The sequence below is a fragment of the Ochotona princeps genome, chromosome 13 (genome assembly GCF_030435755.1).
Source record: "Ochotona princeps isolate mOchPri1 chromosome 13, mOchPri1.hap1, whole genome shotgun sequence".
In the NCBI taxonomy this organism is placed as follows: Eukaryota; Metazoa; Chordata; class Mammalia; order Lagomorpha; family Ochotonidae; genus Ochotona; species Ochotona princeps.
The window spans coordinates 16,468,382-16,540,470 of record NC_080844.1 but is presented as its reverse complement, the minus strand read 5'-3'; the positions used below and the strand labels follow the sequence as shown (position 1 = coordinate 16,540,470).

Sequence of the window (72,089 nt, the reverse complement as noted above, 5' to 3'; positions counted from 1 at the left end):
AACGGAGACCCTCCATTAACAGCCAAGAGCACAATTTGGACGGTATGGTCACTTAGGCAGACAAACTAGGGTGACCATCCTGTATCTGTCACATGAATGCAAAGCCCAGGGAATGCTGAGTGAAGGTGTATCTTACTAAACGGCCAGCAGACTCATTAAAAGAGTCTTGGTTTCATGATACAATGCTGGTTTGGACTGACTTGCTATTGATCCATCATTGGACATCATTATAAGTGTTCACTGGCAAAGCTTATAATAAATTGATTTTTCCTGCAGTACATACACTCAATATATTTCCCACCTTAGTTTTTAGAAATAGTGAGTTAGAAGAGAGTTTCCTACGATATGGCTTAAAGAACCACAATCCTGGGAACCACTTAGGCAGTGTGTTCAGAGGGGCTCTCTTTAGCTGGCTTCTCCAGGGCAGGATCTGAAGAGCTGGACTGAAACAAGAGCTACCCAGAAGCACTGGGACAGACAGCAGGAGAATAATGCAACCTGGAATTTCAAAAATTACAGAAAAATACCAAGGAGTGATCCTTCGTAGTTACTATCATAACTGTCCTTATATTAATGGGGTCCCAGGGTCAACCTAGAAAATACAACAAGGCACACTAAATTTGAGTTTATTTGTGCCCAAGTGAGAAAGGTTGCCTCAAAACTTGTGGGTTTACCCAGAATATTTGCTCCCAAAAGGCTTCTTAGCTACTGAAATGTAGAGTCTAAAAACAACAGCAAACACGGATGAAGAGACGCACTTACCACAAACTTGTTACAATCACGTTGGTTAGCAAGAGCAGCACAGGGTGTTGATTGCCTATTGCTTACTTTACCCTATGCCTTGCAGTGGAAGCAGCAGTAAGTGTGCTTTACTTGAGTTACATAGAGGAAAACGCACTTGGCTACTTACTCTCTCTGGGGCATCAGCTAATGGGGAAGCATTAAGCAATCCTTCAGCTCTTATGTGAATAGAATTCCATAATCTCTTTCCCCTGGGGTGGTGACTTTTTGAGTCTTGATCTTGTCTGATTTTAAATGCCGTTCTTACCATGTGCATGCCATCAGACAGCAGAGTGCATAGTGGCTACATGACTAAGCAAGGGCTGAAACAGGATCAAGGGGCTGTGTTTATTTTAGGGTCAGTTACTAATTGTGTGGCTCTGTACAGATTGCAAAATTCTCTAGCCTCAGTTTTATCATCTCGAAGTATAAGGACCTATGTACTTTGATGTATTTTCTATCTCTAACCATCTCTGAACTATGGAATTTGAGGTGCCAGCCTGGTGGCACAGTAGACTAATCCTCCACCTATGACACTGGAATCCCATATGGCTGACAGTTGTAATTCTGGCTGCTCGACTTCCAAATTGGCTCAGTGCTAATGGCCTGGGGAGGAAGATGGGGATGCCCAAGGTCTTGGACGCCTATACCCATGTGGGAGATCTAGAAGAAGCTCCTGGCTCCACTCATCAGAAATTTCCAGTTCTGACTACTATGGCCATTTGGGGAGTACACTAGAGAGAGAACTCTCTACACCTCTCTCTTTGTAACTCTGAATTTCAAGTAAAATAAGTCAATCTTTCAAAGAAATACGGAACATGAGAATAGAAGTTACGAACTTCTCTAATCACCTATACAGCACCTATGAGAATAAAGGTCGAAGAAGGTGCTAGTTTCAAGAAAGGAAAGTACAACTCAGAAACAGTGGCTAACATTCAGCCCCTGGAGCTTTATCATCTACTGACTGGTATGTTATTTGAGCAAATCACCTGCATCCTCGTTTCCACACCTGTAAAAGGACAATGACACTTGCTGGTAAACACACTGTAGCAGAGTTCCCGAGCAGGCAAAAGACACACACCTGCCCAATTGTTTTGTAAACTTTTGTGCTGGTCCATGAGAAATATTATTGTCACCTAAATATGAATTAATTCAGATGAGTATTGGGTGTGGAGTGGTGCTTAATTTTTGTTTTTCAGAGTGGCGTGAGAACCATTGGAAACTTAGGGAACCAGTTTCCCTAAGATCTGGAAGATCTGGAGGCTTGAGTGAGAAGATCCCATAAAGGGCAAAATGGCCTGAGCAGCACTGACAGGGCAGGTTGGGTGCCAAAAGTGGCCTGGGAGTTTATACAACACTATTTTGGCATCGGATGTACTTTAGCCCCCAGAACAGAAAGTGAACAGAAAGGGCCCTGTGAGATATCTTTGGATACTCCAAGAATTTCAGAAGCTGCAACTTGGAATCCAAGGCATTCACTTCCTTTTCCAACAAAACTGAGACCCTATAGGGTAATTTCTTAACTCCAAATCTCCTAGTGCTTTAAAACCTGGCTGGAATGGGAGAGTTGAAACAAAGTAAAAGTCTTGCCTTTTGTGATGAATACACCACAAAGGAGGAGAATTGATTTTGGAATTACACAGGATTTAAATATTAGCTTTTTTAAGCAAAGTATTTGGAGTATCTGGGCAGATTCCCATCATCTCACCTCCTTGGTTGGTTTCTATAGAGTGGGAATGATACAGCACCTACTTTGTGAGGTGGTTGTGGGTTCTCATGAGAATGCAGTGTAGTTTTGATTTTTGGTAGCTTTCCATATTACATCCCTATTAGACACATCTTATGACAACTCATATGACCTAAACCCAAAATGTTATAAATGCAGATCGACCTGGCATCGCCTCCTCCTTGATCATTAACAAAAATAGGCAAGATTGTTGTTTCTGTTACTTGCAAAGATTAATTATAAAGATACAAAGTAGAGAATTTTAGTGAGTGATCTTTCTTGCCAGCTGTGTCTTGTCAAGGCCAATGAAAGAAAACCAGAAAGCAGGATGATTCTGCACATAGTTCCAAGCAGTACAGAGTGATTGGGCGTCCACACACCTGAGTCAACTTCCAGACAGAATGAAATTAAAAGCAGGAAAGTGGTTCAAAAGAGTGCTTGTTGACTTTCCTTCTAGGTATACTTCTTGAAGTTCATGTAAATTTATTATTTCAGATCCATGGTATCATAAGAGTTGCTCAATATGACCATCATGCTTCAAGCTTCTAGGGGATACAGAATTTAAACAGCCATGATGCTCAAGGAACCAGCCTTTTTAAATACTCTAACATAAAGCAATGCTTGGAGTTTCTAGTTGGAACCCAGAGCTATATCATGATCCTGACATTTCTTTAGAAGTAAACCATTTGATTTGGTAATTTCTGTGTACATACTCATTTGTGTGTAACTTGCAGTTTTGCATATTTGACTTGTATTTAAGTACCTGAGAACTGCACTTTAGTATAGCCATTTTAATTTATTCACTCCGTTTCACTAACCAGCATCTTTACCTCTGTGAGTGATCCTAACTCTGTGGTTGATGAATGCTCTTATTTTGCAGTAAAGGTATATAACAATGGTGGTTTATTTCAGGGACAGGACCCAGAAAGATAGTCATAAAGGTTTTGGACACCTTGGGTTTAAAATTCATACTGGAGCAACTGAACATGTTTGTTTTCAGGAATCCATGACAACAAGAACTTTATCCAAAAACCAGCTGTGAATGCCAGTAACATGGGCACTCTACTGACCTGAAAGAATGTAGGCACAGTCTGCATTTTGAACACATATTTTTTGGAGGAGTACTTTTTTGGAAGAGAGGAATAGAAAATTTTGGCTTCCTTAGGGAACTGGATTGCAAGGAACCCCTCCTCCACAAGTAGTGAAAATACCACTCCAGAGAACCTTGACTTATAAGGGAAGGCAGTTTCTAAATCACAGCAAGGCTTTTCCTGCTTGGTTCTCAGTGGCTGGCCTGGAATGAGGCTCTGCTAAAAATGTCCCAGGCAACTGTTGATTTAGGCATTTCTGTTCTCTTTTCTAGTAACATAATGCATATATGAGAAAGAGGCTGTAGGTTCTTAATAGTACATTCACCTTTCTAAAGCCATCTTAGAAAGTAGATGTGCAGCAAAAAGTTCCCAAATTTTGAAAAAGGAAAAGTTAGTCTGACAGAACTTTGCGTGGGCTTGGAATTTTGGGCAAAGCATTAGATTATTTGATCCCCACCACCGCAAGACTACACAGAGATGTAACATGTATCTTGAGTAGACAACCTTTCAAAGCCAAAAGAAGTATTCCAGAAAACATGGCATGTTAAGGGTTTGGAGAGGCATCTTTGTGGTCTGTGTGGCATTAAAACTTTTCACACATACTGAATAGTACCAAAGACACTTTCATAAGTGGGATCTTGGTTGTTACACTAAGTGTAATGCTAAGTAATCAGAGTGAGGGAAATCAACATGTTACTTTCATAGGATAATTTAGATTTTTCTAATACCCTATTTATCTTGTCTCGTTTCTCAAAAAAAAAAAAAGTTGCCTTGAATAAAATTTCCTTGAAGGAAATTAATACTTACACATTTTGTCATTTCTTAGGCATTTGCTCTGCCTGAACCCATGCTGTAGAGCTGAGCAATCTCTCTCCTCTGCTGTCTTAGCATATGAGTGTTTGGATGACTATCAGCACAGTGCCTTATACCCATCACTTTCTTAAAGGGTTAAGCCTTGATATTACCTTTTGACTAACTTTCATTTTTAGATGATTTGGGTTTCAGCTTTTTTCTTATTGGCTTCCCAAAATTAGCAAAGTTAACCACTTCAAAGAGTGCTTTTGCTGTCATTGTTTAAACTGATATGATGTTTATGAAAGTAGGACAGAGTAGAGTCAAAACATGCAGCAGTTTCACCAATTTGTGCGATAATCCCTGTCCCGTCTTTGCCACATAATTTTTCCCTAGAAAGAAGTAGGTGTTCTAGAGGTGGTAAGCTGATGGAGAGCTGCCAACAGTTTATTTAAGTCAGGTTTCTAGTTTCTAGAAAACTAAAGGATTTCTATCTAGTAAGAGAATTTACTAATCATTGCAAATTAAATACAACAAAGTTCCTGATTACTACAATAACAGAGTACTCTAAATTCAACTGTTGCCTGGTGTTCAGGCAACAAAATGATGGGAGTTTGGCTTCTATTACTTGTATAGTGGGTGCTGTAACAATAGAAATTTTGGGAGTATGGAGTTTAACAAAACAACTGATCTCTGTTTATTTTTAACTCATTGACATTTAATACAAAATTTGATGTGGTTATACACTTTATTGCCTATTTCTCTTCTTTACCTTTTGTTGTTGCCATTCCCCCTCTCCTGCCTTCTTTTTTTATCATTAATTTTAAATTGACTAAATAAAAATTCAGAGGGAGTACTATGAGTTCTCATATATCCCTTAAGCCTATCTGTTCTATTAGCATATCATGTTAGTATATATGACACAACTAATGAATCTTGCCTTGCTTCCTCTATTTTTGGAATTTAAACTCTACCTCCTTCGCCCCTCCAAGCCCATAGTAATCTTTCAATCTATATTAATCCTACTTTCTTTTAAGATTTTGAAGGTTTTCTTTTAATTTTATTTTTGATGGTGTATACACAGTTGATCAGGGTGGGAAGGATTAAGGGTTAGGGGAGTGTGGGTGAGACCATTGTTTCCAAATTTTCTTTTTCATACTCCTTTATCTGGGGAAGAAGAAAAAGGGGAGAAGCTGCACCCAACCTCCCAAATGCCCCAGCACTGGGGGATAGGGGAACAGTTACCCAGTGTCATCCCAGGGTCAGCAATGTGGGGCATGCTCCAAGGGCTCTGCTCAAGTGGTTTTGATAGTTCTGAAATGCTGTCGATCTCGCTGAATCAATGATGAAGAAATCCTTCCAAGGTCCATTGGATGACACGGTTCACCTTAGAGTCTCTATTCACCCAGATATTTGCTGTCAATGCTTGGCTGGAGTGGTTGTCCAATTTGTTCTGTCCTCCTTCTTCTGCTATGGTACCAGATGTCCTCTGCAGGCCCCAATGGGGTGCCATATCCTCCATATGCATCTGCGCCTGCTGACCATTGCTCCGTCTTACTCACTGAGGAGGCCCAGTTCTGACACATGTCCATGGTCAGATCACAGATCCTGAGATTATTCCCATGGTTAGAGTTTTGAGTTCTATGGTTCAGCTGGAGGGATTCCCAAAGACACCTCTGAGATGATCCCTGACCTGAGTCTTGTGTGTGCCTGCCAGTATGGTGTCTGGCTCAGTCTATTACCCACATCAGGCTATGCACACGCTGATAATTGCAATTGCTGGGTCAGTTCTATCTCCAGCCCACAAACCAATGGATGCTGCAGTCCACATCAACCCAGTCCACTACATACTTGGCCCTCACATTCACAAGCAGGAACTGCAGCCTAGTTACAGCCATCCCAATAATCCCCACAAGCCCTGCCCCATCCTTGGTTCTATGCTTGCTAGTATGTGCGGCAGACTGTCACACATTCCATTCCGCTCTTACACATTTCAATGGGCACTGGAACCTAACTCAACCTAACTGACACCACTATCCAGCCCATACTCATGCTTGTGGTTGCCACTACCTGTCTAGCCAGGTGTATCCTCAGCCCTGGTATTCATGCTCACGAGTGGGAGTTGCAGCCCATCAAAGAGATGCCCACAATTTCTCTACTTGGTCCACTCCCATTCCCACATCTTATACTCCCCTGTGGTTCTTCAGTCTAGCTTGACAGGACTTGACCCAGTCCCAGTATTTACCAGCTGGTGCTGACACAAAGCCCAGTCAGCCTGCTCACATATTACCAGAGGATACAGTTAGTCCAGCCTGGCTCTCCCTGTAAACCAGTTTACATGCAGACCAACAGGTATTGTAATTCTGCCTGGCCTGGTCTGTCCCCAGTCTCAATTCTCACATTCAATAGAGGGTATAGTGGCCCATCAGGAGAGCCTGTGATAGCCCCCTCTGGGCTAACATTCATTCCCCCTGATCTCACGTGTACTGGCGGGTGCTACAGCTCAGTCTGTCCTTACCAGCTTCATCCCAGCATTTGCTTGTGAATTCTGTAGCCTGGCCCCCCATCTTGGTTTGAACCCAGTTCAAGCTCATGCTAGTGGGTGCTAAGCCTTACTCAGTCCAGCCAGGTCCCAGTCCCGGCCCTAATGTTAACTGGTTAGTTTTGGATCCTGACCCAACATGTCCTGCACCCCTTCCTGATTCTCAGATCTGCCAGTAAGTGTTATGAACTGCCCAACAGGGCCTGCCCCCATATCTGAGCCACACACATGTCAATGGGTACTGTAACCTGGCCTGGTCTGTGCTGCTGTTAGCCTTTGTTCTGGTGCTCACCTGCAGGGACTGCATCATAACAAAGCAGTTCCCCAAGTGCCTCTATCAGTGGCAGATCTCACGCACATTGTTGGGTCCTTGACTCAGGCTGACTTAGTCTACCTCCTCCTGTCCTGGCAGGAACAATGGTCTTGCCCAACCAGCCCACACCTATTCTGGTTTTTACTGTTGGATGCTACATCCAGCCACACCTGGTCCATGCCCAGACATAGCTCTGGCATGGGTCAACATAGCTTAGACCTAGCCAGCCCATCCTATACCCATCCTGGCTCTCATGAGCACCAGTGGGTGCTGGAGCCTCACCCAGTCTGGCACACCCTAGACCCAGTCCACACCCATGCTGAGCGACACTATAGCCATGTCCAGCCTAGATTGCCCCCATTCTGGCTCTCACGCTCACCATTGTGAACCACACAAAGACAGAGCATCCCCTTAGCTTCCCAACCACTGGCCTGCTCCCAGTCACAGATCTTGAGCATGCCAGTGGTTGCTCAGACCCAGCGTGGCATAGCCCATCCCCTGTCTTGGCCTTTGCCATCAGATACTGCAGCCTGACCTGTCCCAGCCAGACTGTTGCTACTGGGTGCTTCAGTTTAGCCCTGTGCATTGCGTTGTGCTCCCACCCATGGCTCATGAAAAATGGTGTATTGTAACAGCCTAGCCCAGCTATTCCACACTTTAGCTTGGTTTCTGCACATGCCAATGGACTAAAATTTCATTCAACCCTGCCTGACCCAGCCCCCTCTAGAACTAACCCATATACTTGTGGACATACAGAATTACCTTTCTCAGTCTGACCCACACCCAATGAGTGGATTTTGGCAGTGGCTGATGCTAACTAGCCCAGCTTAGGTCTCCCAAGTGGGCTGGAGCATTGGTCTGACCCTTAAAGGTCTTTCCATTCCCCTCTCCAAACCAATAGGCCTCAGCCCCTTCACTTACCTGCAAGTACAATGGTCTTGTCAATAGCAGCACTTCAGCAGTCATTCCTCACCTGCAACATACTCCCTCACCAGTCCTTCCTCCCATATATCTCCTCACCCACTTCCCTGGGCATCTGCCCCCATCCTCTGCTATCTTATCTGATGGCCTCTGCCAGCCACAAAGGATTGCCATATCTTCTATGTGCCTCTGGGTGTGCTGTCCCCTGCCTCATCTAAGACACTGAGGAGGCTCAGTTCTGCAGGAACAGTAGGTTTATCTATGCAAGTCTCTCAGAGGTCTTTTCTCACCTGGACATAAGCCCTCAGGTCCCACACACCTCACCTGTGCCATCCACTGCAAGCCCACACCCTAAAGTGCCCATAAGTGTGTCACCAGGAAGCCAGTGGGCTTCATCTGACACCCTGGCACCCTGGGCCACTCAACCTGGTTCCAGCCAGGTCCCCTCTGGGTCTCACTGGCTCAGGTCCTACACACACACAGGCCAAAGCGCCCAGGTCAGGCAACCCAGTCCCTGCTGACTCCCCTTGGGGCTCAGTGGCCTGGCTTCCACTGTGCAAACCTGCCAACAGACCCCTGTCAGGCATCCCAGTCACTGTCGAGCTCCCTCTGGAGCTCACTGGCTCTGCTCCCATTGCACACACTAAAAAGGATGAAGTAAAAAAAAATGAATTCCTCTGGCAGTCAAATCAGTTACTGGTTAAATGATAAATTCTGTGAATTCCATCTGGCAATTGACCTTAGTTTAGCTCATTTAAGACTGTGGTAAAATAAATCTCATTCTTTCTAATTAGGGAACATGTTTTTGGGGGGACTTGGGAACCTGAGTAGTATGCGGTTATAATATCCACTACAATGTGGAAGCTACTCCTCTCCCCTTCCTAACAGTCTCAGCACCTGACAGGAGCAGAGTGAGGAAGACCCATCTGAGACCAACAACAGAGGGGAAAGTGGTCAGTGACATGCAACTCCTTCTTGTGAGTTGGGCTAACTAATTTACTTTACACTCCAAAATTATGTTTTTTATGCGCAGAAGAGAATTAGGTAACTTTCAAAAATTAAATATAAAGATGCAAAGTGTTTGGTGCAATGTGTGGCATGTGACCCGTGCTCTTTGCATTGAAGTATTACTACAGGTTGTATTAGTTACAGCATCACTTTAAATTACCAACCTAAATGAAAGCAAAACCAGCGTTAAGCATTCCAAACAGGATCAACTCATGATACCACCTCCACATTTTCTAATGGTTGGCGCATGGGCTATCTTACGGTATATGAGGAAAAGACTGGTTACTTTATGTAAAGGAAGGTGATAAATCAGAAGCACAAGAAATGAGGCATCAGCTCCATGGACAGAACTTGGTTGAGGACAATCGCATGGTTATCTTTTAGGAAACTGGAAGAACTAAAATGTTTATTTTGCCTGTTGTGGAACCAACATAACATGTTTTCCCCTGGTATTCCTGCTTTTCCAAGTCTCTTCCTGGTCAAGGATCTCAGCAGGGAAAAGAGAATATAGGAAGGGCAATGGAGAGAGAGAAGGAACTGTTCGGAAACCAACCATTCGCTGCTGAATTCTGTGGAGTGTGATCCCTGATGGATTGCCCCTAGTCTGGTGATGTCCTGTGAGGGTGGAATGTTCAATTTTAATTTTTTTGTTTTGACATTGCAGCAGCTCTAGTACATAAAACAGGACCTGGCAAGTAGTGGGCTTTCAAGAAATGTTCTAGTATAAGAGCAAGGCCATAAGGTGTATGAGAATATTTCAAAAAGGTTCAGTGTGTGAAAAAAATAGAATTAAAAAAAACTTAGTTTAATGTAAAAATTCTAATTCATGTATAATTTTTTTTATAATACCCATTTTAAAAACCTATTTTGTTTATTTTCATTTTATTTGAAAAGTAGAGAGACAGAGAGAGCCAGAGTTTCCATCTACTGGTTCGCTACATTGCCTGAATTAGCCAGGGTTGGACTAGGCTGATGCTCGGAGCCCAGCAATCAATCCAAGTCTTCAAGGTGGGTGTCAGGGAACCTAAACACTGGAGCTGTCACTTGCTGCCTGCCCGGGGTGCCCACAAGCAGAAAGCTGGATTGGAAGTGGAGCTTAAGTAGGCAGTCTCCCATCCCAAGGCTGCACAAAACATGTGCTGTAATACTTGATGTTTATTGACTTCTTGGGTTGTAAGTGCCTTGGTAAGGCTTTGGCACCTAAAGATACTAAAAGTCACTTCTCTCAGATCTCTGCTTACCTCTCTGACTTTGAGAGCATTCTGGTGTGTGGCATTAGTGGGCTGTGCGAATATCCCAGTGCTCTGTTATAGCACTACACTGCTATAGTTTAGGGAGATTACTCTGTCATCAGATTCTTCCTCATCAGATTCACAAATTAGTTGTCATCAAAATCTGAGATCTTCCTCATGCTTGAGGCCAGAGTCCAGTGATCTGGCCACGGATCTCCTGCCCCCTCTGGATGACAACTCTACCTCAGACCAGTGTTCTCAGATATTTACAGAAATTGTATCATATACAGTAATAACATATTATTAATATAGAAATACTATTGCTAATATTATTGCAAACACCAGGGTGAAGCAGGGAAGCAATATGGCAATATTTAATTTCTTTTTTTTCTTTCTTTAAAAATATTTTTTCGAAAGATTTATTTATTTTTATTGGAAAGGTGGAGATATAGAGAAAAGGAGATACAAAGAGAAAGATCTTCCATCCAATTAATCACTCCCCAAGTGGCTGTAACAGCTGTAGCTAAGCCTATCTGAAGCCAGGAGCCAGGAGCTTCCTCCTGGTCTCCCATTCGGATTTACGGTGCCAAAACTTTAGGCTGTTCTCAACTGCTTTCTCAGGCCACATGCAGGGAGCCGGATGGGAAGTGGAGCAACTGGGACATGAACTGATGCCCATACAGGATCCTGGAGCATGTAAGGTGAGGACTTTAGCCACTAGACTACTGCGCTGGGCCCAATATTTAATTTAGAATGAAGGAGCTGACAAGAACAATATATTGGTTCCTTTTGGAAAAAAGATTGTATTTATTTGAAAGGCAGAGTGACAGAGAGAAAGGGGGAGAAAGAGAGAGTTATTCTATTTCCTGGTTCATGTCCCAAATGGTCTGAATGACTGGGGCTGTGACAGGTTGAAGCCTGGACCCTGGGGCTCCATCCAGTCACCCACATGCATAGAGGGACCCTACATACTTTGCCCCATTTTTTGCTACTTTCCCAGCATGGGACTGGACTGGAAATGGAGCAGTTGGGACTTGAAGTAATATGGGATGCCAGAGCTACTATGCCACAACACTAGTCACCATTGGTTCATTTTGAGGGTCATACAAAATGGAGAAAGATGTTATGTCAATGATATTTAAACATCTTTTTTATTGTACTGAACTACTGCAAGATTTATTATATTATTTTGTGACTGTAGATACAATCTTGTTCATCAAGTATCTGAAAATGACTAAGTTATTTATAATGTATGTTAACCATAATGAGCAAGAAGTCAATGACATTGTATTATTTTAAAGTACATACTGAATATTGAGACTATTGTAATTTTGTTTACTTATTGGAGCAGGAAGATAGGAAGGAGGGAGAGGGTAGAGAGGGAGGAGAAAGAAGGGGAGAAAGGAGGGGAGAAAAGGATAGAGAGAGAGAGAGAGAGAGAGAGAGAGAATGTTTTCTTCCACTGTTTCATTTCCCAAATGCACAGAATAGCAGATGGTAGGCCAAGCCAAAAGCAGAAGCCTGGAATTGAAACATGGTTTACCACATGGGTGGCTGGATCCCAACCACTGCAGCCATCACCTGCCACTCCCAGGGTATGGCTTAGTAGGGAACTAGACTTAGCAGTGCAGTGCTGACCCAAACTCAGACATTCCAATATGGAATGTGGACATCTTAACTGGTGGAGCAAACAGCTGTTCCTGAGACTCATCCCGGTTTATTTTCTTAATTTTAGAAGGCATTTATTTATTTATTTACTTATATTTATCTGAGACTCACATGGAACAGGGGAGGACTTTTACCTGCTGGTTCATGCCCCAAATGTCTACAGCAGCCTGGGTCAGGTCAGGTCAAAGCCTGGGACCAGGAACTCCAACTGGGTCTCTCATCATGTGGGCATCAGGAACCCAAGCATTTGCACGAGCCCCTGCTGCCTCTCAGGGTGTGCAAGAGAGCAGATCAGAAGCAGAATAGCTTGTACTTCAACTAGGCACTCTGATATGGGATGCAAGGGCCCAATGTCTACCCTCAGTGCAAGTTTGAAATTATATAAATGTATTTGTAATTAAGAAACTATGACAGAAACAAAATGCTAAAGATTTTTTTAAATATTCCCATTAACTAAAGCAAAATTTAAATGTCCAGGTATTTGGGTGAAGTTGAGATTTGAAAACTAAGTAATTCTTCCATTAAACAGTAGGCTCCTATTGGCTTATACCAATACCATTCTTTGTAGAAGTTACATTGTGTTTGAGATGCACAAGTGTGGGTAAGGTAATTTTTCTGCCTATATCACTGAAGTTTTGGATAACCAGCAAAATATACAACTATGAATCCTGCAGGAGAAAATAAATCAACTGGGGCTAGCACAGTGGCACAGTAGGCTAATCCTCCACCTATGGAGCTGCTCCATTTCCAGTCCAGCTCTCTGTTTATGGGTAAAAAACAGTGAAGGATGATTCAAATTCTTAGGCCTCTGAACTCACGTGGGAGACTCAGAAGACATATTGGGCTCCCAGCTTCAGATTAGTTCAGCTCTGGCCTTTGCAGTCATTTAGGGAGTGAATTACTGGATGGAGGACCTTCTATCTCTGTCCGTTCTGTAAATTCTACCTTTCAAATAAAAATAAACAAATCTTAAAAAGGGCCTGGCGCAATGGCCTAGTGGCTACATCCTCGCCTTGCATGTGCTAGAATCTCATATGGGTACCAGTTTGTGTCCTGGCTGCTCCTCTTCCCATCCAGCTCCCTGCATGTGCCCTTGAAAAGCAGTAGAGAATGGCCCAAAGTCTTGGAGCCCTGCACCAGCACGGGAGACCTGGAAGGAGCTCCTGGCTCCTGGCTTCAGACTGGTTCAGCTGCAGCCACTGCGGCCACTTGGGGAGTGAATCATTGGATAGAAGATCTTTCTCTCTGCATATCTGCCTTTCAAATAAAAATAAATAAATCTTCAAAATAATAAATAAATAAATCTTTTTTTTTTTTTTTTTTTTTTTTTTTGAAAGCGAAGAGGTAGAATTTATTGAAGAAGCATAAAATATTACACTGTAACTGTTGATAATATGCCTTGAGAAATCGATATTCTTATTTTTCAGAAATTGAGCTACAGAAAATTCAATGCACTGTAACACTCTGAAGCCTCTCTCCCCTCGCTACAAAAACAATCATTATACCAATGGAATATCAATTACTATAATTTAGTTTTTTTTTTTTTTTTTTTTTTTTTGTTACATTGTATTATGTGACACAGTTTCATAGGTACTGGGATTCTCCCCACCCCTCCCCAAACCCTCCCACCATGGTGGATTCCTCCACCTTGTTGCATAACCACAGTTCAAGTTCAGTTGAGATTCCCCCATTGCAAGCATATACCAAACATAGAGTCCAGCATCTTATTGTCCAGATAAGTTCAACGGCTTCTTAGGTATACACTCTCTGGTCTGAAGACAGAGCCAGCAGACTATCATCCCGATCAATTAAAAGCTCCAACATACCATCAGCAAAAATTTACATCACCATGGAATTAATTGACATAGTAACGAGTAACCAATATGGTAAAAGTAAATGCGATTTCTTATCCACCTTCTGTGACCACCTCATTGACATTTCAATTTAGGTTTATACACAACATATAACATTCATAACATAACTTGTTATACATAACATCGTGTCATCTTAAATTAAGGCAAACATGTGGTATTTAACCTTTTGGGATTGGCTCATTTCCCTTAGCATTATGGTTTCCAGTTTGGCCCATTTGGCCACAAAGAACTGCATTTTGTTTTGTTTAATAGCTGAGTAGTATTCCATGGAGTAGATGAACCATAGCTTTCTTATCCAATCCTCTGTTGATGGGCATTTTGGTTGCTTCCATGTCTTTGCAATTACTGATTGTGCTGCTATGAGCATAGGAGTGCATGTTGGTTTCTCATAAAACAAGTGTTCTGGATATATTCCTAGGAGTGCTATTGCCGGGTCATACGGTATGTTGTATTTGAGTTGTTTGAATGTTCTCCATACTGATTTCCATAGAGGCTGTACCAGCCTGCAGCCCCACCAGCAGTGGAGTAGGGTTCCCTTTTCCCCGCAACCTCGCCAACAAGTGTTGTTGGTGCCTTTATTCATGTGGGCCAGTCTTACTGGCGTTAGGTGGTACCTCATTGATGTTTTAATTTGGATTTCCCTTATTGCCAGGGAACTTGAGCATTTTTTCATATGTTTATTTGCCATTTGGGTTTGTTCCTTTGTGAAGTGTTTGCCCATTTCCCGTGCCCATTTCTTGAGTGGCTTGTTTGTTTTGACATTTTGGTTGTTTTGTAGCTCTTTGTATATTCTGGAGATCAGCCCTCTATCACCTAAGTCGTGTGCAAAGATCTTCTCCCATTCTGTGGGTTGCCTTTTTACTTTGTTGATTGTTTCTCTAGCTGTACAGAAGCTTCTTAGTTTGATGAGGTCCCAATTGTTTATTTTGGTCTTGATTTCTACTGCATTTGGAGTCTTTTTTAGGAAGTGAGGGCCTACCCCTAAGTGTTCCAGTGTGTTTCCAACATTTTCTTCCAAAAGTTTGAAGGTTTCTGGATGTAGGTTTAAATCTTTTATCCATTTGGATTTGATCTTAGTATATGGTGAGAGATGTGGGTCTATCTTTTTGTTTCTGCAGGCTATCAACCAGTTGTCCCAACAGCATTTATTGAACAGACCTTCCCATTTGCCTGGGTTGTCGTTTGTCTTTTTGTCAAAGATTATTTGGCTGTATTTCTGTGGGTTCCCATCTGGTGTTTCTATTCTGCTCCATTGATCTTCTTCTCTATTTTTGTGCCAGTACCAGGCTGTTTTGATAACCACTGCCCTATAGTATGTCCAGAGGTCCGGAACTGTGATTCCCCCTGCTAACTTCCTGTTCTTGAGAATGGTTCTAGCTATTCGTGGCAACACAGAGACTACTAGAACTTATACGAGAGTTCGGTAGAGTGGCAGGGTACAAAATTAATGAACAAAAATCAACAGCCATAGTGTATGCTAACAGCCCCAAGTTGGAAAAAGATCTAACCAGCAAGATACCATTCAAAGTAACAAAGGAAAGCATGAAGTATCTGGGAATTAACCTAACCAAAAATGTAGGAGACCTATTCGAGGAAAACTACAAACTACTTAAAAAAGAAATTGAACAAGATCTAGAAAGATGGAGTAACATCCCATGCTCCTGGATAGGTAAAATCAATATCATTAAAATGTCTATACTGCCAAAAGCAATATATACATTCAACGCAATCCCAATCAAATTGCCCAAAACATTCTTCACAGACCTGGAAACAATGATTCAAAGGTTCATCTGGAAACATAAATAAATAAATCTTAAAAATCAGTCTCTTTTGGGATGAAAAGTCTCTTTTGTGGAATGAAATATTCAAAAAATTAGAATAGGGATGACATTGTGGTATGGTGGTTAAGGTTGGTGCTTGTAATGCTGCCTACAGGAGTCAGTCCATGTCCTGGCTGCTCCACTTCCAATGCTGTTCTCTAATAAAGTGCCTGGGAAAATAGCAGAAGAGCTTCTGGCTCATGGCTTTGGTAGGGCCAAGCCCTGGCTATTGCAGTCATTCGGGAAATGAACCAGTGGGTGGAAAAATTCCCCGTCTCTCACCCTTGTCTCTGTAGCTCTGACATTTGAATAAATAAATCTTTAAAAATTAAGGTAAACTGTGACTCTCCCTTTTACTTACATAGCAGAAGCTGAAAAAAACTGTGAAAACGTCTGTTAGAACCTGGGTCTAATCACTAGCCAAGTTTAGTAATTTTGTACGCAGATCCAACTCACCAGGCAATCAGGGAAGTCTGATTCATTAAGCTGTCCTGTCTCCTGCAAACTCCTGCTAAATTTTTCACATATTTTGATTGCTTCTCTAAAAATACTTCCATGTTCCTGGAAACTAGAAAGTACTGTGCCTCCTCATTACTGTCTTAGGGTCTTAATTCTGTATTATTATGAACAATGAATAGTCATCAATAATTTTTAAGTGTCTCATGTTGCACAGATTACTTTGTATGCAACACTTCCTTTAGCCCTCGTAGTAAACATATAAAAGCTCACTCTGTCATCAGTGACTTCACAGATGGGAAAACTGAAATTTCCAAGAAAACTAAGTAACCGGTCCATCCTCACAGAACTAATGTGAGTGGAGCTAAAATTTTATCTCAGAGCCTACACTGTTATCCCATTGTGGTCTTCTAGGAAACAGAACCTTAACATATCCTGTAGTTACGATTAGACCCTAATCTTCCATCTCTCCTCTCACTGTAAAGATTGTACTGTGCCACAATGTATTTGCAATCAAAGCTCAAAAAAATGTTGGGGCTTGAGTTTCCTACTGGGTTGAGATGGACCAGCAATATGAAAGCTTGTCATGCTTTCTAATGAATGCTTGTACTAGTGCCATAGGCCTCTGTGAACTCTTATGAGACTGAAAATGAGAGCAGCTATTTCTGTGGATGGCTTCTAGAGCAACCTAGAAAATTTCTCTTTCCTTGCTCTCCTTAAGATGCACAGATTTCATTCTGACATACCATTGTAAACATCCAGAATCCTACCAACTTCCACAAGATGGACAACTTGAAAGCAGTAAGATACAGGCTCTTCGGACAGAAGGTTTACTTCTAAGAACATCTTGTCATTGAACAATCCCCCGAGCTGTCATGTGCATGCATTGTTTTCTCTATCCTGACTTAATATCCACACGAGCAAGTTATCTTCTCTTCTCCCCTATTTGCTGAAGGAAAAAAGTAAGGAAAGCCAGACAAATAGGAAGTAATGAATAAAAGGGGACAGTGAGTTTCTGGGCTCTGCAACAGGGTGTTTCACCACCCTCAACTCATTGGAAGCAAGTTCTTATAATTCATTACAGACTAGATTCATACTGAATTCAGAGATACTCACAAGGAAAAGATGCCAGTGTTCAGAAGGAATGGGAGTCTGGCCAAATAACTGTCAGGAACCCATAAAACATAAGCTACTTTAGAGCAGCCATTTGCTCCATCAGTTAAAACTCTACCCGGGATGCCTGTGTCCCATATAAGAATGGCTAGCTTTAAGTCTTGACCTTGCTTCCCTTCAGGAATCCTGGCGGTGTGCACCCTGGGAAGCAGTGAATGGTGACTCAAGTATGTGGGTCCTACCACCCACGTGGAAGACCCAGACAGAGTTCCGGACCCCTGGCTTTAGTTTGGTCCAGCCCAGTCTATAGTATAGTAGACATTTGGAGAGTGAATCAGCATTTGGGTTATCTTTCTTTTTGTTTCAAATATAAATAAATAAATATTTAAAAGTCAAATGCAGATTATTTGTCTTGGGATAGCTTCACAGTCTAATTGCAGGAAGGCAATAATATTAATTGGCATTGAGAAAGAATAAAAGTTTTTCCAACTAAAGTTTTCTCTCTCTCTCTCTCTCTCTCTCTCAATTGTTGTTAATGAAGATGTTACTGTTTTTTCTTTACATGTTTGGGAATGCTTAGGCATGGAGGAAGAAGGGCATGATGTAATGATCTAGAAATTTTTTTTCTTAAAAATTATGGGAATATCTAAACTTAAATCAATAAAAAGGTTAAAATTGTTTGACCATATTATTTGTTAGCTTTCTGATTTGTACTGACGCCCCCAGATGGCATGTGGATAAATAGTCAAAATCACTTTAAGTGCCTACATCCTCATAAACTCATTACACACACATTGTCACACATTTGTAGAGTGTCCACTTAGGGTTTGAATTGACCTTAGCAATGTGGAATAGTGGAAAACACAGCAGCTCCCAAACTGATTATGGAGACTGAGAGATTCAGACTAAGACAAAGTTAATTTCTAGTCTGGGCTGAGAAGATGATCAACTGGGTACAAAAACTGACATGCACTTCCTTCCACCTGAAATTTTATTTTACTCATTTCTTTTTAACTTAGTTCACTGTTTCCAATTTCCTCATCTTTTTGGTTTCGTTAGAAATCAAAGAATTCAGTTTTAGACACAGTGAGTGCTAGAGGTGGTGAGTGAAAAATGAGTAGGAGTTCAACATAATGCACTGGGAATATGAAACTGTGACGTCAAAGCACTGGGAGCAGACCTGAAAGTCATCTGGGAGAGGGTGAAGGGTAACGTGTAGGTCACCGTTGGAGCAAGGAAGGGAACTGAGAAGAACACCTCAGCAAGCAGTGGGACCCTGAGTATCACCAGTGTGTGAAGAGAACAGGGAAGGATGAGAACTAGGACAGCAGCGCCTGATTACACAAAGAGAAGCATTTCAAAAGGCAAAGGGAAGGCAGGCCTGACTCTTAGAATTACTATGATGTGTCATACCTGCTTAGCCTGCAAAACCCATGGAATTAGGTACCATTCACATCAGCCCATTCTTATCCCCTGCTCTCCGGTAAGATTCAAGGCACAGAAGTGCTACTGCTCATAAACATTCATATGATGAAGGAAGATTGTTTGAATCCCAACTTAAGCCCAAAGCCTTCTTGCACAAAAAGTGGACACTACGTCCTCCTTTGGAGTCACTTGCATTGTAATGAGATAGGTGTCACACACTACAGAAAGTCAAGCATATTTACAAAGCAATGATATTTAAGAGTGGAGTACTTCAATTCCAGGCAAGCCTGCATTTCTCTGTAGTGTCAATTTTTAAAGAGAGAGATAATTTTTATAGACTATAAATACAATCAGTCTCACTTCTCAAAATCATCAGGTAAGTTCCAAGTTTTGAAAGGTCCTAAGTGGGTAGGATGAATCAAGAAAGCTTACAAGCCTTCAGTTTTGTCTTGTATGAAAACTGGATCAAGAGTCAACCTGAACAATGAGAGAGGAAGTTGATGGAGAGTGCAGAGCCAGAAGTCAGAGCAATAAAAGGCAGTTATCACATAATTAAGGAAAGTATGGGTCAGTCACCCAATGGCAAATCAGGAGTATGTGGACCAGTGAGCCAACTCTCACTCTACCACATACAAGCCATGTGTAAGCTGCTTAAACTAAGGTTACTAAAATTTTTAAATCTGTAAAATGGGGTGTAATATTAGATATCATTATGATGTGCGAATCAGCTGAGATTGTGCCCATTTTAAAAAGAGATTTATTTATTGTTATTGCAAAGTCAGGTATACAGAGAGGAGGAGAGACAGAGAAGATGATCTTCCGTCTGATGATTCACTCCCCAAGTGACCACAACAGTCTGAGCTACACTGATCCGAAGCCAGGAGCTAAGGGCCTCTTCCAGGTCTTCCACACGGGTGCAGGGTCCCAAGGCCTTAGGCCATTCTCTACTGCTTTCCCAGGCCACAAGCAGGGAGCTGGATGGGAAGCAGGGCTGCCAGGATTAGAACAGGTGCCCATATGGGATCCTGCTGTGTTCAAAGTGAGGACTTTAACTACTAGGCTACCACGTAGGGCCCGTGCCTATTTTCTAAAACAGTTAAATCCTTATTAAATTATTATCCAATGACTTATCAGTGGGTTAAAAGGAGAACTTGTGTCTGGTGGTGGTGGTGACTGAACAATGTTTTATCCTTTATAATTGTGACTCATGGCTTTTCACATCATGAAAAGTAAATAGTGGATCTTTCTGGGGTAAGGCCTTGACCAGCAACCAAGAAAAGAGAAATAAAGTGAAGAGATCTGAACTGTGGAGATGGGCAAGAATCAAGGGAAAACACAGGATGGGGAGATTTCTCAATTCACTCCAATGCCCACTTCTTTAAAGTTGCTACTGGGGTGGGCCCTGTGCTACAGCAGGTTCAGGACTTCCCGAATGCTTGCCTACCACACTGGACCTTGCTCAGATGGATACCTGCCCCTGCTTTCAACACAACATCCTGTGATGCACACTCTTGAGGTAGCAGGTGACGGCTTACATGCTTGGGTAGACCCAGACGGAGTTTCTGGCTTCTGACTTGGACCAGATCCAGACTTGTATTACAGATCTAGACGTTTCTTTCTCCCTGTCTCTTCCACTCCCTTTCAAATAAAATAAATAAATATTTTAAATTATATTCTAGGAAGAGAGAACTGTGGGAGAAGTGGGAAAGATGAGATGAAAAAAGGAGAAACATTTTAGGCAAAATATTTTAGCCCTAGACACTGTGTTTTACTCTGGGCTGGGCTATGTTGGCTTTCTGTTTAAAAAACAAAAACAAAAAACAAAAAAACAACAGCAGGTGGCAAACTCTCATTAACAGAAAAGTCAGGAGATAACTCAGTATTGTACAAAGTGCATAGGCATTAGAATCAGACATGTTTAGATACACTGCTTGTCACGTGAATTCAAACAAGCTTATTCCAATCAGTAAAGTTCTTCTTTCCTCCTGGAATGAATCCCAGAAGTAAATAAGATAACACAGGTAAAGGGACTGTCACATGGTAAATGTTCAAAGTGATTGGCTTAGCTCAACTCCCAGCACTGGGCGCTTACTGTGTGGCTAAGGCAACATCCTTAATTGACTACAGCTTTGGCTATTTCACCTGTAGAGTGGGCACAATGGAAAGATCCACTGCCCACGACTTTTACAAGCATTGGATGAGATCATTTTTATAAAACCATGAGAGTCCTGCGACATCACAGTAAGTGTTCTAAATAAATGTGTTTGGTGTGATTGCTAGAACACAATCCAAGATGAATGTCTACTCAATTTTAACATCAAACGTAGTGGGGTTTAGATGAGAAGCCCTAGCAAGCCCTAAATGTTTTCCTGAGAAGAGGAATGTAGGACATAAAAGGCAGAGTCTGTGGGACAGGCCTGTAGGATACATGTCCCTATGACAGAAGTTAAAAAAAAAAAAAAAAAGAAAGGCGGAGATTCAGTGAGGCGAGAATTCATGGACATTTATGGTCACATTTTTCAGATTGGCTGAGGAAATCAGCAGGCTTCTTGCCAACTTTCTTTCTGTTCACAGAAATAAAGGCTCAGTGTGTTTGAAAAAGAACTAAGTTTTTTTTTCTTGATAGGAAAAGAATGTACTTATGCAACCAAGGCAGACTTATTCCTACTCAATGAAAATCTGGCCAATGGGAAAGTGATTTAAAAGGTGTTGTGAGCTGATCGAGTTGGCTGATTTTCTTACATTTCGCATCTAGTACTACCAAAGAGATGCTGAAACCAACCTATGGCCAATCACTCAGTTCTAACAGGAAAAGGCTGCCGCCCTAGCACAAGAGCCTTGCATCTGGCCCTAGGCAGGACTTGGGGGCCCCCTGCTTTACAATGCCCTGACATCTTCTCTCTTCACCCTGTTTTTAGACTGTTGGTCCCTCCTGGTGCTCATCTGGAGGCAGGGAGGCAGGCTGAGGCAGCAGGAAGACACTGGCACTCTTGAAGTCAACCATACCATTGGTGGTTTAGGAAACAATTTTTAGTGGTATGCAGGCATTTTAAAATACATACATATTTATTTTTATGAATACCTTCTATATCTAGCAAAGAATGTTGATTTTTCCATTTTTGGTTACAATGTTTTGTTTTACTTTAAAAATAGTGTGACTTAAGGAACAGAGCAAGTTCATTTGAAGATATGTACTTACTAAATTTATGTTTACTACATGCAAGTGTATGGCAAAAATGTCAAAAGGTAGACAGACTGAGGTTCTAGAAAGGCGGTAAAGTTCTTTTCCCTGGGTTGTGCTGTCCTTTGCTTTCAGTCTCACAAACATGCTCACATAGGAAGTAGACAAAAAAGTAGGTGGTGTGTTACTTGTCTTTCTCTCACTTTGAACTGTGAGCCCAAATTAGCAACTTGTCTTGTGAGGGTACCTTATCTCGGAGGAATCATGCACAAGTAATAACTGGAGTTTCTCGAGGGTGCTAGGAGCTTTGTCACCTTGTCGTTTTGATTCTGGAGGAAACACTTCAAGAGATGAGGTCTACAGGATCACGATCGTAGATATCCTATTAAGTCAAAACTCTTTATCCTCTCTCCTTTTTCTTTCCAAGCACCCACCCCCATTTCTGTTAGTTATAAAACTCAGTTTTTCTGGTCAGTTGTGCAGTGTGGGATATGACGCCCTCTAGTGACATAAAAATTCTTTGCTGGAAATAGCGTACCTAAACATTCAGCCTACAGGATTGTTAGGGCAATTATCTTGGGTTTGAAACCATGATAATCATTGTAACAATTAATTCTGATAATAAAGAATTTCTGGTGCTGATCTCAAGGCCTGATTATACATAATTTAGTATCCTTCTAAGTGTAAATTTTTTTAGCACAGAGAATTTTTTTTTTTTAAAGATTTATTCATTTCATTACAGCCAGATATACACAGAGGAGGAGAGACAGAGAGGAAGATCTTCCGTCCAATGATTGACTCCCCAAGTGAGCCACAACGGGCCGGTGCGCGCCAATCCGAAGCCGGGAACCTGGAACCTCTTCCAGGTCTCCCACGTGGGTGCAGTGTCCCAATGCATTGGGTCGTCCTCAACTGCTTTCCCAGGCCACAAGCAGGGAGCTGGATGGGAAGTGGAGCTGCCGGGATTAGAACCGGCGCCCATATGGGATCCCGGGGCTTTCAAGGCGAGGACTTTAGCCGCTAGACCACGCCGCCGGGCCCTAGCACAGAGAATTTTTTCAGCTGGGTAACTGCTGGTGGCCCAGGGTGCAGTTTCAGGGCTGAACCCACCCAGAACTATGGGGACTTGAACTGGTTCTACTCCTCAGTGTGAGCTGGCTCTGCTTTCAATTCTAGCTGCTTCACAAGTTCCCTGCCCAACCAACCACATGAATCCCACATCTCACACCATCGCCTTTCAAATCCAAAGAGGAGAAAACAAGTTTGTGTCCCAGTGTTTCTGGTGAAAATCTAACGTTTTACTTCCACTGAATATGATGTGCTGATGGGTTTAGGCACAGTCGGATTCCCTGCCCGTCTCTTCTACCTACCTATGTGACCACCTGGAGCCTGAGACTACTGTCAACGTCACCATGAGGAACAGTTTTACAGACTAAGTTGGTCAGACCACAGTACCTAAAGCTTGATCAAACACTATTCTAGATGTTTCTGTGAGGGTGTGTTTTGCGTGAAATTAAATAGGTAGATTTTGAGTAAAACTCTTACTTTGCACAATGTGGGTGTGCTTCATCCCAATGAGTTGAAGGCCCATAGGAAAAGACCCATCTTCCCTGACAGAGTGGGACGAGGGCCAGTCAGCTGCTTCCGGATTCCATTAGCAACTCTCCTCTGGGTCCCCACCCTAACCTGTGGAGTTTGGACTTGCCAGGCTCTGCAATCACGTGAGCCAGTTCCTTTGAGTCTATTATCTAGTCAGTTCTTCACAGCATTGTTTCTGCTCCTTAGGAGAGCCTGCCCAAAAGGACAGTAGGGCAGTTTCTCTTTTATAAGATTTACTTATTTACTTGAAACAGAGATTTTTTTTTCCCCTCCATCTGTTGGCTCACTCTGCAAATGGTCATGCCCACGCTAGGCTGAAGTCAGGAATCTGGAGCTCCACCTCGATCCTTGTGCCTGGGGAGGTGGGGGTGGCAAGCATCTGGCAAGCTTCTGCTGTCCCAGCTGCATTAGCAGGGCGCTGGGTTGAAAGAGAAGGCAAGGGGTGAACTTGGCAGAGACAGCGTCTGAACCCTGTCCTCCACAGGCCGGGCTCAGCCTGGTCTTCTTCACCTCATTGACACTCTACCAGAAAGTGAGGCAGAGACAGGTAAAAATACCCATGAGGCTGGGTGACAAGGGCAGGGACAGATGCAAACCAGGCTGATGTGAAATCACGTAGGAGGGTGGCTTAACCAAATACTGGAGGCCTGAACAGTAGTAGCGGCTCCAATGGTCTCTTCAATTCAATGTTTGTCTGCTAATCATGCTGCCATTTATAGCTTGTATTTATCCAATTTGGTTGTTAATATTTTTATTTACAGGCTGGCAGAGCAAAGTGTCAACTAAGGGCTAGCCTGAAGGGTGAAGAGTAGGAGGAACAGGGGGAAAAGAATGCTGATGAAGGGTTGGATCTCACTGGGAAGGGCCTCAGTAGTCTGAGATGCCAAGAGCCACAGGATGCCAAGGAAATATTGAGTTTCAGGCGTGCCTAGTCTATGGCCTGCATCCTGCCTCAGGCCCACTGAGCGTGTCATTCTACAAAGTAACCTTCCATTAAAAAAGAAAAAGCAAAAAGCCTTGCAAAACCATCCGAAGAGTTCTCTAGGCTCCACGCTCCAAAACAATCCTGACTTTGATCAGGTGTTAACCACAACACTGAAGCATTACAGCAACCAACTTTTTTAAAAGAAGTTTGGCTAGGAAACGGTGAGTAACAAAGGAGAGGAAGTCATCATGAAGGTTAACACAGCAGTGAGTTGTCAGTGCGCAACTTGTTCTCCTTGGGAGAGGTGAGATTACAAAGCGTGCAGGCAGGTGCTCAGAGGTGAGGTTACAGAACCTGCAGGCAGGTGCTCAGAGGTGAGGTTACAGAACCTGCAGGCTGGTGCTAAGAGGCTCACAGCCCTGCGGCCGGACCTCTCCTCCTTGCCGCTTCACACACACACACACACACCGAGGACCCCTGGGAGCCTCCCCGGGGCTCAGCGACTATGGGGTCTTCCCCTAACTGTCCCCAGCCGTCAGCCAACTTTCTGCACCACAGTCTCTGGTCGCAAGAGATCGCCAACTCTCCCAGGTTCAAATACAGCCAGCAGGGCAGGGGGGACTGCAGCGGGCTCTCCAGGTCCTCACTAGAACCGCACACCCAGGCGACTGCGGAAGCCGCCCAGGATGGGAAATACCAGGGTTGTGCAACAAACCCTGGCCCTTTCCCCACTCGGCTTCACCCACACCCACCGCCGCGCAGGCCAAGTTGCTGAATCAATAGAGCCCTCCCCAACTCGGCGTTCCCCGCCTTAGCTCCCCTCCCCCGGGGGGCCCGACCGTGGAGAAGGAGGACAGACACTTAGACACAGGTGTTGAAAGACCGCTTCCGGTAGAAAGCGGCTGGCGAGTAACTGCAGGAGTGCAGGGGTTGGGCCCTCAGGGGACACACCCGGGGCCAGCTCAGCTCAAGGAGTGGCGAGGTGGAGCTGTCGCTGCGGCCGGGGCTAGCTGATCCGCTGTGTTCGAAGGTAAACAGGTGGATTGCCACACGGCCATGCCCGGGATCAGGCTCCTCCTGCCTCTGGTGAGCCCTCTCCTGCCCAGTTGCAGGCTTCTGGTTGCTTAACCCCGGGGCGCGCGTGGTGAGGCATATGCGGTGGTGTGGCACAAACGCTTGAAGATTCTGCTCAGCGTTTGGGCTGAGGGCGATACTTGGCAAACTTGCTTTCGGGGACTACGAGGACCTGCTGTCCGGTCCAGATGCCGAGAGACCAGGAGACGGGGTTGGGGTGTCACGCTTTTCTGGGAACGTAATGCGAAGTGCTGGCCCCGCGCGCAGGCGGTGTACCTCCGGCACTTCTTGGGGACGCTCAGGCTCGTGGCCGAGAAGGTGGGCGTGGGAGCTGTCTGAGACAAGCTCAGAGCCCTGCAGGCTTTGAGGTCTTCGGAGAGGACTCCGGCCGGAGAGAAGACCGGTCCTCGATCGAACTAAAGCACAGCGAGGGGGTGGGTGGGCGCGTGCGCCGCCACCCAACCCGAGCCCGCGGTCTTTGGATCTTTGGAATGGATGTCACCGGTTTCTTCTCAGTCCTCAAACCAGGGGAGTAAGTTAGCTCCAGGTAGTAGCTACACCCGCGGGGGCTTCAAGAGGCCCCGGGTCTTCTGGAAAGTTTATCTTGGGGCGGAACACGCCTCAGTAGGCAACACAGAAAAAGAAACTGTTTTGTTTCCCTTCCGGGAATTCCTCTCCCGAGGACTCTGAAGTCACTCCCACGGGGCTTGCTTTTCTGTTTCTCAGCCCATCTTTGTCTTGTACTCTCTCGGCGCACACTCCCCAGTTCGCAGTCCCCAACCCCCCATTCTAACCGCGGGTGCAGGTCCTCCTAGCATGGCAGCTTCTCTGGGGGAGTCCCTCGCTCAGAAATGCCAGCTTCAGGATGGCCAATCAAAGGCTCTTGGCCTCAGGAGGTTGAGTTGTAAAGTCTGTGCGAGTCGCGGGTTTCTAATTTTTTGGGTCCCCAAGGCAGTGCCAGGCCGAGGGAATGCAGTCCATTCTCGGAGGCCAGTGGTAACAGGATCCAACGCAGGGTCGGAGAGCTGAAGTTAAGTGACAGATCACGGAGCCACCACGTGGCAGAGCTGGGACAGGAAGGAGTTCTATTCCGAAGCAGCGTGCTAGCTGCAGATCACCACCTGATTACACTAAGAGTTGTACGGAGATGTCTGAGACCATTTTGCGATTGGAAAAAAAGAAAAAAAGACCCTGGATCCTTTCCAAAGTATTATGCAATTTAGGTGCTCCTGTAGAAAGTTCTTTAGAGAAACGGCAGTGCTAAGAATTGAGAACCATTCATACAGCCTCAGATCCCTTTGAAAAAAAAAAAGCTTATTTCTTGGACAACATTACTAACAGCAAAGTGTCATAAAACTGCGAGGCGCAGCCCTTGGCTTGTTTAACCTTTTGTCACAGCATCTATACCAGGGAATGCTGCATGTGTGCAATACCAAGAAAACATTGCTATTCTATAAGAACGCTCACACATGCACCTGCTCACATACAATTAGATATGCCTACAGTAATTTTAATATTAAAATTTGTATTTATTATATTTTATATATAGCCTCAAAAACCAGTTTATTTAATAAAATTTAAAATGCAGATGAATAAAATTTAAATATGAGTTAAAACTATTACCTACATAATCATTGCTTATATATATATATATATATATATAAAATTATTTGATTTATTTCTTTTTAATGACACAGTTCCATAGGCTCTGGAATTTCTCTTCCATCGCTGCTTATACTTAAGCATATCTTCCATTTTCCTCTCCCTACTATGACTTCTTTAAAAATTTAGCTACACACCTACCATTTGCCCTGCTTCAAGTCTCTGTTGCTTGTTTGTTTGTTTGTTTTTAAGATTTACTTATATCTGGGCCCGGCAAGATAGCCTAGCAGCTAAAGTCCTCATCTTGAACAAGCTGGGATCCCACGTGGGCACTGGTTCTAATCCTGGCAGCCCTGCTTCCATCCAGCTCCCTGCTTGTGGCCTGGGAAAGCAGTCGAGGATGACTCAAAACCTTGGGACCCTGCATCTGTGTGGGAGACCTGGAAGAGGTTCCTGGTTTCTGGCTTCGGATCAATGCAGCTCCAGCCGTTGTGGCCGCTCGGGGAGTGAATCATCGGACAGAAGATCTTCCTCTCTGTCTCTTCTGTATCTTCTCCTCTCTATATATCTGAGTTTCCAATAAAAAAATTATTTATTTCTATTGGGAAGGCAGATGTACAAGGAGAACGAGAGTCAGAAGTATCTTCTGTCTGCTGGTTCATTCCCCAAGTGGCCGCATCAGGTCTCTGTTTTTAATTGTCACAATGTGTGTCTCCATCAAACACTTGCTCTTATGCCTTTGTACTTGGAAGTGCTTTCTCAGCCTCACGAATACAGCTGAATCCTGACTTGGAACACAGAGCAAATTTGATGATAGTGATGTAGAACTATTTCCCATCCCACTTCTCATCCTCTCCTCCATTTTCTTCCCTTAGCACTATTTTCTTCAATGTTTATATCCCATCCTTTATCTTTTCCCTTCATTCTCCTGGAGTTTTCTCTCCCCTAGATTCTAGGTATGTATTTTTTTCCATGACACCCACAATAAGTAAGTTAGAAACCTACAAACATTCACACATTGATAGAGACAGGAAAGCCGTCCAACTTCAGGGATTTGTTTGGGAAATACCTCTGAGCACTGCTTGTGTTCATTCCAACAGCGTGGCCTTTCAAGGGCTGTCCTGTAACGGTTTTTAGAACTGAAGTTGGTCAGGCACTACACAGTCAGTTTCTTCTGTATTTCTTCCAGCAATTGTGTCAAAACTAGGGTCCAAGTAAAGAAGAAGATATCCTGAAAAACAACAAAAGCAACAGCATATTTTCAAATAGCCAGACAGTAATTTCATAAGGGATGTAAAGGAAGTTTTTGAATTCATAATTTAATCTTTCCCTTTAAGCTAAACCAAGAAACATGAACTGGATTACAATGTGTTTGTTTAGTTTTCAGTGAATTTTGCTTATATCTCAAAGGACTCGAAAAGTATTATGAATACAGTAAAATTATGAATTGTAAAATCAAAACATCAAGAAGTAGACTGGATAAATGCCAATGTATAAATGACAGCATGATTGGGAGAAGGGAAACATTAAACTGAGGTGACCACGGGGGATCCTAGTACTAGCTGTAGTTAGACAAGTAGTAAGTTAGTTTAAATTGGAAAAGTAAATTGTATTTTCTGCACTGAGGTTGCACGGGGCGGGGAGGTGGAATAGAATCAAAGGGGAACTGAGATGTGGCTGTTGTCTTTGAGTTTCTGTAAGGGGACAAGTGATGGACAAGTGCTTCACTTCTAAATACTATTACAATGGAAGTGACAGCACTTCAAAGGATTCTCTCTGAAGGTTAGGAGATTACGTTAGGAAAGCAGAGTCACTTTAGTACAATTGACATTTGGACAACAGAATGGTTTTTCTAAGAGTAAGTAAGAAACTTGAGTAAGGAAATTCCCCCCTTGAAACCCCCTAGAAGCTTAAGTGCTTTTTGTGGATTATCTTGGGTTCCAAAAGTCCCTGAATGAGCACATGTTTTGTAATTAGTATTAAAATTGCTTTCTGATGAGGAAAAATAAAAAAGAAACATATTTACAAACGATCCATGAGATACAAAGCAAGTTGAGGCCAAGTTTAGGACAGTAAGTCTCTTTTCTGTTTCAAATATGTAAATATTGAAAACTAGTCATATGATACAAGGAAAAATTAAATATTAAAAAATGAAGTTACTCATTATTTCACCACCTTAATAAGGCAGTTTTGATTTTACTGAAAGCTTCTTACCCATGCCTGCACATATTCATTAACTGCATGTTTAACTAGTGCCATTTGCAGTCTGCTTTTTATCACTTTGCGTGTACCCAAATCTTCTTCTAGTTCTATGTAATTTTTATCTCATAATTTTATTGGATTAATCATAGAGAAGGAATTTATTGAATTATTTGGGATTATTGTAATTTTTATTGTGTATTTTTACAATTTACCATTATATAGGAAACATTCTTTTCTTTTTAAAGATTTGTTTTATTTTCATTGGAAAGTGAGATATGCAGAGAGGAGAGACAGAGAGGAAGATCTTCCATCTGATGATTCACTCCCTACATGGCAGCAACGGCTGGAGCTGCGCTAATCTGAAGCTAGGAACCTGGAACCTCTTCCAGGTCTCCCACACGGGTGCAGGGTCCCAAGGCTTTGGGCCGTCCTCGACTGCTTTCCCAGACCACAAGCAGGGAGCTGGATGGGAAGCAGGGCTGCTGGGATTAGAACTGGCACCCATATGGGATCCTGGCACCTGCAAGCTGTTAGGCTACCATGTTGGGCCCAGGAAGCATTCTTCCATATAGTATGATATATATGTATGCATAGATCCATACTTACTCAGTCACTTATGTATTCCATTTGTATGTATGTATATACAAAACACCAATCATACATATATATGTATATATATACATATATATGAATGTAGTGTATAGCTTTGTATTCTTCCTGCTGTGTATATATTTTCACAAACATGGAAAATCAGTACTTAATGACTTAAAAAGTCTGTTTCTGGAAAATTCCTACATTATGTTCTTTGAAGAGACAGTATGAATAACAGGCTGACTGCAGCAAGATTAATCACCTGCACCTTCTTGATTTGAAATGAACCATTGTGCAGTCCAGTCATTCCCATCTGTGAATACGTGGAAACCTCAGTCAGAGTGATATGGAGCTACTGGCCCGAATTCCACCATGTGGAGATGAGAGTAATTGTAATGGAAGAGTAAGCATTTTGAGCAAGATCAACTTTGTAAATTAGCAACTCCAACTAAAAATTAATTGGTTGATTTATTCAAATCAGCAAGGTAAATAGCTTTCCATTCTATTGAAATAAAATTGAAAAAATTAGGATAAAATTAGCATTGGTTGCATTACCACAGACTATCTTTCTATTTATATTTACTCACCTCTATATTTTGTGAGGCCATAAAAAGATAAGATGTGATAAACATTAGCACTTGATTTCTAAGACTAAACTTTCAGAGATCATTTCTACAGTTCTGTGATAACACTTGATTTCTTAGGGCAGAGATCAGAGATACCGTTTTAAAAAAATTACTTATGTATTTAATTGAAAAGGCAGATATGGAGAGAGAAGGAGATGCAGAGACAAAGATATTCCACCCACTGGCTCAACTCCCAAGTTGCTGCAGGGCCGGAGCTGAGCCAATCCGAAGCCAGGAGCCAGGAACCTCCTCTGGGCCTCCCACACGGGTGCAGGGTTCCAAGGCTTTGGGTCATCCTCAACTGCTTTGTCAGGCCACCATAGGGAGCTGGATGAGAAGCGGGGCTGCCGGGACACAAACTCGTACCCCTATGGGATCCCGGCTGATACAAAGCAAGGATTCAGCTACTAGGCCAGCATACCAGGGCTGAGGTCAGAGATTTTTAACAATTCAAGATCCAATAATTGACTAATCCAGTAGGAACAGAAAGGAGACAGAGGTTGGGGTAGGGCTCTTGTCCCTTGCTGAGAACTGAACTGTGGTTCTGAACCATCCTCACGAAATGAGCTCTAGTCCTAATGAACTGCATTAATCGGGCTATACTCACCAGAAGACAAATATCACATTATCTGATCTACATACAGAAATTAAAATAGTTGAATTCTCACAATTAAAGTAGAATGCTGGTTACCAGGGGGTAATAATTGGGAGCTTGGGAAGATGTTGGTCGATGGACACAAAATATCACTTTGATGAGAGGAATAAATTTAAGAGCTCTATTGTACAATTTGGTTGTTATATTTGATAACAATGTGTTGGAACCTGAAAATTGCTGTGAGTAAAGTTTAAGTCCTCCTCCCTCTCTCCCCAAAAATAATAACATGTGAGGTGATTCAGATGTTAGCTCAGTAAAGCAATTCCTCAACATACGCATATTTTAAAACGTATTATCCATCACACACAGAGAGATGCTTTTTATTTCTTGATTTAAAAATACAAAAGGAATTGGGCCCATACTCCTCTAGGCTGCTTTTTGTAGCCTGCATGGGTATTATGTGTCTATATGGCTATATACTAACTTAATGTTAGTATTACTTGCCACCATTACTTGAACATAGGGAGATTCTGGTTTATCTTGAAAAATCAAAGGTCTGTACTGACATAACACATGGGCCCTGTTGCCCTGGAGCTCAGTAAGGGCTGCTCCCTGGTGCAGATGAGAGCTCCCGTTTGACAAGCCCCTCCACTTTGCACTGCCTATTATGCCTGGCTACTTTATTCTTGTGCTATTTTATTAATTACTTTGTTATTTATTTATTTATTTATTTATTTATTTATATTTTCTTATTTACTTATTTTACTATTTGCTTGAAAGGTAGCAGAGGGGTGGGGTGTGGTGGAGATTTCCAATGCATGGATCCTTTTCCCAAATTGCCTCCATGACCAGGAATGGCCACACCGAACTCTGACCCTGGAACTCCACTGGAACACACTGGCAGGAGTCACAGTGTACTGCATGTCCAGGCCCAGGAGCAGAGTACTGGATTAGAAGCAGGCCGGCCAGGGCTCAGTGCTGCTCATATGGGATACCAGGGTTGCAAGCAGTAGCTTAACTGCTGTGCCACAGTGCCCATCCCTCCTGTCCTAATTCTGTAAGGGTTCATTTTTTATCTTGTTTTGTTTCAAAACAACCCTAGTACCGAAAAATCTAATCTCTGATGGCATTTCTTGGGATCGTTGTTTTTATTTATCCTTGATTAGCAATGAGTCAACTGTCTTTCTCCTGGATTCTCCAGATTCTCCTGGATTCTCCAGAAGAAAAAAAGGGGGAGGGGGAGGGCAGACATTTGGCACAGCAGGTAAGATACCAATTGAGATGCCCACATTCCGTATCAATACCACACTGGAAAGTCGGCACAGACTACAGGTATATAAACAGTGTCTGGAAGTGCATCTACTCATTCCTACTTCAGGTCAATGCAAAGAGATTATGAGATGCTTTTTATTGGGCTTACTATCTACCTGGCAGCTCAGTGACACAGGCTTTGGGGACAAAGAGAATCTGATGTTGTTGAGAAGGTATGAGGATATGTCAAAGATTGAATGGACGATGCATATTATGAAAAATGTGTGCATCAATTTCAAAAATTTCTTGAACAAAAATAAACTCATTTTTGTAATTCAATTTCCATGTACTTCTTGAGGTATCCTTATACTTCTCAGGTAAATTTTTTTTACAAAAAATAAATTGACATTTTATCAGAAACAGAGCTTACTATGAACTGTTGTTACCAGTGGTGGTTTCTGTAAGTGAGCTTTTGATTTCAAAAATCACAAAATTTTCTTTAGTGTTACACAACTTTTTGCGTCACTCTTTCAACTCAAAAATAAAACAAAATCTTTTTCATCATCATGTCACATGCACTTATAATTGGTTTCAGTAGTTCAAAGGATATAAAATAGCCCCGATCACACTAGTTTAAAGAAAGGCTAATATTTATTGTGCTTGATTTATAAAACTGTAGGATGGCCAAATAAATCTGAAAAGACAAAAAAAAAGAGTAAATAGCAGTAATTAAAACACTTAGAATTTTTTCCAAATATTATAAGTCACTACCATTATTATGCAGATTTTCTAATTTTCTTGAAAGTATAATCAAAATAATCATTTGCAAATAATCAAAATGAAAATCAATATAGACCTATATGTTTAATACACTCCTACTACCTCTAATCTCATCTATTTTAATTTTGTTGCAACACTTCAATCTGTGAAGATGCATATTATGAAAAAAACCTATGCATGGATTTTAAAAAAAGTTTCCACCAAAATAAATCTACCTTTCAATTCTATTTTTCTGTGAACTTTCTGACCTTCCCTGTTGCAAGGAACATACATTCACTGAAGAAAAGAACAGATAAATTGGACAAAATGAAAGAAAAAATCAGGGGCTGGATAGTTGGAATTATGCACTATTAAATTTTTTATATTGAAAGATAATTTCCTCCTGTGAAATTTTTTTCTTTAAACGTCTGTTTCTATTCTTTTTTTTTTTAAAGGATGTATTTATTTTTATTGGAGAGGCAGAATTACAGAGAGAGAAGGAGAGACACACAGAGAGATCTTATAACCACTGATTCAGTCCCCAGATGGCCACATCAGCAGAAGTTGGACTGGTCCAAAGCAAGGAGCTTCTTCTGTGTCTCCCACGTGGGGGCAAGGGCCAGGGGACTTGGGCCATCCTCTACTGCTGTCCCAGTCCTTAAGTGGGGAGCTGGATCATAAGTGGAGCATTGAGGACTCAGACATGTCCCCTGTGGGGTGCTGGTGCCCCAGGCTAAGGGTTAGAGGCTATACCATGGCCTGAGCTCCCGAAATGTCCTTTTCTTATCTACATCCTTTTTCCACTGTCTCAGTCCCTAACCTTCTCACGTTGCACTGTCAGTATACACTCATTGGACATCTTCATTGACAGCATTTTCTGCAGTAGCTACCTGAGCCGCCCTTGGTTACAGGTCAAATAGTCTGCCTCATGGTTCTGGAGCTTACTGCTGCCCTCATGAGTCACCGCACACTGCTGGGAGGCCATGTGAGGCCTGTGCTCAGGCGGAATGACTCTCACACTGTTGCAGGCCTCTGTCTACTCATTTTTGCCATTCATAGGGCTGCCATTTTCCACGGCCCCACAGTTGTTTTTTTTTTTTTTTTTTTTTTTCTGCTGATGCTTTTAAAGTCTTTTCCTGTTTTCTTAGAACTCAGTTTGTTATTGTTGTTTTACTTCTTTTGCAAATCCTATATCATCTCTGAAGACCAATATTCACGTTTAGATCAATCTTTCACGGGAGTCTTGATTTCTTCCAGGAGCTGGTTGAAGTCAGGCAATGAGATATTTTTCTGTTGGTAACTGCGGAATTAGATCTCTGGTGCTGACTGTTCTTAGAAAAGTAGAGACAGCCTGACACTTTTGTGTGGGGGCAGGAGGACATCATCTCCCAGTTTGAACCTTCCCTACATCATGTCTTCTGTCAGCTGTGAAAAGTGATTCTTTACTGATGCTGGCAATGATTGTCCACTCTTCTCTGTTTCTCTTCCTGTGATAACCAGGCCAAATCTTGTGTTTCTGGGAAGTTCAAAGTGAGCAAAGGCAGAGATTCTGGTCCTGGGTGATGTTCGGGTCCTACTTGCCTGTGCCTACCACATCCTCACCCCTGCACAGTTGTTCTCAGTGGCCCAGCTTTGTCCAAAGCTGCAGGCCGGAACAAGTTGTATCGTCTCTGCTAGCCACAGGTCCAGATCGGAGTGTCCTGTAAGAATTTTCTCAGACCATAGGCCAAAAGGATGACTTCTGCTTCTCAGAGAAATCCTTCCAAATGCATCCCCTTCCACCTTTTGTTTCAAACCTTCCTTATATAATCAGCATATAGGCTTTTTGCCAACAATCATCAAAAACAAATTGTGCTGTGTTGCCTGCCTAAGGGATGTTATAGTAATGAAGAAACTATTTTACAAACATGAAACAGAGTCTACATTCGGACTAGAAGTGATTCCTTTGAGTCTTCCTTTAGCCACTTTTGGTTGTAGGCTTTTGGACGAGTGATTTCTAACATGTTGCTCAACTTCCTCAGCTACAAAAAGGACAACAATAACTCTTCTTGCCTTGGTTTACTGTAATGACTGACAGCTGAATGACCTTTGTAAAATCCAGGCAAGTGTCATGGAGGAACACAGAAATTCTTCTCCATGGATGGGTATTCCCAACAAACACTTTCATGAATGATTAAAAAGAGGGAAGACAGAAGCAAATGTTCTGGTTTGCAGAAAATATTTAAATCCTGTAGGTAAGGCTCACTTTCTGTTTTCACTTAAAACATTTATTTATTTATTTAGATTTTATTTGAAAGGCAGAAACAGACAAACTGATCTTCTGTCCAAACACTCACAATAGCCAAGAGTCAGGGACTCAGTGTGGGTTTCCTCTTTATTATGATGATGATTTTTGGGAGGTGTTAGTGATATTTTTACTGAGGACCAGGGGTTCTTTTTCCTCTTGAGTCAGGCCAAGTTTCTGTATAAATGGTGGGTGTGAGCTTCCTGGAGAGTCTGTTGCTCAGTATCTGTTCACATAGTCCTCTCACCCTTTTTACCAAGTGACTGCTAAAATGTACTCACTGGCCTTTTCAGATCCTTCTTGCCAAAACACTGATTGTCCCACACCTTAAATTGTCTACATACTGCCCATATCCCTCTGCTTGCCTTATTCACTTAAAAGTCATTTATCCCTCCTGGACATACTGTGTGTGTGTGTATGTTTATATTCATATACATACAATATACATATAAAACATATACATATGTAGTGTGTGTGTGTGTATACCATCTTCTCCATGTGAGTTTTATGTGTCAATTGGACTGGACCATGGTGTCTAGATATTTGCTCAAACACTATTCTAGATGCTTCCACAGTGGTAAATTTTTGGGTGAGAGCAACAGTTAAATTGGTAGACTTTGAGGATAGCAAATACTGCCCCACCTCCATGATTTTGTTTGCCTCATCCAGTTGGCAGAAGACCTTTGTAAAAAACAAAACAAACAAACAAAAAAACCACACATGAACCTTGCCTCCCTGATCAAGAAAGAATCCTGGCTTTGAATTTAATGGCAATTCTTCCCTGGGTCTACCCTACCAAACTTTGGACTCATGAGGCCACCACAATCATATGAGCCAGTTTCTTGAAATAATTTTCTGAGTTCACACACACACACACACACAAACACTATTGATTTTAATTCCCTGAACAGTTCTGATAAGTATGTCCCTTTGCATGTAAACTCTATAAGAGAGACTTTATCTGCTTATTATTCTGTTCTCAGGCATCTGTCAGACAATGGTGGACTTGAGTAGGTACTCAGCATTCACTTAATAAGTTGATGAGTTAATTAAGTAATGTTATTCCAAGTGGACTATATAATCAAAGTTTCTCTTTTAAAATTTTTATTATGATAGTTAAAATAATTTTTCTTCTTCATATTTCCATTTAATTATCATTTGTTTTAGTTTATCCACATTTCCTAACATTGATTTAGCCAATTTCTGGCCTTTTGATTTTTCTGAAAATGTTTTTTAGAAGAGGGAGATTCCGAATACTTAGGGTTTAATTTTTTTTTTGCAGGTTTCCTACCCTGTTACTGTTAAAATGCCCCAGTGGCTGCGTGAAACTTTGAGTTAATCTCTTCATTCTTATTATTTGAGTAAATACAAAATATAAATGTCCAGAGCATTGCTTGTCTCACACTGTAGATAGCCCCAACATGCTGTTCAGCCCCCTCTTTCATGCTGTTCATGTCACCATTCTCTCGGTAAGAAATATTTCCAGAAATCTAACTCTGTGGGCCATGTGAGGTTAAATATGAGTTGAAATTTATATGGTATATCCAGAGATATTTGTGCCTCTTCACTCCTCTTCCCCAGGTTTCACATTTCTGAAAATTCTGAATGTATTTCTAAGAAGGGATTTTGATTTTCTTATCCAAACCATCAAAGCTAAGATAGTACATATTTTTTCAGATAGGAAACTTGAAAAGGCTAGGAAAATGCATCTTTTTCCAGAAATAGCAGTGATGAAAACAAGCTGTAAGGAGAGAGTGCTGTTTCCTTGAATGACCACGTAAATCAAGAACCAAATCATGGACCTGCTCATGATTATACTGCATCCTGAATATTGAGTGAAACTATCATACCAAACAGGGCAGTCCACTAGACCTATAGGGGACACATGTGCATATATCTGGTTATTAATCTTCAGTGTATTTGACTTATCAATTTGGGCTAACCCAACCCCCTACATATCCTATGCCTTTGAATTTAAATCTCTATCATTTTCTTGAGTTACAGTGAGAAACCAGGATTGAAAGAGAAGGAGGAGAACAAGGAATATCTGACCATTAACTTTATTCTACACAGAAGTTAATTGGTAACTGAAAAGAACTGCCCCTTTTCTGTTTGGTTGTTTAGTTTCGGTTTTGACAATATACTGTATACAGTGAATACCAATCTGTTGGCTAAAGAGTGCTCTCAGATTGACTTGAGATTTTTCATGTGCTGGTACAGTCTGGAATGCTAAATGATTAGTCTTCTACTATCTGATGTAACTTTGATTCTAAGATTTTCTTGGAAGCCCCTCTCTTCTTAGTAATTAATCTTTTGGTGTACAGATACTCCTGAAATTATAGTAAGGTACATTCTTGTAAACCCTTCATAAACTGAACACAGCTGAGTTCAGCAATGTGTTGACTACATATAACCTACATAATAACTCAGCTGAGCAACACAGCACAGTGGACTACAGATCATTTACCCTCCAGATTAGGAGCTGTTACTCATTGCCACTGCTCAGTCTGACTGGGAAAAGATCAACATGCAAAATTCCAAGTAAAATGAAAATGCTGACTATTTCCTGGAGTGTCCAATTCAGTTACTATTCAATATTAATCCTCTAGTCTAAAGGAGGGGATGACTAATAGTACTGGATGACAAGGTGACCTATTGCAGAGAAATAAGTGGAAACTGGAATCCTGAGCTGACTGTAATGCTAGACTGAGATGTTCGAAATGAGCATTGAATCAAAGCTGAATATTATACCTTAGAAAAATATCATAGACTTGAATGTGTTTTAAAAGTGTTTTAAGGTTCAGATATAAAAATTCTCAAGATATTAGTGAATTATACATCATATGTGTACAATATATGTGCACAAATCTGCTTGTGGAAACTTACTGTTCATTTTCCCATTGTAGTGTTACCTATCTTTGCAGTCTCAGAACCTAGCACATGGCAAGTGTTCAGCAAATGTCTATTGGATGGAAGAAGCAGTGGTTTGGTAATAAAGCCAGCATATTTAGATATAATTTTTCTAATCTGCATACAAGTTCTTTTATAGTCTCGTTCATATACACAGTGTAATCATATCCTATGTTAAGTTGACTTCTCTCTGAATATAGGAGAAAGAACACTGCAATAGGAGTTAAGAACTCTGAACAAGTCTTGGCTCTACCTTTTACAGTGATCCTGGATATGTTAGAAAATTTCTTCACATTTTTGTGTGATTTCCCTCTTGGAAGCCTGCAAATTGGAAATATATCTTAAGTAGCAAATAGCCCATGAGGAATAGGGGGCAACTACATCTCCTCCACCTAGGAGGGCAGTGGAGGATGGCCTGGGGACTTGGGGCCCTGCACATATATGGAGGAATTAGAGGAAGCTTCTGGCTTCTGAGTCCGGATCCTCTTAGCACTGACTGTTGTGGCCTAGGGAGTGGGCCAGTGGACAGAGAAGCTTTCTATGTCTCCTTCTCTCTGTATATCTGAATTTCCAATAAAAACAAGTGCATCTTTAAAAAAAATAAAGATAAACATAGATTAGGGCTGGTGTTGTGGCACAACTGTGACCCTGACATCCCTTGTTCACTGGGCCAAGTTCCAGCTGCTCCGCTTCAGCCCCCTACTAATGCATTCAGGAAAGCAGCAGAGGTTAGGACTTGAGCCCCTGCCATTCACAAGGGAGATCCAGAAAGAGTTCCTGACTCTTGGCTTCTGCCTAGCCTCGCCCCAGCTATTGTGACCATTTGGGGAGTGAACCAGCAGATGGAAGATCTCTCTTTCTCTCTCTCTTTTTCTCTTTCTCTCTCTAACTGTGGCTTTCAAACTTTTTTTTTAAGAAACAGAGATTAGAGAGTCTAAATGATGCAACGCACAGATTCACTACAGCAAATGAGAGCCAGCATTCCTTTTTGAGCAGAAACTGGGTTCATGCCTTCCTTGATGGTGTTTCCAGCATGGTAGAGAATCCAGGGTCTGAAATTGCAATGCAAGTGAACTGCTCTTTTCCTGGAGATAGTCAGCGGCAGGATGGAGTTCCCACATTGATACTATACACAGCAGACATATTTTAGGCAGATGATACGTGTCTACCAAGTTGCTTAGTTAGGAAATTGCTAAAATTCTCTTTATTTTTTTTTCTTTTGCAGATACTCCTTTATAATTCTGGATCACTGGGCAGAGGTGTTAATGTCTGTGATATCAATAATGGGACTGAAAATGAGAATCCATCCCTCAGTAATCTACATCAAGTAGGCCAATTATGCTGTCGGTCGTGTCCTCCTGGTATGTCACACAAAACATCCAACGATGAGGATGAAAATCAAAGAATAAGCAGAGAATCCTAACAAACAGTATATTTTACTACTACAGTATATTTATTTAAATATAAATATTATATATATTTATATAATATATATTTATATAATTTATATATTATATATATTTATATAAATATACTACATTATATTTATTTTTAACTATTTAGTTAAAATGCAGAGTTACAGAGAAAGAGAGAGAGAAAGAAAGAGCAGAACAGAAGAGGAGAGAGGAAGTGATGGAGAGAGATTGAGCAGTACTGGGAGAAAAGCATCAGTATCGTTATTTTCCTAAAACTAGTTTTATGTGTCGTTCTCATGCTATTTGTGACTACAAATAAATTTAGCTTACACTTGACATGTATCTCTAAAATTACAGGATTTGTCTATCTAGCTGTACTTTTCATGAGCAAAAGACAACTCATTTGCAGGAATTAAACCGTTATTTGCAGAAAATTCATTTGCAGGAATTAAAATGATCTTCTCAAAGCTAGTTAAAGTGTATCATAATCATAGTGGAACTCTGAAAGCATGGGACTTCTGCCCATGAAGGATATGTCTCAGCACTTCCCTTCAATCAGAAGGTTTCTTTTAAAAAAAAGCTGCTCGTCCTGGCACTGAAGCCTGCAAAATAAATGTGCATTTCTGCAGCTGCATAACAAAATGAACTAGAAAAGTAACGGACAGAAACCAAGAATTAAAAAAAAAATTATATTTTGAAATACAAACCAATTTGAAATCGAAAAACCTTCAAGCAACTAGCAAGTTAAAAGCTAAGCAAAATGTAACTGTGCTAATATCTCTCAGTTTGAAGTTGACTAAATTGCACGCAGATGTTGAATCTCTCTCTCTCTGCTGCACTGTGAAGCCAAGAAGGTAAAGGAAAACAACACAGCAGTTTATGCAGCAGCTTAATAGAACCAGAAAGAATTGTTGTAAGTTTCATGGTTGGCCTTCCGTGCTTCCAGCACTCAAACTGCAAAATAGATGTGGATCCTGCCTACAGAGAGTTTCCATATTTCTGAACTGGCAGGTGGGAGGTGGGAGGTAAGAGCAAAAGCAAGAAAGAGAAACAGAAGAACAGGAAACCAGCCATGATGCATTGGGAGTGCAACTTGAGTGAAAAAAAAAAATCCTGGAAGTCTATTAACTTGGTTCTATAGCTCAAGAATGATTATATAATTACACTTTATAAAGTTAAATAAAATATTTATGATATTTCTTTAGTAACTGCCTCTGGGAAAATAAAATTTTTGATTAACTGATCAAAATGCCTTTATCACATCACCATACTCAATTAGAGGGATTCTACAGTATATGGCATGAATGCTGTGAACACACACATCTTTTACATATTCATATACTTGCATGCATATTTGTATTTATGTGCACATGTGTATACAAACACATTTGGGAATGCCACAAAACAATATATAATATCTCAAAAAGATAATTGAGATGTGATAGCTTTTATACTCTCTTTACCAAATTTTCTGCCATAAGCATAGGTACTATTCTACTCAGAAAAGTGTATTTTTCAAATCTCACGTTCAAGTAAGCAGCCATTTTCTGTATTTTGATGAATTTAAATTGTATACATAGGAATAAAGAATCTGATCTATGGTATTTCTGTCATACTGTAGGAGTTATGGTAGGCATACTCAGTAAAGGTCATTCATTAAAGAAGTTAATTCATTTGGAAACTGGTATATCACTAACGAGGAACAAATCTGTATTTTGCCTCCCTCTTCTTCTTTTTATTTTTAAGATTTATTTATTTTTATTACAAAGTCAGATATACAGAGAGGAGAGACAGAGAGGAAGATCTTCCATCTGATGATTCACTCACAAGTGAGCGCAACGGCCGGTGCTGAGCTGATCCGAAGTTGGAAACCAGGAACCTCTTCCAGGTCTCCCACACGGGTGCAGGGTCCCAAAGCTTTGGGCCGTCCTCAACTGCTTTCCCAGGCCACAAGCAGGGAGCTGGATGGGAAGTGGAGCTGCCAGGATTAGAACCGGTGCCCATATGGGATCCCGGGGTGTTCAAGGCGAGGACTTTAGCCGCTAGGCCACGGCTCCGGGCCCAACCTCCCTCTTCTTTAAAATGTTACCACGATGTTAAATGACCCTAAAGTACTATATTTGAATTTTGTTCTGGTTTTTCATGAGTCGCTGATTTTATTTCCATTGGCTGACTATTAACATTGTGTACTAGAATATCATGGATGTTTATATTTAATAATTTGCTTATGTAGAAGATTTTTTATCAAAAACTGTGGTTATTAAGAAATTTTTGTGTCTAGAAAACAGTGTAAATTACTTTTGTAGTACATGCAAGTGGAGTGAATTAGGCTCTATTTTTAAAATTTAGCTAAACCATTAGTAATGAACCACTAGTTACACTTTTATATATATATATATATTTTGTGTTTTCAGTCTTTTTCTTCTTCATTCCCTCTCTCCTCACCCAAAAACAATTATTACCACTCGGCATTGTATGTTTATTTGGACATTATCTGCCTCTAGTAGGTAAAGGTCTTGGATACCAAAACTGTGTCTTGTTTTCTTCAATAAATCCAGTTCCTGGAAAGTATCTAGCACACGTACACATTTACTAAGCACTTGTTAAACAAATGAATTTTCCAGAAGACATTATTGAATAATGCCTATTAATAGCAATATAGTGAATCATTTTGTTTTAAGATAAACTGAAACAAACATGAATATAATTTTCTCCCCATGAATCACCAAAATTCTGTATCTCTCTTATTATCACACTTGCTTTTAGCTCAGGCTGGTTTCCACAAGATCAGAGGGTCCCCTAGTTCCACCTTGTACCATTGTAGCTCTGACTCTTCTCATCCTTGTATGGCTTAGTAACTGCAGGCCACTATCCTGACCATGTACCTTCCTCTCCACCTCCATCCTTAGCTGTATGCTCAAGTTTATGTGATTGTCTTATTCTGCTTATATCATTAGCAAGATTTGTGGATGCTGGAAAGTAGAGCAAGAAATGAGGGCAAAGTTCGTAATTGTAAATTAGCTTAGTAATATTAGTGGCCAAAGACAGACACCTTCACCCTGGGTATGTCCCTACCAACCTCTGCTCTCCTCTCAGAGAAGTTAGTTGGTAAGACATTTCTCATGGTGTATTTGGCCATTCTAATCTTGCTCCTTTCCAGATGCTCTTATTGCCAATTGTCCTATTTCTACACATAGATTCCTTTCTTCAATGTTCTGGCTTTGGTTTTAGGAGACTCTCCCTTTTGATATGATCCTTATAGTAACTTTCTGTGTTTAGATTATATGTCATTAGTCTAACAATTCTATCCACTCTGTTTTAGAAGTGTTTTTTGTCATCTCTATAATCTTCCCATGAAATTAAATGACCACCAAGTCAAACATTTACCCCCTTTTTATTTTTGGGCAGGCACACGTAAACATGCTGACTGTACAGCCAATTGGGGCGAACCGGAATGTAAATCCTGTAAAGAAGGGAAGGAATACACTGATGAATACCATTATTCTTCTGAGTGCAGAAGATGCAATCTTTGTGATGGAGAACATGGTGAGTATCTTAAAAAGCAACTGGAAAACACTGATCTGGTACTTTATGTAGAACCACTTATAAAGCAGTTTGAAATTGGACCCTACTGTGGTACTGTGCTGGCATAAATGGAGGGGCAGGGTAGAACTGGCTGTGATAAAGCTGGACTGGACACTGAATTCATCACAGATCTATGCATTTATGGGACAAGTATAGGCAATTCTGTGAGATGTTTTCAAATGTGAACAGGATTCATCAGGTTCCATGAAAACCCACAGAAACTGCTATTTCCTGCTTAATGTCTATGGCCAGAAAGGGCTCCAAAGCCGACAGCTACAGAGAAAGAGAAACCAGTGAGGGGGGTGGGGTGCTCCCACTTCAGTCAGATTTTGGCTTATTCTAATCATTGCATCTGGGGCCTGGCACTTTTCATGGATGTCTTAATCAATTCTGAGGTTCAAGATTAAAATATCATGGAAATATTCGTGCTTTTGACATCAACCAACCTTTGGTTATAAAGCTTTTCTAATCCCTTTTTTGGCTGCAAAGCAATGCTTTGCAACCCTGGGACTGCATAAGAATGGCCTAGTGGACTGTTAAGTCAATTTGAGTTCTACCTCAGAACACATAAACTGTAATCTCTAGAAGAGGGTTTGGCACTGGTCTGGGTTGTAGAATAGAGTCAAATTACTGTGCATATCCAACAAGCTCCTAGGGGATGCTGACATTGCCAATCCATTGACCCTGTTTTGAGCAGCACAACTCCAGACAAGAGGAACAGGGGAGCCATGTAAGCCATGGTGAAGGTGGCCTTGGTTGCTGGATTCTCTCTCTACTTAAAACTATTAAATGATGGCTGGCCATTTCAACCAATGGGCATCTGTTTTGCATTTAAACACTGGTTATACAGGCAGGAATTTAGCACTGCAGTTGGGGTGTCTTATAGGATGGTTTCATCCCTTACAAACGTGCTGGGTTTCAACTTCTGTCTCCACTCCTGATTCCAGTTCCCTGCTAATGCAGACCCTGGGAGGAAGCAAGTGATGGCTCAAATAGTTGGGTTCCTTGGAAGACATGGGAGACATGAATTGGTTTCTCAGCTCCTGGCTTTGACCTTGCTTAGTCCCAGATGTTGTGGGAATAAGAGAAGTAGTGGGTAGGAGATAGACGATATCTCACTTCTCCTAACTTTATATCTGATTCTATCAAATAGATACAACAATAAACTTTTAAACACTAGTTGCATTACTAAAGGTGTGATGATAATTCAAACAAGCAAAGGTTTTCAAAAATTCATGTAGCTATTGGCCATTATTTTCATAACCTTTATAACTAACCAATAATCATAATTATATTGATAGATAACACTTTGAAAACTTTATTCTAGGCTTAGAAGTAGAAACAAACTGCACTGTCACCCAGAATACCAAGTGCAGATGCAAACCAAACTTTTTTTGTGATGCTCTTCAATGTGAACACTGTAATCCTTGCACCAGGTAAGTTTTTGTCTTTCTGTAATTGAAGTACAAGATATAACTTGAGAAATGCTGTCTTTCTAGAGGGAAGTAACACTTAGAGACTGTCAATAATAAAGAATTGATTTCCCATCCACGTAACTATATGACCACTTGCTGGTTCACACATTATCAGAAGGAAAACATTTTTATTGAACAATTACTAAATACTGAACATATTCTGTTGTACTTGATACTGTGTTCCTGGTGTAAGCTAAGGATGTGAGTAAGACAGGCTCCTGGTTTTAAGGTTCCACACTATAGATAAAGCTGAGAAAAGCACTGGATACTCTATGTCAGTACCATATAGCAGAGCATATTTGTGCCTACAGTGTTACAGATTATATAGGAAAACCTTTTAAGTTGGCTTGAGGATGAACAATGGAGAGAGGTGGAATAACAGGTGCAAAGGGCTTGAAAGCCCATGATAGGCAGGGGTTTAGCAGCTGCATTAAGATAAACCTGGGTCCAGCGTGGTAACCTAGTGGCTAAAGTCCTTGCCTTGTTTTATATATATATATATATACTTTTTTTTTTAAAGATTTATTATTATTGGAAAGCCGGATATACAGAGAAGAGGAGAGATAGAGAGGAAGCTCTTCCATCCGATGATTCACTCCCCAAGTGAGCCACAACGGGCCGGTGCGCGCCAATCCGATGCTGGGACCAGGAACCTCTTCCAGGTCTCCCACATGGGTGCAGTGTCCCAATGCATTGGGCCGTCCTCAACTGCTTTCCCAGGCCACAAGCAGGGAGCTGGATGGGAAGTGGAGCTGCCAGGATTAGAACCGGTGCCCATATGGGATCCCGGGGCGTTGAAGGCAAGGACTTTAGCTGCTAGGCCACGCTGCCGGGCCCAAGTCCTTGCCTTGTGTGAGCCGGGATTCAACATACACGTCGGTTCATGTCGCGGCTGCTCCACTTCCCTTCCAGCTCCATAATTGTGGCCTGGGGGGGCGGGGTAGCAGAGACTGGCCCAAAGCCTTGGGACCATACACTCATATGGGAGACCCAGAAGAAGCTCCTGGCTTTGAATCAGCTCAGTTCTGGCATTTGTGGCCACTTGGGAGTGAACCAACAGACAGAAGATCTGTCTCTTCTTCTCTATAAAATCTGCCTTTCCAATAAAAGTAAATATGTCTTTTTTTTTTTTTTTAGATTTTTAAAAAAGATTTATTTATTTTTTTTAATTATTTATTATTTAACTTCATTAATTACATTGTATTATGTGACACAGTTACATAGATACTTGGGTTCTCCCACCCCTCCCCAAGCCCTCCCACCATGGTGGATTCCTCCACCTTGTTGCATAACCACAGCTCAAGTTCAGAGAAAGAAAGAAAGGAAGGAAGAAAGCAAGCAAGCAAGCTCTGGAGAGCAGGATGCCAGGTTAGAGGGCTGGAAAAGTTTAGAGCGAGCCAGGGTCAAATTCTGCAGAAATTTGTCATTCACACTAAAGAGCTTAATTTTGACGCAAGCCAAAAAACTTGATTGTACATCTCACTATTCTGTTCATTGCACCCTAATTTCTATGAGGGTTAGATTACATTATAGATACTGCAAAAGTAGTTTTGCTTTGTACTCATTTGCTAAATTAGTACTCATTTGCTTCTCCTCAAAGTTGTAAATCATCTAGAAAAACTGTGAAACTCAGATAAGAAGCTAAAAATTTGGGAAATGAAACTTTATGTCCTGTTTGCTAGAAAAAATGCTCATGTACACTGACTTATCACCTCTCTTCTAGCCTAACATGATGACAGTGTCTCAGGTAGGGACAGAGGAGAAGGGCCTAGTAGAATAAGAAGGTTTTTTTGTTTTGTTTTTCTAAATACTTCACAATCTTGATTTTATTTTCTTAACATAGCCCTCTGAGGGAGATAGTACCATTATCTCCATGTTATTGATGAGGTAATAGACACATGGCAGTTAAGTGAGCTTACAAACTTATCTTGTTAGATACTGGACGCAGCAAGCCATGAACTCAACTACTGATTGCCAATTTTTGGATGTCTAAGACCATCCTATGTGAACCTCTTTCGGCTCTGAATTACTACTCAAGCCTCTGTACGTGGCAATTTCTAAGGACTAACTGAGAAGCCTCCACTGCCTTCATGGGCAGTGGCTGTTACCTAGCTATTCTATTGTTTCATGGAGTTTTGAAATTGCTTTAGTATTTTTAATATGTATCAGTGTAAGTTCATTTTCGTGTCTTTTTCACCAGCGGATTTGTTTGTCAATATTGCCTTCTTTAACTCTTGCCATCTTAAAACAGTCTACTCCTTAAGATAATTCCTATCCGAACATCCAAATTACATGACTTCTACTAGCTTTAGAGGCTAATCTAGAAACCTTTCAGGGAATATGGTCCTTAACTTGTAACATGCCACTGAAACTAACTGAGGACTATGTCCACTAGGCTCTTTGAATTTCCTCCATATTTTTTCTAGATGTGAACATGGAATCATTGAGGAATGCACACGAACCAGCAACACCAAATGCAAAGGTAATTATTGCTTGTTATGGCTATCTTCTCCCTTCTCCAATCCTGAAGATAAACTGAGCTTTTAAAATACGTAAAAGAAACGAGTTCTTGGAGTGCCATAAGCAATTTCAAAATAGACCCAATAACACTACAATATACAGATAATAACCATTATCTATGGAAAAATGTGAAAAAAATCCAATTGTTTTTGATTATTTGAGCATACAATACCCTGTTCAAGGATGAGTTACTCCTAAAGATTTCTTATTTTCATGTGAAATTTCCAGTGCTCCAATCTACAGTTTCCAATCATCTTTTGTGGCTGCTTGTCCTTTTACCGATTGCAGGTCTTGGTAAGTTTTTATATTATTCAAATCACAGATGGAATGGCTGGGGAAGTAGGGCACTCACAATTATTCCCCTCTCTCTCCTACCTATAAGAAAGCCCCATGCATATATCTTTGTTATATTGCTAATTTCCTTCCACTGCAGCTACTGCTTCTAAGCAGTAGTGTGTGGCATCAACTCACCTCCCTTTACACAAGAGTTCTCTCATGTGGCATAATTGACTACAAATCACAGATCTTCCATGTTGAGTGAAATCCCCTCATACATAGCGAGAACACAAGGAGCAAGAGCAAGGGCCTTTCCCAGAAAGTATCCATCACAGGGGGACACTTTCCCTCTTGGTATCTTCTTTCCCCTGACCTCATCCCAGTAAAAAAAATATATATGTTTGCCTTCTTAACTGAGAATACCAGTATGACACATTTTATGCAAGCTACTGAGCTAAGTCAGCAGAAAAGAATAAAATTAATATAATTATAGTTAGCCTACAAAATATCTTTAAATATTCGTAAAATGCAGATGTGCCAATTTTCAATTACTTGTAAGTACCTATATTTCCTTTTCCCTTGTTTTTTTCAGCTCAGTTAATGGTAAGATGTTGTCTAGTTCTGAAAGTCTTATGAGATATAACTATCTACTTGATGTTTAAACATGATAATTATGCTTGCAGACTTAAGAGGTTCCTTTCTTCAGTCTCTCAAAGCATACAGTCACTGACTGAATATATCTAAGTTACTTTGCAGTGTATGTACTTAAATTTCTGGATATTAAATGTGGTTCCATGGCAAACCAATATCTACTTTCCACGACCTACAGCTTCTGTGCCCAGTTGTTGCCATGCACAACAGGAGTGGTAGTGGCTGTATAGTAAGTTAAACACCAACCACATATCAGGCCAGGGTGCGATAATTGAACAAGGCCCATCTCTAGAACACTGGGGATTTTCAAAACTGACACAATACTGCCTCCTGTGGTGATTGGTTTTTTCAACGTTCAATGAATTTCTTTGTCCTTATACTTCTAAAGTGTGCAAGTGTGTTCTTACATGTTTCCCACAAAGGTGAGACATGCCTCTGATAGAAATTTCCTTGCTCTTTCAGTTTGGGCAGTATGCAAAAAGCGAAGAAAAGAAAAACGTCATCAAGGCGAATCTGCAATCTTAAAATCTGTAGGTGTTGACATTTGCATCAGCTTTTATAAAATGGAGAAAGTATTAAGAACAGAAAAAGGGAATGTATATTTCCTTTTAAAATTGTTTTATTATTTATTTGAAAGGAAATGAAATAGAAAAAGAGGGAGAGAGACAGATAAAGAACTTTTGTCCCATTGCTTTGTGATTCAAATGCTAGAAAGAACCAGGGCAGGGCCAGGGCAGGGTCAGGGCAAAAGCCAGGAGCCAGACACTCAATCCAGGTTTTTCACCTTTGGGGTAGGAACCCAATTAGTTTAGCCACTACCTGCTATCACTTAGGATGTGCATCGGAATGGATCTAAAATTGAGAATAGGACTCAAAACAAAGCATTGCAATATGGGATGCTGGTGTTCCAAATGCATTTTAACTATTGGACCAAATGCTCACCCCTGTTACCTTAAGAAAACACTTGTTGGATTTGTGAGTTCCCGAGTTAGAGGAGTATTAAAAATGGACCGAGGTGGTAGTAGTGATGTAATGGCATAGTTAGTAGACACCATCTGTGACGCCAGCATTCTGTATGGGTACTGATTTCTGTCCCAGCTACTGTACTTCAGATCCAGCTGCCTTTTAATGGCCTAGGGAGGGCAGTGAAGATGGCTCCTAGTACTTGGGCCCCTGCCACCCACATATGAGACTGGAAAGAAGCTCCTAGCTCTTGGCGATGGTCTGGCCTACCCCTGGCCATTGTAGCCATCTAGGGCATGAGCCAATACATGGATCTTTCTTTGTTTCTTCCTTTCTTTGTTAACTCTGATTTTAAATACATACATGCATATATAGATTAATATTTACAATAAGTGAGTAGGAACATGATGCCTAAGGTGTAAACTTCTACACAAATATAAAAATCAGCAAAGGAATATGTGTGGAATGTGTATTGAGAAAAGGATGTATGACTTAATTTCATCTTCCCCTCTCTTGCAGAGAGATATTCTTTCCCTAAGCACAGATTCAGAAACCAATCCCAGGCAGAGAGATAGCTGTTAAAATTCAATAAAATGGTTCAACTCATTTCCCTCCATCCACCTGCTGACTTTATCTCTCATCTTTTCCCAACATGGCATCAAGATATTGAAAATAACAACAACAACAACAACAAAAAACATTGAAAAGATAAACCAGTTCTACCTGACTGAATAACAATCCCCTCATTTGGGACCAGGATTCAGTGGGGGCTATTATTCTTTGAATCCATATGTTACCAAAAAATGTTTGATTTGAGCCATTATCCAGTATCAAAAAAAAAAAAAAAAACAGTAACTCTGAATAGTAACAGCAACTCGAGCAATTTGATTGTTTATTTTAATGAGTCTATATGAAAAAGAATCTTCAGTCATTCTGTGAGTGCATTAGGATCTCTATTAGTCAGATTTTTGTTACCACTATTAAACTAACCATACAAAGAACAGAGATTGATTTTTGTGCATGGTCTTGGAGGTTCACTGTCCAAGACTCTATGGGCTCCACAGATTCAAATTTTGACAAGGACATTTTTGCTGGCTACCCTGAGGCGGCACAGATGGCAACAGAAAATGTGTGTGTCCATGTCCATTTTTATGTCTATGACTATGTAGGCTCTTAAAAAGCCACCAGAGTTTAATAATGAGAGGTCCTTGCCCTGAGGACCTAATCTAATCACCTCTCAAATGCTACACCTTAACTGCACTAAGTTTCTGATTACTTTAGGGTTTAAATGTCTGTATGAGTTTAGCATCACATTTTCTTAAAACCATAGTAAGTTCCCTGTCTGGTAAAAATATAAGCCTATAACCTTTCAGAATCCAAATTTGAATGAGGGAAAGAAGCCTTCTCAATCACTTGATCTAGTTTAGTAATTTATGTATCAAAGTAACTATATTTCACTCCTAATTAAGGAAAAAATAGAAAACTACATTTAGATCATGCAAAATTATCTCTCTTTTCCTCCATCTTTTTATTTTTCTTTCCAGGAAACTGTACCAATGAATTTTTCAGGTAAGGCTTTTTTTTTTTAAGATTTATTCATTTTATTACAGCCAGATATACACAGAGGAGGAGAGACAGAGAGGAAGATCTTCCATCCGATGATTCACTCCCCAAGTGAGCCGCAATGGGCCGATGCGCGCCGATCCGAAGCCGGGAACCTGGAACCTCTTCCTGGTCTCCCACGCGGGTGCAGTGTCCCAATGCATTGGGCCATCCTCAACTGCTTTCCCAGGCCACAAGCAGGGAGCTGGATGGGAAGTGGAGCTGCCAGGATTAGAACCGGCGCCCATATGAGATCCCGGGGCTTTCAAGGTGAGGACTTTAGCCGCTAGGCCACGCTGCCGGGCCCAGGTAAGGCTTTAATTATTTTATTCCCTAGAGGTAGCTTCCTTTGTAACAACAGACAATTTTTAGAGTAAAATAATATTGCTAATTTCAGTGGCAAGTTCTGTGAACTTTGTTTTCCTTGAATTTAAAGATCTTCCTGGATTGATCAGGCAGTTTGTCTATATTTATAACTAACAATGATCATTAAAAATAAGTCAGTCAGTGGGCCCAGCATGGTAACCTAGCAGATAAAGTCATTGCCTTGCATGCTCTGGGATCCCTTATGTACATTGGTTCTTACCCCAGTGGTCCTGCTTCCCATTCAGCTCCCTGCTTGGGACATGGGAAAGCAATTGTGGACGGCCCAAAGCCTTGGGACCCTGTACTCATGTGGGATACCAGAAGAGGCTCCAGGGTACTGGCGGTGGATTGGCACAGCTCCGGACATTTCAGTCACTTGGGGAGTGAATCAATGGACGGAAGATCTTCCTCTCTGTCACTCCTCTCTGTATATCTGACTTTCCAACAAGCATACAATAAATCTTTTTTAAAAATTAGTCACTAGTGAAAGGATGCCAAACTATACAGCATAAGAAAATTTTCTGTCACAATCAGCTAAATGAGTTCTAGAACTCCTAACTAGTTTTAGACTAAATTATTGGTGAACTCTAAAACAACATATGTGATCTATTCAATTCCATTCTTTGGTTCAGTTGTCAACTTTTTGCTTATCCTTTTAGATTAGTTGGTGGCTGATCATCAGATCCATAAAGGGTTGCTAGAAGGGTCCTTTTCAAACCATTTTATTTGTAAATGGAAAGGAAAAATATAGAGATACTATATAGATTATAGAACAAACTGGTATACATATAGCATTAGTTGGAATTGAACTCAAGCTTACTTTTCTTGCTGTTTTTTTTTTTCCTAGTAATTCGTTTAGAGCCTTAGGATTTAACTGTACTCCTGTATTCTTGAGTGCTATAAGGGGAGAAATACATATTGTTTTCTCTATTGGGAATTTCATTTAGAAATTTTTTTAGTAACTCTTCTGTTTTTCAGATATTGACATTGGTAAGTATATTACCATTTTTGCTGAAGAAATGAAAATAAATGAAGTTAAAGAATTTGTTCGGAAGAATGGTATCAATGAAGCCAAAATAGATGAGATAAAGAACGACAACCTCCAAGATACAGCTGAACAGAAAGTCCAGTTGCTTCGTAATTGGTATCAACTTCATGGGAAGAAAGATGCCTATAACACTTTGATTCAAGGTCTCAGAAAAGCTAATCTTTGTGCACTTGCAGAGAAATTTCAAGATATAGTCCAGAAAGACATTGCTAGGGACCAGGAAGCTTCAAACATCAGAGATGAAAATGAAATACAAAGCTTGCCCTAGGAATAAAACAACTAATTCAGTTCTGTGTATGCAGTTGGAAGGAAGTACCGAAGGAAGGAAGGAAGAAGGAAGGAAGGAAGAAGGAAGGAAGGAAGGAAGGAAGGAAAGGAAGGAAGGAAGGAAGGAAGGGAGGGAGAAATGATAAGTGGGAAAGTTCTAAATAGCTGAAGGCTGTAAAGACTGCTTCACTTTTCACTGGATGTATTTTTTTTTCATTCATTAGATTTTTAGAACAAATCTAATCCTATCTTCAAGGATGTTTGAAATATCTTAGGAGGACAGAGACAAGAGTAAGTGTGATGGCATGCTAAGCATCCAAACAGATGATCAGTGTCGTATTTTAGCATCTAACTCATAATTTTGTAAAAGATATGTATAAAAGTACAGGCATTTATCCATAGGCTGACCTAGTTTTGTGAAAAACTATGAACTTTTATTGTAATGTCTCAGTTACTGAAAATACCACTTTGCCTCTAAATTTCTTCGCTAACTCTATGTTGAGTCTGGAGATTCTGTCATATTTGTAAACTTTGTTTATACATGTGAAAGGAGTAAATTCAGGCAGTTTTCCATATATGTTTAAATGCAGAATTTAATACGATACTACCTCAAAGATCTTTGCACAGGTTGTTAGAATTTTATTTTGTAATATTTCCTTTCGAATTCAAATGGAAAACACGGATTTATTTGTAACACTTGAATATTTTGCATGTATATGACATTTTTCTTGATCAGAATCTTCTCATTCATTCTCCGGTACCAGGAGCATTTTGAAGAAGAGAGAACTATTACAGCCTTGTCATGTGTCCATTTACTCCCTGTTGTTCATCTTGGTGGTGTTTAGTTTCCCTAAACCTGGAAGGATGGCCACATGCAAGACTGCTCTTAGACACTCTATCCTGGTTTAGAGAGACTTACTGCTGTAATTGAGTGTAACCTTGAGGGTACCTTGAACCCATGTCTTCCACTAAAAGTAAAAAGATTCCTATTTCATCCCCAGCCTGAAAAATGTTCAATCAGTTACCATGTTCTCTTTTGTGGCAAAAAAGGAAACTGCTAATCGTACGTAGCAAAGCTAAAAATCATCAAAAGATAAAATTTAGGAACTGCTCTTGCCATTCCCTGAAGATGCTCAAAACAACGCCCTCTCTCTAGCACTACTTTGTCACTTATATATTTAAAGCTCTTTGTAAGCCTATCTGAAATGTGAATTTCTATAAATATTTATATTTGTAGACATGTGTAATAAATTGAACAAAATTATAACCTGACAGTTACTCGATAGGCCTATAAGACTTCCATGAATGGACAAGATGTTCCCTTGTGTTTGGAAATCTAAAATATAGGTAAGAAATTAATTAAAATATTTTTGGAGTTTCTGGTTATCTTTGCATAGCTGGGGGCTTTTGTTTTTCATTTCGTTTTCATTGGCCATTGCTAAAAGTAATCTGTTTACCAATCTTTACTGCATTTTTTTGATCTGTTAGGTTCCTTTTAAAAGCTCTTTTCATAGCTAAATTTTCCCATGGGTTGGCACTGCCATGAATACCTCTTACAAACAGCATATGATTGTTAGCTAAGAATATTTTTGGAGGATGGAATCAGCATAACAAAGTACAAATTTCAAGGAATAGCATTTATTAGTAATAAAGGTAAATGGCTTTTTTTAAATGTCCAATTAGCATTTTATTTTTAAGATTAATTAATTAATTTTATTTTTCCATGATATAGTTCTATAGGCTCCGGGATTTTTCTTCCCTCCTCCTGTTCATCTTTTTTTATTGATATAATTTTTTATTATTATTTTATGATACAATTCCATAGACTCGAATTCCCCTTACTCTCTCCTTAAATCCTCTCCCTCACTTGACTTCCCCATATTATTACAATAATATAGTCCTTCTTAAACAGTATAAATCCTTCATTCTGCTACTGAATATATCCTAACATTGTGGGTATAGACAATGGCCCAGAATCTAGCATCCTATTATCAAGATATATTTAACAGTTTCATTGGGAGTCCATCTTTGATTTGGAAGTAGAGATGCATACTGCATTGTATCCTCACATCTGGATATGACAGTTTCTGTTACACAGTTACAATACATCTCCTTAAATGAAAAGCCATAAAAAATCAACAATAGGAAGAAAAATAGAAAATGTACAACATGAAGTTAAATAACAAGCTACTGTGTGACCAATGTGTTGCTAAATAAATGAAAATCAAAAACCTTCTTGAAGAGAATGATGCTACTTATGACCTATGAGTTAATGAAGAACTTAATTAAAAAAACTATTTTGAAGAAATGAAAACAAAAGCAAAATATCAAAACCCACGAGATGTAGCAAAAACAGTACTGAAAAGGCTATTGCTCTGGTATTTTGCAAAGAGGCTGCCTTACAGATGAAACATATGATATTTATCCTTTTGGGATTGACTTGTTTCACTGAGCATAATAATGGTCTCCAGTTGGGACCTTTCGGTTGCAGATTGTAGAATTTCATTTTTTAAAATGGCCGAATAGTATTTCATGGGGCAGATGTACCACTTTCTTTATCCACCCCTCTTTTGACAGGCATCTGGGTTGTTTCCATGTCTTTGCTATTGTAGATTATGCTGCTGTAAATATAGGATTACAGATTTCTTTCTCATATGTAGATTTAATTTCCTTTGAATACATATTTCCAAAAGTGGGATAGCTGGGTCATAAGTAGGTCCATTTTCAGTTGTCTTAGCACTTTCCATACTGACATCCAAAGTTGCAGCACTAGCCTACAATCCCTCCAACAGTGAAGGGAGGTACCCTTATCCCCACATCCATGCCAGCAGTTGTTATTAGTAGAGTTCTGAATATAGACCAACTCACTGGAGTTAGGCAGAAGCTCAGTGTGGCTTCCATTTGCATTTCCCTGACAGCTAGAGGGCCTGAACATTTTTTCTTATGTTTATTAGCAATTTGAATGTTTTTTTTTTAAAATTGTCTATTCATTTCCTTCTCCCATTTCTTTACAGGATTGTTTGTTTTGCTGTCACTGAGTTTCTAAATCCTTTTGCAAACCCTAGATATTGTGTAGTGTGTAATGATTGTGCAGTGTGCAACGATTTTCCCCATTCCCTTGACTGCTTCTTCACTTTGTTGATAGTCTCCTTTGCTGTACAGAAGCTTTTATGTTTGATGTAGTCTCATTTTTTTATTTTGGCTTTGACCGCCACGCTTTTGGCAACTTTTCTATGAAGTCTTTCCCAATACCTATACATTGGAGAGTGCTTCCTATCTTTTCCTCCAATAGTTTGATGATTTCTGGCAGATTTAGGACCTTGATCCATTTGGAGCTGATTTTTATATAAGGTGACAGGTGGGAGGGTCTTGCTTTTTTATTTCTGCAGGCTGCTATCCAATTATCCCAATAGCATTTGTTGAAAAGAACAGGCTTTTTCCTTGCATTATTTTGAATTTTCTTCTCAAAAAATAGTTGGCTGTACACATGTGGGTTCCATTTTGGTGTTTGTATTCTACTCCACTGATCTTCTGTTTCAGTACCAGACTATTTTGATGACCACTGCTCTGTAGTGTCTTTTGATGTATGGAATTATGATTCCTCCAGCTTGATTTTTATTATTCAGGATAGCTTTGGCTATTTGTGGTCTCTGTTTCCAGATGAACTTTTCTATCTTTTTTTTTTTCTTTCTGAAAGGAATGTTTTTGGGATTTTGATTGGGATAGAGTTAAATCTGTATTTTAATTTTGGTAATATGGACATTGCTAAGTGAGGTTTTGAAATAGTCTCTCCAAAATACATTTTTTTTTCATTCTAGCTAGCTGGTAACCACTGGACTATCTCTCTCCTCTTCTCTCTCTCTTTCATCTGTTTACTTATTTCCCAAGTATTCACATGTCAACATGTCATCAGTATAAAAACTATAAATGAGATAGCTAACATTCTTTTTTTCTTCATGCTGAATCTTCAAAATCCAGTTTACATTTCATTTATACTTAGAAGAACATGTCAGCTAGTCTCAGTCACATTTCACAGATATCTGTGGCTGCTAGTCTGTATCACGGTTATGGCAGATCTAGAAAACTTTAACTCTAGAGCTAAAGTTGCCTTACCACTAAAATCTGGCACTTCCTGGGTCTGTTCAATGAAGAGTCTTTATGCTTCTTGGCAGGAATTTTTTCCATTCCTATATTTGCTTTGGGAATTATTTTGCATATAGAAATTTGTAATTTGGTTATTTCCCCTCGTAATTAGTTGTTTGATACCTGGCTCTTAGAGTCTGCTCTATGTGTGCCCAGTATCCAACCACAGACATCAAAGCACCTCTGTACAGATATGGAGCTATTATCTGTATAACTAACTTCCATCCTTCCCTGCCTCCCTATCAATATTCCATTCTGTAAAGTCCAACAGCCTCAACCTCCTGAACACCAACTTCTGGTCTTCAATTTAGCAAGATAACTATGCTTTACTTAAAGTCTCCTCTTGTGCAATAGTCTACAAAATGCCTTCAGGCAGAAATTACGAGCAAATACAGGGCTCACCTCATTAGTTTTCTTTCTTTGAAGGATCACTCTGTGGTGCTTGCTGTCCAGGTTTCTGGTTGTGGGCAGCAGGAGGGTTGGCCTGGTACAAGTAATTCTTTATGCCCAGAAGTGCAAGTCCTAGTTTGTAAGGCAAAATTGAATTAGAGGACATCCTGTGCTCACTCTCATGGGTTTCAGCCAAGAACACTGGGTTCTTTTGAAGGAGGAAAGTTGAGAAGGTTTTTGATGTTGGTGGGTGGTTCCATTCCTTATGGCTGCACCTAGCACCTCCACATGCAACATTCCTATGTCAGTAGTCACAGCTGTCTTCCCAAGGTGAAGTGGCTCTGCTTCAACATCATGCTTATTCTAGTGTACCTGGCTCTTTTGACGTAGGCCTTTTGGGTAGGCCTTTCACCTAAACACCACCTGTGAGTTGCAAAATGAACAAATAAAAACAAAAAATGACACACACAGAAGGAGGTCAAAGATCATGAGGTAGGTCCTATATGCTCCTTACTGGCCTATCCCTATCCCAACAGACATCCTATAGCACTGAATAATCCATCTCTGTGCACCTGTGTGGATTAGGCATATGATCAATGTGTTATTTCTGTCATTACTCCTGCGTGGTTGTTTGGGTTCAGAATTCTGTGTTATAACATTAGCAATTTTCCTTCAGTACCTTGAAAATACTACTACACTGCTTTCTTACATTTGCTGCTGCTCATGAAATGACTGCTATTGGTCTAAACATCGTTCCTTAATAGATTATCTTCATACTACCAGCAAAAGTCATCAAAACATAAACTTCATTTTTCAGGTTTCCCTTGCCATCCCCCAACCCCCTCTTTTTTTTTTTTTTTTTTTTTTTTTGTATTCTTCAGTTTCATTACAGTGAGTTTCAGTATGGGTTTATTTGTATTTAACCTATTTATAAAGGATAAATTTTCCATCAGAAAGATATGACTACATTTCGCTACTTATGTAAAGATTTCAGCTACTTTTTCTTTGAATAATGCTTCTCTGCTCTTTGCTCTATTCTCTTCTGGAACTTTTAGCACTATTTGGCAAACCTTCTTGAACTATCCTCCAGGCTTTCTCACATTTTAAAAATATAACTCTCTGTATTTTTTCATTTTGGTAAGCTATTCATTCCTTTCTTCAGATTATCTGTTTTCTCCTTTTCTAGTCACGCTAAAGTGTTCTATCCAGTGAGATACCCATTTTCAATTCTTATTGTTTTTGAAATTTAAAGAAAAAATATGGAAAATCTGAAAAACAATTAGAAAAAAATAAACTTTTCCAGAAAACTTAGCTACACAATGCACTGAGTTAATTCTATTACATTGTATGTCAGATGCAAATACAAAAGCTATGAAACAAGCCAACATTCTTCATCAATTGGAGCAAAGACAAAATGCCTAAAAACAATGTTGATGACTTGTCATCGATGGGCTTTTCACTTTAAGCAAAATCAAAATAAAAGAGCAAAAATGGATGAGTATGTTCAGTTATATGAAATGAACTGAACCTTTGCCCCTAGGAATCAGAACATCTTGTCATATACTATTAGTGCATACTATAAAAGTGCATATTGTTAAAGGAATAGAACCACCAGTGCTCAAAAGAGTTTTGTCAATCAGGAAAAAAAAAACATTCTTCAGGATGTCCCTCTGTTGCTCATCAGTGCATATACTGGTAGCAACTTTTGACATGAACAAAGTAAGAAGAAAAGAAGCTTCAAACCTTTGGTTTGTTTGTTTGTTTAAAATCAAAGTGAAAACAAATATCAAATCTGTTATACACCAACATCTTCAAAGTACATCACTTGTACCAGAGAAAGACTAGAGCAAAAATGTGTTTACGGAGATACATACATTAGAGAGTCAGCGAATGATCGTGCCTCTCACATGGCGTTCCAGTGGTATTTGAGGGGGGCTACTTCTTAACCACTGGCACTGAACAAAGTTGTGAAATTTTTTGCCTAGTACTTTAGAAAATTGTGAAGGTAATTCAGTAATGAAACAAGACTCTCCTCATCCAGAGGGGTAGAGCCGGATATTGGTGCCATTGTTAAGTAATTGGCAGTAGATCTGGCGCTCCATACAGCTGCAGGTGATCTGCAAGGAGTTTAGCATACTGTGCTCTTTGAGATTGGTAGAACAGCCAAATGTCCAGGATTATGCTGAAGTATTTTTCTGTTCCTACCCCAATTTCTTTAACAGCATTCTCATTGTGTTTCCATGAGATTTTTTTTATAATTTGCATAATTTTCCAGCATGGAAATCACATATTTGGCAGGAAGATAAAAGAGCTGTTTTTGTCTGGTAATTAAGTACCAATAATCACCAAGCCATGGTTTTAGCTCTTCAGGAATCTTTAACTTCAGTTCTGTTCATGAAGGACTCCTCATTGTCAACAATAGGATCCACGCAGACACTCCTCTTCCAAGTAGGCTGATGTGGTTTTTTTTCTTTTTATTTATTTATTTATTATTTTTAATTCATTAATTACATTGTATTATGTGACAGTTTCATAGGTACTTGGATTCTCCCCACCCCTCCCCAAACCCTCCCACCATGGTGGATTCCTCCACCTTGTTGCATAACCACAGTTCAAGTTCAGTTGAGATTCCCCCATTGCAAGCATATACCAAACATAGAGTCCAGCATCTTATTGTCCAGTCAAGTTCAACGGCTTCTTAGGTAGACCCTCTCTGGTTTGAAGACAGAGCCAGCAGAGCATCATCCCGATCAATTAAAAGCTCCAACATACCAAGGCTGATGTGTTTTATGGTATTGCCCCATCTCCATTTCCAGGTGTTTTCTGTTTGTTCTTTGTTTTCACTTATACATTTTTTTCTGCTGCAGTCCAGGTGTCTTATTTCCTGGAGAAGTCCCTCTCATCTTCCCTCATTGTTCCTGTTTGGTTTTTACAAGTTTTTGTCAAGTTTGCGCATTGTGGTCCGCATATCTGAGCACTTAGCTCTCTGGAACCCATTTTTCCCAATTTTTATTCCAACCATTGTAACATACAAATAATTTTACTCATTTGTCCTTTATCTATGAAAGCACAATACTTGCTCACTGACCTGGAATTCAGGCTTTGGGTCCCGGCTGGGCACCATCCATTCATAAGTGATTTCCTGCCTCTACCTTCTCCCACCACACCAGACTACTGCCTTCCACTCTCTACCCTACCCAATGTCAGATGCATCCTCAGGCATCTGACTGCTCTACATTCTGGACCAAAATCCTATTATTTTTTCATTTTAATATTTATTTTATTTTTATTTGAAAGGCAGAGATACAAAAGAGAGACAGATATTTAGTCTGCTGGTTTACTTCCCAAATGGACACAACAACCAGAGCTGAGTGGATCTGAAGGGGTGAAGGGACCCAAGGCCTTCAGCCATCCTCTACTGCTTTCCCAATCCACAAGCAGAGAGCTGGATCAGAAGCAGAGCAACCAGGACTTGAACCAGTGTTCATAAGGGACCCCAACACTGCAGGCTGAAGCTTAGCGTATTATGCCATAGTATTGGTTCCCACATTTCCCATTCTTAATATTTAATATTGCTTCTCTTATATATTATAACTTAGGTATGTCTGTTACTACTTATTTCTCATTGATTAATTTACTAGATTTAGTGTCAGCATTATTTTTTTGAGGTTCTTACAGTTACTTTGATTTTTTTTCTTAATCTTAACTGCATAGATTTCATACTAATTTTGTATGCCTTCTTTTTTTAAAGATTTGTTTTATTTTTGTTAGAAAGTCAGATATACAGAGAGGAGGAGAGACAGAGAGGAAGATCTTCTGTCCTTTGATTCACTCTCCAAGTGGCCACAAAGGCTGGAACTGTGCCAACCCAAAGCTAGGAGCCAGGAGCCTCTTCTGGGTATCCCAAATGGGTACAGGGTCCCAAAGTTTTTGGGCCATCCTCTACTGCAAGTTGCAAGAACCAACTGTTCCATGATGAAGAATTCTGAAGGATTTTGAAGTGACATCATAGGTCGAGATGCTGCCTGCAATGACAGAATTTCACCTGGGTGATGGCTTCAATATCAGCTGCTCCACTGCCAATCAAGCTTCCTGCTAATGCACCCAAATGCTCGGGTTCCTGCACCCATGAGGGAGACCTGGATGAAGCCCCTGACTCCTGACTTCCATTTGGCCCATCAGTGGAACTGAGGAAAGAACCCACTTCCACATTTTGTGAAGGAAAGAAAAGGGACTAGTTGTGGCACATTGGGATAAGCCAATGTCAGCTTTCAATGTCAGTGTCAACATCCCATATTGTTGCATCAGTTCAAATCTTTGATGCTCTTGCACCTATTCAGCTTGGACATCTATCAGCCACACAAGAAAGAAAGAAATTGTTTGTGACTGGCTTCAGTATAGTTAAGGGACAACAAAACGTACATTTACTTTATTAAATAAATCCTTAAACTTTTTAATTGACTCTCAGCTTAAGTCTCGGTCAGGATACTGGTAATGAAAGTGTCACCAGTTGGACTCCCCCAAAAGAAGCTTTGAGAAAAAGTTTGGGTGGAGGTGGTTTACTTGGGAGTTTACCCAAGGAAAATAGTGATAGGGCTGGAAAATAAGACAGAAAACAACAGGTCCTAGTGATAGGGTTATTACTGTAAATCACAGGGGCACATTTCTACTGAGATCCCACTGATAGATTGTGTGAGGATATTCTTGAACAGTGTGCCAATGAGGCCCAGAGAAACTGGGTCTTGGCACTGATGCTAATCTTACGGTGGTTGAGGGACCTTGTCAGGACATTAACTCCCTAATCTCTGGCCTGATCAGCAACCAGGCTTGGTAGCTCAAGAACAAACAAATCCAGACAGAGAGGAGATCTGTGTCACATTTGTTAGCAAGTGATCTCAAATGATCAAGGGACACCCAGCATGGTTAGTGTGAGAAGACCGCTTCTTTAGTATAGAACTTAATGCTGAGACGTCGATATGCAATGAATAAGCAGTCTCATGGGAGAATTCACTTGAAGGGAAAAGGATGCAGGACATGTTGAATTTGATAAAATAAGAATGTCATAGTTGGTGATAGAAGTATCTTCAATACAGATGGGAACATGTTGCTTAAATTTCTTGCCACCTAATAGCAAAAATGAATGCTAGGTTTTAGACAAAGAAAAAACAATAAAGCTAAAAAAGCTATTTTATTAAGCTCTATAAAATACGGGGCCTAGGACCCCTGTGATGTAAAAAGGAAGGCAGAATTACCGGTGCATTTACTCTTCCTATCCTCTCTCTGAGAAACACAAAAGGAGCTTTTGCAGAAAATTGAGGTAGTGTGGGAATCTGTGCCACGGCATTTATTTCTAGGTCAGTAGGAAAAAACGATTTTGTGCATTGTGTCAAAAATCATCTTGTAAAGAACAATCAGTTTCTTGTGTATGCAAGAGTTTGCAGAGCATTTTTTTTGTAAGCTCTAAAGTCATATATTTAGGGCTGGCATTGTGGTACAGCAGATGAAAGCCACTGCCTGTGACACCAGTATCCCATACAAGTACTGGTTTGAGTCCTGGCTGCTTTACTTCGCATCCAGCTCCCTGCCAATGCACTTAGGAAAGCTACAGAGGATGGCTCGAGTACCTGTGCTCTTGTACTGATGTGGGGAACCTGGAAGAAACTCCTGAGTTTGGATTGACTGAGCACTGGCAGTAGGGATTATTTGCGGTATCAATCAGCAAATGGAAGGGGTCTCTCTCTTTCTCTCTGTTAACTCTGTTGTTCAAATAAATAAAATAAATCTTTGAAAAAAATAAATTTACATTTACTTTCTAGCCACTGAGTTAAGTTTCTGTCATAAATTTAAGACTAATTTCTATCTTCATTGCTTCCATAATAATATTTGAAGGGACTACTATTTTTTTTGTTGACAACTGGCACCACTAGTTCCATAGGAAGAGGCTTTCAGTTGCCAACTTTCAGCATCTATTTGAGCCACAAACCTGGAAACACAGAAGCTAGTACCACAATGGGCTCCCAGATCACAGACATGACATAGACAGACTATCCACTTTCCTTGTTGCTTTTCCTCTTCTTCTCAGTCTCCTTTTCCATAGCAGTGGTGTGACATCATAGCTCCCTTGCCCTCCACTTTCTTCCCCTTCTTTATTCCACGCTTTTTCTTTATTTCTTGCTTTTTCAAATCTCCTCTTTCTTGTAAGGAGAATCCTTGGTGCTAAAGGGTGTGTTTCTCCAGATCGCTCACATCATCCAAGATGTGAAAATATCAAGAGATATTTTCTAAATATCTCTTGAGAGAGAGAGAGAGAGAGAGACAGACAGACAGACAGACAGACAAATGCTCCCATCCCCTGGTTCACACACCAAGTGCTAGCAATGTTTGGGAAGGGGCAAAGCCGGGAACTAGGAATCCAGGTCTCCCCAGTGGATGGCAGTGCTTCCCAGGTTCTGCACTGGCAGGATGCTGGGGTCAGGATCCAGAGGTTTGAATTAAACCCAGGACCGCCTGCATGGTATGTGGGCATGTCAACCACTACACTAGACGGCTCTCCTTTTGTGGACTTTTACTGTCTTGCCTATTCCCACTTTTTTGTTAGCTACTTCCAATTTATCCCTCACATATCTGCTTAAAGGATACTTCCTATGGAATTTCTATCTGTATGCCTTCTAAATCATGCACTTCTGATGTGCAGTTACATATAATACTATGTGCAGGTGATTGTTTAAAACCTCTCCCTTTACTCTGCCATAAAGATCCTGAGGACAGTAATCCCAACTGGCACAGCATAGGTTTTGAATCTGCATTTCTTGAACAAATCAGTTAAGGAGAAAGTTGGAATGAATAAGTAGCCCCTTGTGTTGCTTTGTACCAGACATTTCCGAGGAAAGCTACAGCGAGTGTTAAGAGAGCTGACCGTGTTTCCTCAAAAAGATGACTATATCATTACATTCTCATGCGTTTCTCAGGTCCTTTGGGAGTCCCTGTCCCTCATAATCCTGTCATTCCAGCTTCATTTCCAACAGTTCCCTCTGTGTCCCTGCTCTTTGTGATTTCTCAGACCTTTATTTCTTCTACACATTTATTATCTGCCCTCCATATTCTCTTCTCAGCCCAGTCACATCCCACTCCTCCCAGGAAAGCACCAACTCCCCTAGAAGGCTGTCACCAACTCTCTCACAACTTCATGGCTTCTTCTTCTTCTTTTTGTTTTTCTGCACCTGTCCTCACAGTATCCCCTGGCATTCAGACACACATGCCCAAAATCTTAGAATCAAGGGGTGTGTGTAGATGCCCCCTCACCCCTCAGGGTGTTGAGAACAGGGAAGGAACTATCAGGAATGGGATAGGAGCCCGGAGACAGTGCATCCAAATCTTTGTCATTTCTGTATTTGGGATCTTGCCTTCGTGGGCAGGTTTCTTCACCTGTTTCCTTATCTCTGAATTACACTTGATAATGGTGTTGTTCTGAGCAGTCAGGAAATACTCCACCTGGAGCACAAGGAATGCATTCTGGTAAATGAGAAGCACAGACACAGCAATCCTATAATTACAGCCATCTCGGGCCCACACAGGCCAGCACCTGTAACTAGCACAGCAGTGACAGTGACACTGATGCACGGAATTCGTTGATTGTGGAGAGTACGCAAAAAGTGACTGGGCCCAGCACAGTAGCCTAGTGGCTAAAGTTCTAGCCTTGAAAAGCCCCGGGATCCCATATGGGCATCGGTTCTAATCCTGGCAGCCCTGCTTCCCATCCAGCTCCCTGCTGTGGCCTGGGAAAGCGGTCGAGGACAGCCCAAGGCCTTGGGACCCTGCACCAGAGTGGGAGACCCAGAAGAGGCTCTGGGCTCCTGGCTTTGGATCGGTTCAGCTCTGGCTGTTGTGGCCGCTTGGGGAGTGAATCAAAGGACAGAAGATCTTCCTCTCTGTCTCTCCTCCTCTCTGTATATCTGACTTTCCAATAAAAATAAAGTTTTTTTAAAAAAAAATTTTGTTTATTTATTTATAATTTTTGATGATCTTTACATATTTGATTAGGACACAAAGTGTCAAGGGCTTGAGGAAAGTGGGTAAGAACATTGTTTTCACATTCTCTTTTTTCCTTCCTGTATCTGGGGGAAGTAGAAAGATAAAGGGAGAAACCACACTCAGTCTCCTAACTATCACAGGGTCCCCAGTGTGGGGCATGCTCTGAGGGTACTTTTCAAGTGGTTTTGATAGCCCAACAGTTTTGAATTGCTACCAGTCTCACCACTCCAGGCATGATGAAATCTCTCCAGAATCCACTGGCTGACATGGTCCACCTTAGAGTTTCCATTTGCCCAGGTATTCATTGCCAACACTTGGCTGGGGTAGTTGATCAATTTGTTCTGTCCTCTGTCCTCTATTATGGTATCAGATGCCCTCTGCAGGTTCTAATGTACATTGTATCCTCCATGTGCAACTGGCTATGTTCTCCACTGTTTCATCTAAGGTACTGAGGAGGCCCAACTCCAACTCATGCACTTCATGGTGGGACCATGGACCCTGCAATTTTCTCCATGAAACTTCATCTGAGGTGATCCCAGACCTGATTTTTGTGTGTGCTTGCCAGTACAAGGTCCAGCACATTCTGTTCTCCCAATCAGCTTACGCACACACTGGTGGTTACAATTCCTGGGTCAGTTCTATTTCCAACCCTGTCTTCTATGCAAACCAATGGGTGCTGCAGCCCAACCGGTCCCACCCAACGCACACTTGGCCACGTAAACCAGTGGGAGCTGCAGCCTTAAAAAAAGTCCTCTATTAAAAAAAAAAGTCAGTGACATTAGAACACACGTAAGGCTTTGCACAGAATTCTGAACTTGACTTCATTAGACAGGATTCTTCTGCATCTACTATCTACTGCAGAGGTTGAAAAGAAAAGAAAGAAAAAGAAAAAGAGGAGGAAAGAAAGAGAAGAAAAGGAAAGAAAAAAATTGAAGGAACAGAAGAGAAAAACTAAAAGAAAGGGGGAAAAAAGGAAAGAAAAGAAAAAAGACGAGCTGGCAACAAAATGCAGGGAAACGGCCAGAAGAGGGCAGTCAAAGGTTATGAGAAATGAACTGATCACAAGTTAAAGACTACATGCTTTCCTTTACGCATTCCTTGTTGACACTGGAACAAATTAGACGGGAAAATGGGGTCTTCATCAAAGAAAAATACCCTAGCCACACAAACAAGTGATCATGAAGTGAGAGCAGCAAGAATACAGCTGTTCTTTGATATCTGAAGGTTAATTCTAGGGACTGCAACCAAATTGACAGTTGCTCAAAATCCTTATTTACCTAATAATGGTGCTGCATTTGCATTTAACATAGAAATAATCACCCACATACTTCCCTCTAGATTTCTTCCAATGCCTACCTACTATAATGTAGGGGTTATATAAATAGTTCTTGCAGTGCACTGATCAGGGGATAATGACAGAGAAAAAAATCTAAACACGTTCAGTGCAGATGCAACTGTTTTCCTTAATATTAATTTTTCTTAATACTACCAGATGCTTGATTCAGCAGCCAACCAAATGATTGCTATTTATCTGTTCCCATGCACACTCTCCCACCACTCATTGCAGGGTTGCTCCCTGCCCATCTACATGGCAAACAAATTTTGAGGCTTTGGTCCCCTTAGTCTATCCCCAAGCATGCTTATGTCATCTGAAAAGCTCCACAGATCTAACAAACTAAATGAGTCAGTAATTCGATCTCCATGAATGCCTTTCCTCTAAAAGTTCCTAGACTACTTTTGACCTAAAACTTCCTTCTTCCTACCATCAAAGTTAAATGTCACCCATCTTTTAAGATTTAATCAAAGATCATCTCTTTTTACAAAGGTTGGAGGTTTTTGGGTAACAATATTTGTCAAATGCAAATATTAGAATTAATTTTGCTGAAATGTAAATGCTGTACAGGAATGTGAGAACATTTGACTTACTATCGACCATTAGCAGCTTAACTCCTGTTTGACTTCTTTAACTTGAAATTAAGGCCTCAACGGGGAAGTGGAAGGAGGAAATGCCTGAATAATTGGGCACAGTCCCACCAGGGTGGCAACCTCAGGTAAGCGTAGTGTCTTCAGTGGCCAGGCAAGGGGTAAGCCCTTGACAATGAAGGAGAACAGGTTGCTACTAAAAGTAGACATTTGTAGGCAAAATTATTTGGTCAGGCTACTCTTGAGCTTTGGGCTTCTCAGGCCGACGTACGGCCTAAACAAAGGTGAAAGGCGAGCGTCTCCCAGCAGAAGGCTGTCAATCCCATGTTATTTCCTGCTGGCCAGGCAGTTAACCTGGAGTTTTAGAGGGGATGGGGGATAAACACAAAATAGTTACGGGGGAGGGAGTATAAGTTTATTGAATGTTTACTATAGACTAGTCTCTATTCATATATCAAAAAACTTTTTGATAAAATCCAATAACTATTCAGGAAAAGTATTTTTCATGAAACCAGGAAGAGAAAGGAAGTTTATCTGTCTGGTGAAGGTATCTGAAAAACACCCATAGCCAACATCATACTTGTGGGGAAGAGTTAAGTGTAGCTTATCTGGATACTTCTTCCCTGCTTTCCCACTTAACAGATGAAGAAAGTAAATTAAGTCTGAAAAAAATCAGTTAATTTACCAAAAGCTACATGACCAATTAAAGACAAGAAATTCTTACTAGGACTCTAAAACACTAACTTCTCTTTATCTTAAGGTTTGAAATTTAGTCACGAGGCTACATTAGGTTCTTCAAAGACATGCTTAGGTCATTTTTGACGGGAATAGAGAGGAACTGATTAGTCCAGGATGAGCCATTTTTATGTGTTTACTCGTGCACTGATTTAATAAATGCTCGCTGTATTTTTACTTTGTGCCAGGCACTGTTAAGTACACTCCAACCTCTGGAGCTTCCAGTGGAGAGGCAGACACTAATGCCATTGTGACAGTCAACTGCTAACAATCTACTTGGATGGATCTGGTTAGAAGAGATGGTGTAGGAGTGAAAAGGCTCTTAGCAAAAGTATTTAATTTAGGCTAGATTCTAACTTTATTCCAACTGAGAAAAGAAGGTAAATTTTGAAATACTGGGTTTTTTTGTCTTTTTACAAGTGTATATTGAAGAAATGTTATTTTTGAAACAGGTACTATTCCAGGACTATAGCTAAAATTGTAATATCTAAAGACATTGATAGTATGGAGTCCAGGAGAATGGAAAGAGCCAGAACAATGCCGTTCAAGAGGAGTAGCCAAGAAGGGTAATATGGGAGAAGCAGAAAAAGGCAGGAGACAGGAAAGGGTGATGAGATCAGGCAGGTAACAGAGATCCAAATCACACAGCTTTGGTCCTACCCGATCTTGCTGGACATCTTAGTGTCCTCGGTGACTCAACATAATGCAGATATCTGTCAGTCAAGGAGAACAGCATCATTGATGGAGAAAACCATGGCCTCATTAGTGGAGAAAACTACATCACATTGACGGACAGGGAAGCAACGAAGCACTGACCTTAAGGGAATTGCCACTGCCTTGGGAAGGGAGTGTTTATGATAAGTGAGTACTATGTGGAGCAACATGGAGGGCCTGAAAGACTGTTTGAATTTCCCAGAATGCTGACTCAGGAAATGAAGGGAAGCACCCACCCAGCACTTTCTACACCCCATCCTCCTCTCCTCCAGATCCTTCTTGTGCACAGCACACTCTGCATGTGGGCGTTGCTCCTCCACCCTACAGCACTTGCCTGACCTATGCATCACACCTTACTACTCAGCCTTTCACTGAGAAAGTTTTCTTAGAACTAGGAATTTGGAAAGTCCCTCTGTTTTTTCCTCTGGTTGTTTTAAATTGAGATGAAATTCACATAACATAAAAATCCACCTTTGTTTTTAGAAAAGTATACAACTCCACGGTATTTAGTACATTCACAGGATTATGCAATCATGACTCCTATTTAGTTCCAAAATATTTTTATCACCTCAAAAGTAAACCCTATATCCATCAAGTAGTCACTCCCTGCAGCTTCTGGAAACCACAAATGGAAAGGAACATTTTCAACACTGAACTCAATGGAAGGATGCTGGGCAGTGCTTCTATAGTTTGGGAGCTTGCCGTCTATTGGGAAAGACATGTCAATCTCAGGCAGAATATGTCCCAAGTGCAGTGGGCGGCATTCTGTGATTCTATGGAGTAACCTAGAAAGACAGAGCATCTCAACCGTGGCCATTTCTTCTCTGTGAATGTGAGTGCATGCGAGCCATCTAATTAGAGAAGTAAAATGTTAAGGATTGTACTTGGCCCCTGAGGTTTCAGGACAGACGTACAGTGAAGAAATCTTAACTCCTAGTGTGTTTTTCTTTCTTTTTTAAAAAGATTTTATTTTTATTGCAAAGTCACATATACAGAGAGGAGGACAGACAGTGAATCTTCTGTCCGATGATTCACTCCCCAAGTAACTGCAACGACTGGTGCTACGCCGATCCGAAGCCAGGAGCCAGGAACTCCTCCAGGTCTCCCACATGCGTGCAGAGCCCCAAGGCTTCGGACCATCCCTGACTGCTTTCCCAGGCCACAAGCAGGGAGCTAAATGGGAAGCACGGCTGCTGGGATTAGAACCGGTGCCCGTATGGGATCCCGGTGTATGCAAGGCGAGGCCTTTAGCCGCTAGGCTACCATGCCAGGCCCCCTAGTGTGTTTTTCAAATAATGAATTCTGATGATAATACTATGAGAATTACTGATCTAGAAGGCAGTATATAAGACACATGGAATCCTTGGAGTCCTCTGAAATTGTGCATTAAGTTGAAATTTTGCATCTATTCATCTAGCAAACAGTCCATTCTCTTCATCAACTTTTCTGCCATATTGAACATGGGTTGGCAATCACCTCCCTGGAGAGCAGACATTTTTATGCATATCAAGTGCCAAGTCTCACTTTATATACCAGCAAAAATATGGGAAATCAGTATTTCTCTACCTCATAAATGATGAAGCTCAGAGAAGTTCTCCCAACTCCACAAGTCATATAGTACAAAGGTAAAAGGCAGAATTTGAATTCCAGTCTTTTTCTTATACCAGGTTACTATGTGTATACGTATGGGTAGCTAAATTTTTTTAAAGATTTTTAAAATTTTGCTTGATAGAGTTATGGAGAGAGAGAGAGAGAGAGAGAGAAAGTGTTCCATTTGGATGACTCTCCAAAAGGCTGTATCCGCCAGAGCTGGGCTAGTACAAAGCTGGCAGAGTCAGGAGCCTCTTCTGCATCTCTCAAATAGGATACAGGGGCTCAAAGGCCTTGAACAACCTTCCACTACTTTCCCAGGCTACCAGCAGGAAGCTGGACTGGAAGTGGAGCACCTGGGATTTGAACTAGTACCTATATGGGATGCTGATGCCACAGGTGGAAGATCAGCTTGCTTCACCACCATGCCAACACCAGGCAGCTAAATTTTAAAAAATATATTTTTGCAGTGATACAAATTACACAGTAATAACAGTATAGTTCAGTGATTGTTAGTCTATTCACAGAATTGTGCAGCCTCACGATGATGTAACTTTTACAACATTTTTATCATCTTCTCCAAGAAACCTTACTCCGTGACCAGGGATTCACCATCTCTCCATGCTGTCTTGAGCAACCATTAATCCACTTTCTGTCTCCTTATCCTGAAAACTTTAGATAAATGGGATCATCAATATGTGGTATTTTGTATCCTTTTTTTTCACACAGTATATTTTAACATTTATCCATTTTGTACCATTTATCAGTATACCATTCCTATTTATGACCAAATAAGTAACTCTGCTGTATGGATAGATCATATTTTATTTATCAGTTGGTAGATATGCAGACTTTTATACTTCTTGACCATTATGCATAACATATCTGTGAACATTCATATGCCAGTTTTTATGTGAATATGTTTTCGTTTCTCTTGGGTACATACCTAGAACTACTAGATCATATGATAATTTTACTCTCAATTGGATGAATTTTAAAACATTTTTTCAGATTGGGTGCAGTCTTTTACACTTCTAATAGCATGAATGTATGCTCCAATTTCTCCACATCATTGTAGCCATTTTAATGTATGTGAAAAGACACTTTATTGCAGTTGTGGTTTATAATTTCCTGATGATATTCAACATCTTTTTATGTGCTTATTGGCCATTTGTTCACCTTCTTTGAAGAATTATCTACTAAAATGCTTTTTCCATTTAAAATGGAGTTGTTTGGGGGCTGGCACTGTGAAGTAGGCTACATTTCTCGCTGGGAAGCATTCCTAAATCGGCACTGGCTTGTTTCCCAGCTGCTCCACTTCTGATCTACCCACCTGCTTATGGGTGGGGGAAAGCAGTGAAGAATGACTCAGGTCCTTGGGCCCTACACTCATGTGGGAGCAAATTAATAAGTTCTAATATGTTTGAAAAGCTGCATTGTTACAGATACTTTTTTTTCCATCTTTGACTGCTTCAGTGAGGTTTATATTTGATGATTATTTGGTGAAAACAGAATACATTTAAAGGGATGTATGGAAACTGTAATACAGTTGTGAGGACACAGTGCAGTATGCATCTCTACTTCCAAATCGAAAAATGACTGCCAATGAAACTGTTAAATATTGACAATGAGATGCTGGCCTCTGCCATTCTCCATACCTACAATGTTAGAATACACTTACATGGTGGAATGATGGATTTATGAACGTTCATAATGGACTTTTCTTTGTGATAATAAAGGGGAAATTGGTGGGGGAGAGGAGCTACTTAGAGAGGAAGAAGGCTTATTTCAGTGTATAGTTCTGTGGAAGTTCACAGTCTAAGACTAGGAGGCTCCAATAGTTTAGGGCCTTGGTGAGGATGGAGGATGGCAGAGGCAATCCAGGAAGTGCAGACAAAGACAGCACACACACACACACACACACACACTGTGTGTTCTCCCATTATTACACCATCAAGTTTCAGTCGGGTGTCTTGTCCCTGAATCTCTAATTCAACCCAATCGCTTGCCAAAGGTCCCAAACTCAGATGCCATA

At 40.7% G+C, this 72,089-nt stretch overlaps 1 protein-coding gene and 1 pseudogene across 3 annotated transcripts; one reads left to right on the top strand and one right to left on the bottom strand.

Moving 5' to 3' along the window:
• Window positions 1-25,253: 25,253 nt before the first annotated feature.
• On the top strand, window positions 25,254-53,914 carry FAS (Fas cell surface death receptor). Of its 3 annotated transcripts, none has more exons than XM_058671035.1 (9): window positions 25,254-25,552; window positions 39,586-39,721; window positions 43,184-43,321; window positions 44,688-44,796; window positions 47,262-47,317; window positions 48,745-48,812; window positions 50,790-50,814; window positions 52,192-52,573; window positions 52,633-53,914. In XM_058671035.1, exons 1-8 carry the CDS (start codon window positions 25,523-25,525, stop codon window positions 52,527-52,529), a joined length of 900 nt encoding a protein of 299 aa, XP_058527018.1. In that variant the 5' UTR covers window positions 25,254-25,522; the 3' UTR covers window positions 52,530-52,573; window positions 52,633-53,914. The 3 variants fall into 3 exon arrangements, with proteins under 3 accessions (XP_058527018.1, XP_058527020.1, XP_058527019.1); XM_058671037.1 differs by having other exon boundaries at window positions 52,629-53,914; XM_058671036.1 differs by having other exon boundaries at window positions 52,617-53,914.
• Window positions 53,915-58,964: 5,050 nt separating this feature from the next.
• On the bottom strand, window positions 58,965-60,185 carry LOC101528698 (mortality factor 4-like protein 1; annotated as a pseudogene).
• Between the last annotated feature and the right edge of the window lie 11,904 nt (window positions 60,186-72,089).

Excerpts from the sequence above, each read along its gene's own strand:
- FAS (XM_058671035.1), top strand. The coding sequence starts at position 25,523 with ATGCCCGGGATCAGGCTCCTCCTGCCTCTG. Across the intron at positions 25,553-39,585 it reads TCAGGCTCCTCCTGCCTCTG|ATACTCCTTTATAATTCTGG; the intron begins GTGAGCCCTCTC and ends TTTCTTTTGCAG. Across the intron at positions 48,813-50,789 it reads AATCTGCAATCTTAAAATCT|GAAACTGTACCAATGAATTT; the intron begins GTAGGTGTTGAC and ends TTTTCTTTCCAG.